The following is a 72,089-nucleotide window of genomic DNA, read 5'->3' as shown; positions in this document are numbered from 1 at the left end:
ATCCAATCCAATCCATACAACAAAGTGAGCAGAGATTCCAACAGAAATGTAGTTAGTGTTCTTCTCATTAAGGATTGATGAATCTCAAGTAATGTTACAATTATTACCTTTGGCATTGGAGTTACATTTCGGGAAATGTTGCCCACCTCTTCAAAATTTTCACTTTGGCTATCATCATCAAAGAGGTAAAGCAACAACAATAAAGTCCTGCAAGTGTAAGGTTAACATATATACTTTTTGAACCAGAAATTTGGAGCTCTGGAAACATTAAAGATAGAATAAGACGTGCCTACTACCATTTTGAAGCACATTCACTTCATGCCTAAATTATCTTGCAGCCAGAAATGGTCGTATTACATCCAGCTAATCTAATGAACATATAACCAAGAGGCAAGATGCATCATAGAAGGCAAAGACATTTCAGAAAAGATCTCACTCTCTCCTCCCAAAAATGGAATTTCATTTTTTAAAAAGATAGCTGTTGTTCTAACCTCCAAGAGAATCTCATGTTTTGGGATGTTTGGAGATACATCCATGATTCTGAGTTCAAACCTCTAAATCGAACACTTGATAAGTCGAAACTTTAGCTGCCCCTTGACTCAATGAAAGAATACATTCCTACACCGAAGACAGCTTCATCTCGATTTTAGAGGTATTGAGCCATTAAGTATCACCAATAATCTTTACAAGAACACAAACCTTCTTTAAATCGATGAAATCGAGTTCTGTCTCTTACAACAATTTCTCGATTATAGATCTGAGATATTAGTTTAATAACAACATGACAATCCCCACAAATCCTTAAATTCTTAATCACTTGAATTGGGGTCCCCTCTTCAGTACAAGTCAATCCAAAAGCCACCGCAAGCTTCTCACTGTGATAACACAGTGCATTCTCCTTGTCCTCATCTCCAATATCATGCAATACATTGCCTGTTTCAGCTGCATATCCATAGGCTTTGATCCTGAACTTGATCTCATCAAGCTTGGCATAGATCTCACGGTGACTCAAGTGGCTTTGGTCACCATAAACAAATTTGTGCATCTTACCTTTTACTTCTATGTAACTAAATCCTGGTGTCTTCTTCACATCCCTTCTTCTCATGGCGTCCCTTACTCTCCCAACATCATCCCATCTCTGACGGGTGGCATACACATTCGATAACAAAACAAAATCACCACAGCTAATAAATCCCATCTCTACTAGCTTCCTTGATGCCAGTTCTGCCATTTCTACATTTCCATATGTCCTGCAAGCACCAAGCAATGTTTGCCAGAGTACCATATTAGGGAAAGGCATTGAATTTACAATTTCATAAGCTTCTTTGAGACGCCCCGCTCGACCTAACAAATCAACCATGGCTCCGTAATGCTTTATATTTGGTGCCAACCCCCTTTGCACCATCGAATCGAACAGCTTAAGCCCATCCTCTACGAGCCCTGCATGGTTGCAGGCGCATAACACGGATAGATATGATACTGCATCGGGGGACATTCCAGATCGAACCATCTTTTCAAAAAGATCCGACGCTTTGTATCCATCACCATGCATTGCAAATGCCATTATCATTGTATTCCATGTGATCAAACTTTTCTCACACCTCATATTCTCAAACACCCAATAAGCTTTATCCACAGATCCACATTTAGCATACATATCAATAACGACATTACAAACCTGCACATTCATATCTAGCTTCTCCTCTACTATATATTTATGAACATTTTCCCCTTCTTTCAAAGCACCCAATTGTGAACACGCCAACAGAGCACCTTGAACGGTTACTTCATTAGGTCTCAAATTTCCATTCTCCTTCATTCTCTTAAACAGCATTATAGCATCGCCTGGCCGACTCCCCTGAGCAAACCCAGCAATCAACGCGTTCCACGAAGCGATATCTGGCTGTGGCATTTCGTCGAACAGCTTCTGGGCAAGATCGAGATCCCCAACTTTCGCATACGCATCAAGCAATGTAGTCTGCAGGAGAACATCAGCATTGAACCCAAATCGTAAAAGCTGCGAATGTAATTGCATCGCTTCAGAACGAGCCAAGGCGCGGGCACAGGCTTTAAGGGCAAACGAGCATGTGAGAGCGTCAATTCTGTGAGGCCCATTTGACGCAGCCATTGCCCTGTAACAGAAAACGGCATTTGCGGGATCGGAGCTCAGGGCGGTGCCGCGAATGACGGCGTTCCAATCGTTGGTCGAAGGGTACCGGATATAGCGGAAAATATGAATGGCATAAGAAAGGTCGCCGAAGGAGGAGATGGCGCAGAGCTCGAGAAGCTTAGTACGAGAGGAAGAGAATTGAAAATCGCCATTGATGATGAGATTCGCTTGGAGTTGCTTGATTTGCGAGAAGGAAGAACATTTCTGTAACAGAAGGTTGAAGTAGGCCATTCCATGGAGACTCCCTCCGTAACGACTACTTTCCCATATTTCTAGGACCTACTTCATGCATGCAATTGTGAACTTAGAATGATTGTCTAAACAAATAAATAAAAGAGCAAATTTTATTTAATAATACTAAGATGAGTAAATATAAGAAAACATAAATAAATAATAATAAATAAACTAAAACAAAAATAAAATAAAATTTATCGTTCGAGTACCCTAAACCCAACTTTAAAAAAAAAAAAAATTAAACAATCAAATAATAAAATTAATGAATATTGCATGAGAGTTTAAAACGCCTAACTCCTAAAGTCGTCCTAATGACCAGGTCACGGATCTCTCTTGTCATGCATCGGTCTATCATTACCCTTAAAACATAGGAAAAGAAAAGGGTGAGTATAAAAGAGTAAGCGACTTACTACTGGGCCCACTCAGTGATCGATTAGTCTTTCCATTGAGCCAAATTGCATAACGCATCATAGGCGTAGGCATAGGCATAAGGGGCGAACCCGAAGACACACTTTCATAAGTAGTGACACCTAAGGTCACAGACATAAACATAAGTGATGATCCCAAAAAGGACACAGGACATAAGCATAGGGTGTGGGCCCCGAGGCTCACAACATGCGATGTGCATAGCCCAATGGCAACACTAACCGTCACTAAAATAAGCATAGGGTGTGGGCCCCGAGGCTCACAACATGCGATGTGCATAGCCCAATGGCAACACTAACCGTCACTAAAATCTTAATGGACATAAGCATGCAATCAAGGCAATGAATTAATAGTCATAAAAATCTCAGACAGACATAGGCATGCAATCAAGGCCATGAATCAGCATCAAACTTTATCACAGTTACCCATACATCAAACTTCAGCAGAGTTAACTCATACTTACAAAATCTTAGGGGAATACCGGCAGTAAACCACTTACCTCGAAATTATGTCGAACAATTAGCAACCACTCCACTTATTAACCAAATCACTCTTTGACTCGAGTCAGACGCTCGAATTGCCCTAGAATAAACCAATTTAATGTTAAACCTTATAAACACAACCTATTCCCCCAAATTGCACCAAAAACTCCAAACCACTCACCTAAAAGAAAGCATACGTAACCAGAACTACACTGAGCTCCAAGGACGAAATCCAAAACAGTCCTAAGCCAAGCTGAAATGTTTCAAAACTAAATTAAAAAATTCAATAAACACCAACATTCACCAAACCAAATGGGGAAACGAGATTTAAATCAGAACAACTAATATAGCTTACCCAAAAAGCGCCCAAGCGAAACTTGATGCTGTTGGACAGTACCAATAAAATGTCTTGAAATCCTGAATTGAGCAACAACGCACCCTGAATTAACTTAAATCAAACCAAAAATCGGTAGCCATTCAAAACCCATTAACTAGAAACAAAAAAAAAAAACTTAAATCTCACCAAAACCACGTTCTTGGCAGAACCAAAATGGTCGGTGACTGACGGACACAGAATGAAAACGAAAGAGAGAAAAGAAAAATTGAAGAAACTCGGCGCAGCTGGAGGCGGACGACGGATGAAGGTGAGGCGCGAGGAGGCGGTGGCGGAAGAGCACGGTGAAGGGGAGCGTTTTCACGAGTCTGGAAGGAGGAAGAGGAAAAGAAAAAAAAAAGATTTTTTTTTTCTGACATGCAGCCCGAGGTCCTCTACCCTCATTTATAACCCTAATTCCCCTTCTCTTCCTTAATTTAACTATCAACCCCCATTTTTTTTATAAACATAAATATGCATAAATCTTTGGGGCGTCACACCATCGCCTTCCTCGAGTTTTACTCTAAATTAAAATTAGTTAAAATACCATTTGGTCCCATTCTACGGATCTTCGTGGATTGAGTTGGGTGACTAATATTTTTCAAACAACATCTATTTTTCTTTTTCTTTAGGTTTAGTTGATTGTAGCTAATCGTTAAGATATGATTTGATTACAAATTTGGTCCAATGATTTTATTAGAAATAGTTCTTAAAATTTTAAAAATTAGAATTTTAATCTTTATGATTTCATAAAACCTCACAAAATTTTCTTATTGTTTGATAAAATTTCAAATATAAATTTTAACTTTTACAAGGATTTTATTAAACTATATGAAGTAAATTTTAATTATAAATTACAAGAACTAAAATTTTCTTACATAAATATATCTATAAATTGAAAAGACTATTTACGAGTATTTATTGACACGTTGATATATCTACAAATTGAAAAGTTAATAATAAGTTCATTTATTATCTCATGTCAGTTAAATTGTAAGTTTGGTTCATGGTTGAGGTTACTTCTAAAAATATTTTCTAAATATGTGTCGAATATTAGGTGTTTGATAAATTTAAATTTTAGTTAAAAATTAAATTTGGTCTCTAAAATTTGTATATTGTAGTCTCCAAACTTTAATTTGTAATGATTTAGGCTATGAACTTATCAATGGTAACAATTTAGTCTATAAACTTTAATAAGTATTCATATAGTTTTTTACTTTATAATTTGTAATAATTGAGTCTTGATCGTTAAAATTTGGATAGTTAAGATTTAATAAAATTTATTATACATACGTGTCAATGTTTGTTTAATTGAGGATTAAGTTTTGATGAGACAGGCTAATAAATACAAGTTTGCAATTAACTCTTCGATTTATGAATATATCAACACGTCAATGGATATTTTAAGGTTAAGTCACAAATTTGGTCCTTATTAGAGATGTCCAATTTTTCCATGGAAACAGGGCGAGGAATGAGGAGGGAGTGGAGAGAAAAATTTATCGTGTGCTAAACGGAGACAAAGACGGGGAATACATTCCCCGCCCCGTTTCTCGTCCCCGCCCGATTAGCTTCTACATATTTATTTAGTATAGTTATCTAATGTTATGTTGTTATTATTATTATTATATAAATATTACTTTTAATTTTCAAATTTAATTATTTATTGGAAAAAATAATGAATATGTTTAAATTGAATATTCTAATTTAGATTATATCCATCTAATGAAATGAGAAACAGAGACGGGATAGGGAATTACATCCCTGGTCTGGCCCCACCCTGCCTCATGGACATCTCTAATCCTTATGATTTGAAAAATGTTATAATTTAATTTTTACGATTTATAATTAAAATTTAGCCCTTATGGGTTTATTAAAATCCTCGTAAATAGTCCTTTTAGTCTATAGATATATCCACATGTAAAAATAAATGTTATTGTAGTAGTTTTACAAAATGTTAGTTAGTTGGAGATAGGGAAAATTGAACCATAAACTTCATAGTTTCTAGCACAATCATATACCAATTAAGCTATGCTCAATTTGGTACCTCTGTCTTGTCTTCAACCTCATAGATATATACATGCATGTTATATATATGCGTAAAAAAAATGAAAAATAAAAAATGTGTATTTACATAAATACATCTATATCCAAGTACAACTAACAAAAAAAAAAATCAACTATTGAGTGGTTAATAAATAGTCAAAAATTGCAGCCCCTTATGTAACACTCTGCACATTTTTTTTAGTAATAATGTAATTTCAGTAACTTTATTATTTGGATTTTAAGTAATTGTTATTAGTTGGAGGAAATTTTTTTAATTTTGGAAAGTGCGAGAATTTAATTGTTGGCATGAAATTATTCAAATTAAAAATTAATGGCAGGAATTTATTTCCTTTTGAAACGGAAAGGAATTTAATAGTATAAAACGAAAAGGAATTAAATGTAATTATATTTATTTCATTTTTTATTTTATTATTATTATTATTTTTTTTTTTTATAAAAAGTCAAACCCACATTTCCCTTTCTTCCTCACGCATCTGCCAGCACTCCCCCCCCCCCCCCTCAATTTCTTCTTCCTCCAGTTGAGACCCTAGCTGCAGTCCAAAGTAGATTTCTTGGTTGATTCCTGAATATTCATTTACTTTTGGCATCAATTGGTTGATACCCATTGTGTTTCAACTTTGGATTCAAGTTTGTGAAGGTATTGAGGTGTTGTTCAGTGAAGTTGGAGATTGTTTTAGCGAGTTTTGGTAAGTTTTATGTTTTGATGACTCTCTTGTGGATTAATTTTGGTTTTGTGAGAAATTTTGGTAAAGTCATTTGGAAGTGATTTTTTTGACGAAGCTACATATGGATAATTTATTTGAGACATTGGTAGTAAAGTATGTATTTGATTCAAGCTTTAATCATGTAAGCCTAATTTCAAATTATGATTAGGGGGTTGATTCAAGAATTTCATTCAAGATGAAGAAGAGTTTGGTTTGCTAATTATTTCGGCTTAAAATTAGAGGTTTGGAAGGTGAATTCGAATTGGACCACACTTTAGGTAAGGTTATCTGGAAATATTTTGTAATATTTGGGTGTTTGGATTTTGGCCTTAACTATTAATTTACTTTTTGGTTCGACCTAATATCAAGGTAAATAATCTTACTACTGGAACTGTCCACGGGCCAGACATTAGATGTATGCTAGCATGTTAAATGAAGGTTATGACAGAATGACAACATGAAAGATTGATAGTATAACATGATTAAAGTATGTTTTGTTACGAGATCCGAATTATTTATTTTACCCACATAGACACTTGAATGCTAGTATGAGATGGTATGTGCTTCCATGGTTTATTTGATCTGATGATGTTGAGGTATACATGTATGTTGTAGAACCATGATGTTGAAGTATATGTGTATGTTGTAGAGCCATGATGTTAAGGGTTATATGTATGTCATAAATTCGTACAGTGATGATTATGATGTTGAGACTATGCAAATGTCCTTACTGATTAGTTAGATGCCTATTAGATTTTATGTTTCCTTCGAGATTCACCAGTTTGTGTTTCCTTCGAGATTCACCTGTTTGTGTTTTCTTCGGGATTCACCAGTTTGTGTCTCCTTCGGGATTCACCAAAGGTAGTGGGCATACTTAATTACAGTAGGATAAGACTCAGTCTCCTTCTTGTTTCATGTGCATATATATCCCATAATGACTAGAGCAGTTTATATGTTTCACCAGAGGTGGGTATCTAGAGGACATAGATGCCCAGCCGACCCCAGTAGTGAGGTTACTTATTGAGTATTTTATACTCATTCTTTCTCATGTTGTTGTTTTAGGTAAGGGTAGAGATACACCGACGGTGGACAAGCGGAATTCGTGATCGAGTCACTGGGACTAGTTTTTACACTTTCACTCATGAGATTTAGAGTTCTTTTCATGTTTCTCTCAACTTTTAGTTTTGATGTTTAAAACTTATTTTTAAGAATCGTTTTCAGACTTATTTATTATCCTTTATGATTTATGGGTACCCTACTATTGTTTTAATATTTGAATTTAATGAAAGTCTTTTGAACTTACCTTATTTAATTAGCATTTAATTTGCCATAACAAAATGTCGTTTTGAGTTCCATGCATGCATGTATTTAGTAACGACCTAACTTAAGTCCTAGGTGGTCGGGTCATTACACCTTAATTATCCCCAATCTCTCACAAACAACTTAGAACCGACTAAGGGGTAAATAAATATTTGGAAAAACATGTGTTATGGATGAATTCCATGAAGTATATATGCATCAATACAGTGAGTTACATTATAAATAACATAGAGTATATATATAAACTTATAATAATTTTTAATAAAAGTAAGATTACAATAGTATATATAGGACAACTTATAGGACCAATATTGGGTTACAATAGTATATATAAATGAGATTTTTAGTAATGATTGCACGCCAAAATTAAAATTAATTGACCTCAATGGCTTCGTGGAATGCACTCCTCCATTTAAAATTCAAAACCCACCTTACTCTCTAACCTCAAACCCTAAAAGAGAAACTCATCTAACCCTTTATTTTATTTCCATGACTATGATTGCAAATAAAATGTAGAACTTCTACTCGATTTTGTTAATAATTTGCACATAAGAGATGATGAACGGTGCACAACGCCATGCTTGAAAATCTGCATAAATTTTGTTTGCTTTGGTCCATTAGAAGGCACAGTTGGTAGGATCGAAAACAAGTAGAGAAGGCAACTTCACCAATGGATACCGCACTTTTCTCTCTCATTCCTTCACCTTGATCGACTACCTTTGTTTATGTTTTTGTTGTTGTTGATGAAAAAATCTTGTGGTATAATAAGAAGATGAACATATTATAAACAGAAAATTTAAAATGAAAAACCTCAGCCCTAAATATGGACAATATAAATAATAATATATTTATAAATATTTGTAGTATTAAGTTGGTTTTGGGTTAAGAGAATATATATCATACAAATCTTCGTGAAAATATCTTACTTCTAATAGAAAAAATCGTATTTTTGTTGTTATGGTGTATCTGCAAATAACTAGATATACAAGGGTATAACTGGAAAAAGAAATTTCCACTCTCCCCTCTAATAATTTGGTAGGCATTTTTATAATATTATCGACAATTTAGGCATATCTCAACATTGGATATTTTAAGTGAACATTTCTTATAATTTCCCTTTCCCTTTTGAAAATGTCAAAAGTAGTTTGTGGAGTTAGTCTTTTTTAAGTTTTTTGAGACTGAAATGAACACGGACAAAGATTCAAAACTATTGGTACACGTTTCTTTTGCAAATATTTTTTCAAATGGCCATGTTTTTATACTTAATCCCTTTTGTTATTAGACATAAATGTTGGAGGGGTTGTTTGGCCCACTGGGTGAAGTAGATTTATGTTAGAATTTGTAAATTTGTGTTTGGATGTAGAATTGCATAAAGTTTTTAGATACATGTGAAAAGTAGAAAATATTGAAAGATGAAGTTACTCCATAAATATGTAGAGTTCAATATTTTGATTGTTTACATTAACTTAAAAAGTTGATGGGCCGAACGACCCCTTAATTTACTATTAACCTCGAGGTCAATCCCACCATGCCACATATCATGTGAAAAAAAGACATAAATCTTAAATTTAAAGTTAATTTTTATCAAAATAACAATTACAAGGAAATACAATATATGAAATTGTGAAGAAAATGTTTATAAAAATATAGTAAAAATGCTAATTGATAATAAAAAGTTTTTTTAAAAAATCAATAATAAACAATTAGTGAGAACTAAGTTTAAGATTTATGGAAAGTACAAGACTAAAATTATACAATTTAAAGTATAAGAATTTGGGGGGGAATTTTGAAATACAGAGAAGATAAACATAAAACTTAAACATGCTTTTTATAGAGGAGAACAACAAGGAAAAGAGGTTACCTTTGAATACAACTCTTCAAATCTTCTCCAATTCTACGAAACAACACGATCTCTTATTCTCTTTTTGGATCTCGAATAGGACATCGCCACAAGGATTTTCCCGCTATTCTCCGATAAGGACAAGTTCTGGAAGACTAAGGGAATAAATTATGTTTGCATAGAAACACTTTCTCCCTTGTATAGGAGTATTAAAAGAGTGAGAGAGTTTAGAGAGAAAGATCAAGAGAATTTTTCATACTTCTTCAAAATGCAGAGTAATTTCTGCATAGCATGAGAGAGAGAAGTTAACTCCCCCTCACCCCACTCTCTTCAACTCCCCTGTAATTTCAATGGAGTTTTATTTAGTTTAATTTTAAATTAAATCAAATAATAATTAATCTAATTAATTAATCTTAGTTAATTAAATATTATATATAAGAATGAGAAATTCTTATAAAAAGAAAAATTCAAAAAATATTTACACTTTATAGCAAAAAGCTTCAAAAGAAATGTAAATATTTTTTAATTTTTTAATTTTTTAATTTTTTTTTAAATATTTTAAAATATTTAAAAATATTTTTTTAAATATTTAAAAATGTCCCTTTAATTAATATACATTTGAATCATATTCAATCGTATTTTCCTCTCATAACCTATAATTTTAATGTGTATCCCATTCACATTAAATTTAACTTATCATTCATATTATTTAATATTTGAATCTGATTCAAATACATTATTCTCTCGCATTATATTGTTTAATTCATTAACTTTATAATATAATGTATTTATATACATTATATTAATTATATCACATATAATTAACCTATAATTCAAATACATTATTCTCTCACATTAAATTTAACTTATCATTCATATTATCATTCACATTAAATTTAACCCATTCACATTAAATTTAACTTATCATTCATATTATTTAATATTTGAATCTGATTCAAATACATTATTCTCTCACATTATATTGTTTAATTCATTAACTTTATAATATAATGTATTTATATACATTATATTAATTATATCACATATAATTAACATATATTCTTTTATAATTTGAACAATTCAAATTCTTCTAAAAACTAATTAGTCCTTGTTTTACTCTTAGCGAGCTAGTAGGGGACCTAATGGACCTATAAATTAGAAGCGATTCGAGATTAATCAATTAAAATCTTTATTAAATTAATCAATATACATTAACTATGAGCCACTCCACTAAAGACCCATAGTTCACTCTTCGCACGATAAAATATTTCTGTGTCCATGAATGTAACTATTACCAATAAGTCGATCCTTCATGAGTCGTTCATAATTATAGTTGGGTCAAATTACCGTTTTACCTCTATAATTACCTCTTCTTTCTCAACTTCCTTTGATCCTCTAATGAACAACCTGTTTATGGTCTTATCATAAATCCCTCTCGAACCAATGAGAGGGAGGAGTCTTATTGTTCAAGACCTGAAGTTGACACTTAAGAGAATAACTCATCTCCTTCCCCAACTCATGTACTTACCCCAAAAGTCAAGAAAGAGTGAATTCATTCTTGTGTAGCTATATTCTCAACTCCCCACTCAGTTATGTCCTTAAAATGGTAGACTTATTGAGTTGGCAACACTAACCATTCTCATCTATATAAATCAAAGGACAAGCCCTCATAACTAGAGATCTATAACTCACTTAAGATTGAGATCGAGTTACATATGGTCATCCTATGAAATATTGATCTCTTCATTCAACGATGTTATAAAGAGAGATTAATTATATCGCGATTCAGTCTTATACAAACTTTTTGTATAGGATATCCTCACTTACATGTCTCAACATGAACAAATTGGATCAAACCGTTTGTAACAAATATAAAATGGGTCATATCTATAGTGTTACTAGGATAAGGTACCCAACTTTATCCATATATTATAGACCATTTAGATTATCACTTGAACACGATCCACCTGTATGTCAACCACATACTATTCAATATACATGAAATAATCTTGGATTTTAGTTTATTGGATTGAGTTACACAAGTTTAAATGTCAAATAAAATAACTTCTTATTTTATTAAATAAATGAACTTTGCTTATATATTACAAACTACGAGATTTAGGGCACAAACCCCAACAGTTAGTGGATCTAACACATAAAACAAATGTCACATACACACAGGATGTTGTAATGTAAAACAAAATAACTAAATATCAAAAAATTAAAGTAGAGATAGTGAGATACAATGATTGATAATACAGTTTAGTGTAATATCACCTTTTGGCGTTCGCATGTTCGGTGGAAAGAAACTTCACTATACAAAGAGTTTAGCAATTACAGAGAAGTACATATCTAATAAACACCCTTTTCAGTAACTCACATACAGTTTGCACTTTAGTTTCAACTTATGGTCCCTCCAAGTTTGAGCTTCCTTCACTTCCACAATAACACTTCTTCAAGTTTTGTATGAGATCCCTCAATACAATGTACTTAGACTCTCCCTAAGTGTGAGATCTCCTTACCTTCATAAGCAAGATTTTCCTAAGCTTTGATTAAGCTCTCCTCAATACAATATAGAAAAACTCTATAATAATAACAATTCAACTAAGCCTAATTGGTGGTTGGAACAGAACCCCTAATCATAAAAGATAAAGCTTTTTAATCACAATATGTTAAGGTTAAGGTTTAGACAATTTCTAAGTTCAAAACTGTGTGATCACAGTATATTAAGGTTAAGGTTTAGAAAATCCCTAAGCTCAAAACTGTGTGTGTGGATAAGTGTGGTCTAGTGCAAGTATCACTTCAACAAGTAATAATTTGGAAAGTATTCCAAGTATCGTAACCCCTTGAGACTATTTATGCAATTCAATTTTTCTAAGAAAGAGCTTTTCGATGTGAAACAATTGGTAGTCAATAAAATGAATGGGGTTCAAGGTTGTTTGCAAATAATAAAGATAAATGGTAATAAGAAATAAGGAATTCAAGTCGAGTTTCAACCTATGGATAAACTGTCTTAAGCGATGCAATCGCATCGTGTCAACATCGTCCAATTTTTTATGAATCAAGGACGACTTCTATTCAACCTTGTTTCTATAGCTAATTAGATCTGATAAGTTCATATAATCTCTTGGTTTTATGGTGTGTCTTATGTCTAAGGTCATGTGACGTCCTATACTAGGTTCTTAGTCCCATATTCTTTTGTGAGATCCATTTATATCTTAACATTCGCAGTATTAAAGACTCAACTAACATGATACTTTAAGTGACCGGTTCTAATTAAAAAGAGTAACATAAGTTTCAACAAGAGAAATAGAGAATGAGAGCGATGTTGTCAAATTAGTTCAAGCCATATTATCCTTAAGGTGTCCACATGATCGAACCCTTTAAAAAAATTAGCTCATAAGTAAAAAAATATCAACAAACTTCATTAAGTAAAATGTCATGACCACAATGTAGCAAACTAAGATAATGATGAAAATTGAATAAGAAAAACAACAAAAAACTTAAATAATAAAATCTGAAAAACAATAAACAAGGCCTTTGAATTAAGGCAATGAGCTAAGGTGTCCTCTAGGATGGATTGGATCCTTTCTTAAGGTGAATCCCACTCTACAACGTGTTCTCACGGGTAGGGTTGGCCTAAAGAAGCCTACTCTTCAGAGAAACTTTCGTTCTTGAAGAGATTTTGAATAGTTTCATGGATTTTCTTCAAGGATCTTTTTTTTTCTTTCTATTTTTTAACGATTCAGAGTGCCTAATAATAAAGTCTATATGGTTGGGTAATGTCCGAAATTCATGCTCCATGAAAATTCTAGTTGATTTTAGGATAAAAAAAATGGCTTTAGGAGTGAAAATTAGCAAAACACAAGCTGCCTATGAAAATCCCATTTTCTGGGTTTAGGGCAAATGATGTGGCCACATCGAGTCGACAACACGTCAACATCAGATATTGTTTTTGCAAAAACACCAAAATAGACTGTAAATACTCATAAAACTGGTCAAAATCACTTTAAACTTGCTTAAAGCTAATTAAGGATATGTATTTACTCATTTGGCTCTTTTAGGCCATTTTAGGGTCAAAACATCATATTAATTCGTGTCTTTTTACTAGAAAAAAGTAGTAAATTAGATAGTGAAAATATATACTTTTTGACATCTATCACACCCCCAAACTTGAATCTTTGTTTGTCCTTAAGCAAACAAAATATAGAATAGATACTAGAAGTGAATTTACATGTTTAGTCAGAAATAATGCAGAGTAGACATCTTTCAGGGGACGTCTCAAACCTTGGTGCCTTACTTGTTCAATTTACAAAGAGTCCTCACAAGAGTTTAATTTGAAAACTGGCTTAACTTCCATCAATTATCTAACAAACATGTCAAACTAACCAAGCTACCAGTCATGGAATCTAGTGAGATCCTTAATGATTTACAGCTAAAGCTTTATACCTAAATATAAGGTTAATCCCCCCAAACTTGTGCTTTTGTTAGGCCTATAGGCTCCATTTTACAAGCTTATATATATATCTGTCTCTTATACACATCTAGATGTGTATAAGAGACAGGTCATGGAATCTAGTGAGATCCTTAATGATTTACAGCTAAAGCTTTATACCTAAATATAAGGTTAATCCCCCCAAACTTGTGCTTTTGTTAGGCCTATAGGCTCCATTTTACAAGCTTATATATATATATATATATTTCTAGTTGTGGTTGATCAGCCAAACGTGAATGAGTAATAAAAATAAGGTTTAAGCAGAATCATACACTATCGATGAAGTAATAAAACTTGGAGTATTCCAAGAGTTGAATCCCATGAGACTAGAATCAATTCTAATGTTATTAAGACCATGAAAGAAATTGAATCCCATTCGGAAGCGTATAAAACACCATACGATTCAATTTTCAATTTGATTTTAAAATAGAAAACACAGAAGAACAATGAACTTATAATTTACAGGATAAACATTCATAATGCAACATGCTTAAAGAGAAGATGAAGAGAATTAAAAAACTTACCCTTGTAGAATAAACGTCTTCAGGAATCCTCTCCGATCTATTGCACGAACATGAATAGATCTTCAAACTCTTCCTTTGATTTCACAAACACCACAATGCTCCAAGTATTGGACGTCATCACGAGGCCTTCTTCGTTATTCTTAAGGTTGAGAATTGAAGCGAAGTTGTGGGCTCGTTTTTTGATCAATTTTGGAGCAGGTATTTGTCGGGAGAATTTTTCTTTTCCACATAGAGTTTCACATAGAGCAACGTGATGGGATGATCAAGATGAAGACTAACAACTTCTCTGTGGTATTTTTCACAATAAGAAGTTGAGAGATTCAAGGGGGGAAGGGAAGTTATAAAACTAACTTGCTCTCTCAAAATTTATTTAAAATTCAAATATTAAATAAATAAAATTAATTTTGAATTTTAAATCATTTATATATAATAACTAACTTTATTATATATAAATAACCAACCAACCATATTGTATATCATATATAACATATAACCAATAGTTTATATTATATCACATATATTACGACCTATAGTTTATTAATCTCTCAATTAATATGAATCACATTCATATTAATTTTAACCTATAGTTTTTATATGAATCACATTCACATAATTAATATTTGATCAAATATTTATTTCTCTTATTAAAACTTTATTTTACAATGTATCGTATATATTATATTAATTATATTTTATATAATTAATACCCTTTAATTAATTTGAACAATTCAAATTAGTTCAAAACTAATTCGATTCTCAATAATTCTAATAGAGCTAACGAGGGGACCTTATAGACTTATAGATTAAAGCTCCAATGATACCTGATTAATTAATCAAACTTTTTAATTAAATTAATCAACTTTCATAACTACCTGTCACTCCACTGAAGACTGACAGATGCACTATTCGCACTACAGATATATTTCTGTGTCCATTAAATATAACCAATCAACAATGCATTGACCTTTCACAAAATACTTGTAAGTACAGTCGGGCCGAAATTATCATTTTTTCCTTGTAGTTACATCTAACTCTTTAAGTACCATCGATCCCTCTAATGAACAATTAGTTATAATCCAACTATAATCGAACCTCTCTCGGGCCACGAGAGGATGCGACACCACATTGTTCAAGCCCCAAAATCAGCCCTGAAGGGAGCAATTTCTCTACTTACCCTAACAGAAGGGCAGAAGTGAATTTCTTTTTGTATAGTTACGTTCCCAGCTTCCTAATCACACGAATCTCCAAAATGGAAGGCATATTAAGTTGGTGAATCTGGCCGCTCTCACCCAATCAAAGGATCACTTCCATAGGCAGGAGTCCACAACTCACTCAGGATTCAAGTCAAGTTACCTATGGTCATCTTAGTGAAATGTAAGTCTCTTCTAGTAACAGTGTTATAGAGAGACTGAACATTTCATGGTTCGGTCTTATACAAACTCTTTGTATAGGATACCTCCGCTCACATGTCTCCACATGAGTGACCAAGATCAGATCATTTATAGCACTTTACAACAATTGTAACAACTATAAAGTGGGGTCGTATCCGTAGTGTCACTAGGATAAGGTACCCAGCCTTATTCATCTACTACAGACTATTCACCTTATCATAGAAACATGATCCACCTGTACTAAAATGTTTGTACAAATACATTTACAAACTACAAGACTATGAGATTTAGGGTATTAACCCCAACATGACCAAGAGTAACCAAGTTGTGAGTAGATAATGTGTAGGCAAAAGATCGACTTAAAAACAGTAAATAATAATAAAAGAACAGGGGAGCAACAATGTATCAACTGGTTGGGCAGTGTGCCTTAGAAATGCAACTGCATCATACTTGGACAGTGATTGAATCATAGACAAAAAAAAACTTCCAAGTTGACGTGATTGTCCTATTCGGTCTTGTTAAGTTTCTTTAGGATTCTAAGGAGCTAATGCCTATCTTTTTATAGTTAATTGGATCTTAGATTAATACACGTGCAATTTCTTTATCCTATGGTGTCTCTTATTTTTAAGGCGTCGTGATTGTCTTATTTCTAGACTTTTAGTCCCATATCTCTTTGTGATATCCGTTTATATCCTAACTTTCTTAGGATTAAGACTCCACTTGATTGCTAAATTAAATGGTTGGGCTAATTAACAATACTATCTTTAACTCAAAAAAAGAAATGCATAAGTCAAGGTGGTATGAAGTGAGAGCATTGCTCAAGCCATAAAACTAAAGAAGCTTAATATGTAAATTTAGTTTCTTGGCTCAATCTTAATACATGGTTTTTTTTATTGATTAAAATTCCTATTATTAGTTTGGATTGATCACCTAAGTTAATATATTGACATCGAATCTAATACTAAAAGAGTTACATAAGATTTGGATTTCATAAAAACGACGTAGGAAAGGAATTTAGACATAAAACCTTGCTTTAGACCCTAGACATCAGGAAAACCTTTAGAATTAATAGATTGAAATTTCAATTATCTAAGCTTACATTAGCCATAGAAATATAGGTTTAATCATTAGCCATGGAAATATAGGTTTAATGATTTAAACTCTTAAAAATATTTTAAAGAAGGTTGAATAGGTGTTGAATCTGATTCACTATATGTATTGAATTTGAGCTGAGATTTACAATTGCATGTTAGACTACATCTTCTTGTAATTAGGCATGATCATATTTGAATCCTCTCTTTTTATATAATTAAGCTTTTGTTTATTTCCTTCCTTACTAATTTTTTGCAATTCAAAAACTTCTCAAATTTTCTTAAACAAAAATCATTTGTTATATGGTTACCATAGTTTCAATCTTGAGGAAAATCTTTGTTTTCATTTTTGGAATTTTGTTGGAAAATCGGTTCATTGGGAGACGACTGGAATTCTTCCAATCTTTTATTATTTATTGATAGTGCATACTTGCACTCGATTGAAGACTTTTCTTCTAAAAGGTTTTTAATTTAGTGAAAGCATTTTCAGTCAATCAAGTATACATGTTCTAATAAGTTGAACTATGCTTATATGTATATAAACCATTATACAAACTTAAAGTAAGGTTGGTTCCTCAACCACTATATTTTTTTTGGGTTCAAAATATGTGAGAAGAAGATATTGAATGTAACGAGCCCAATTTTTACATATATTTAATTAATATAAATTGAGATCATTATTCATAAATCATAAATTTTGGGACAAATATCTATTTATATCTATGAACTTTAGGGATTGTATCAATTTAAGCCATAAATTAATAACTGTATCAATTTGAACCCCACATTTGCCTCATTGCCACGTATTGTAGTTTTCTTCCCTATCTTGTCTTAATTTGAAAAGTCCTTGTTGTTCGTACGAGGTTCCCGAAGAAACTTGTTTCATGAAGTTGAACTTGTGTTGATGTAGATTTGATGCAGATGTGGTTCCATCTCTACTACTTGATCCTCTGATTCTCTCTCAGTTGAATGTGTACGCTTGATTTGAGGAAGCAAAACACGTGATATTCTAAAGTCGAAGTCTTAGAAGAATGCTTGTACGTCCAGGAGACTTGTATCTTCAAGGAGTGTTCAACTTCATGAGTTAAGGAGTCTTTTAGTTGTTGGGAGAATTCTCTTTAGGCTTTCTGGAGTGTGAAATTTCTCACCCCTCAAATGAAAGAGGACTCTTCTATTTATAGAGTTTTTAGGTGGGCATTATAGGCTTGGGCTTGGTTGGTGCATGGACCTAACCTTTGAACCCAACTAATTGGATTTGGACTTTATTTGAAATTTGGTTCAAATTAGGTCTATTTTTGGGTTCATTTGGACATTATCCTAAATAATAATATCAAATTGGACCAAATTATTTTATTCAATTCAACAGTCATGATGAAAACAAGTGGCGTCATCGAGATTTGCCAATTTGTCTTGAAATTCAATTCGAAACACACGTTTGTTGGGGTTGATACCCTAAATTTTGTGGGTCATGTAGTTTCTAATTTTAATGTACAAATAATTCATTTATCTAATAAAATAAGAGGTATTTTATTTGACAATTTTGTAATGACCCAGTATTTCCTATGGAGCTCCTAAGACGCTATTTGTGCATGCATAGACTTGGCAACAATTTCTCAAGGAAAAATTTAAATAAAAGAAATAAGACTTTTAACTCATTAAATAAGGCTTAATAGCAAAATCCTGAAGAAAAAAAAACCATTTAGGGTACCCCTAACCCAAATTTAGAATAAATAGAAAATCAATAAGTTAATGAATTAGTAAAAGAATTAATCATGAATTTTAAAATGCTAGACTCCTAAATCATGCCCTATTGAAAGAAACCTAAGTGCAAAAGCGATAACATGCCCAAATGGCCGAGTCACATATCTCTCTTATTGTTCGTTGGTCTATTTTTATCTTTACCTGAGAAACATGAAAGGAAAAAAATGAGTATATAAATACCCAATAAGCAACTACTGAGTCCACTAAGTGAACTATTAGACTTCCTATCGAGGCTATGTTCATATTATGCATCATAGGCATAGGCAAAGACATAAGGGGTGAACTTGAAGGCACGCTTTCATAAGTAGTGACCCCGAAGAGCACAGTCGTAAACATAAATGGTGATCCCAAGGGAGCATTATAACATAGGTATAAGGTGAACCCGAAGGCTCACTACATGTGATGTGTGTAGCCCGACAAGAATGGCAATAGCCATTATCAATCTCACATAGGCGTAAGCATACAATCATAGTCTTAAGTCATGCTTAGATTTTAGACAGTCTCACAATTTATGCATCAATCAAACATAACAAGAATACATAATATCGCAATCCCATGGCATCAACCCAAATTTCCATAATTCCATCTGACCAACAAACTGAAGGGAATCTCAACATGAGGAGATCCTTGAGCAGAAGCAGATCGTCCAAATTCGATTTTGATTGAAACATACATTTACAGTAAATGCAAATAGATTATGCAATCTAATTAAATTACAACATGTTTTTCAAATAAGATACATAGTTCAAGGAAAATCACCTTTGAAGAACACTTCTTCTCATATTCCTCGAACGGTCATGAACTACTCAAACAAACAACAACAAGATCTTCAAGGCCTTCTTCAAGTAAATCACGAACCAAATGGGAAGAGAACACTACCACTCAGATTCCTTGGTATACTCGGGGTGAGAACCCAGGAGCGGTGGGCTCTGGCTATTTTGGTTAAGAGGATATTTGTAAGTTTGGAGGAGGAAGATGATCGAAGAAGAAACACTATCGCATAGCAACCTTCTCGATCGTTTAGGCTATCGCATAGTAAAACTTCCTATTGCATAGACAAAGACACCTATTGTATAGGATCTAAGATTTTGTGTAGACTATCGCATAGTCTCTCTTTTTGTTCTTGATGTAATTTTTTACTTCTACGAAGAAAAGGAAAAACAATTGACGAAACGATGGTCGCATCATGTAGCTTGAGCTAAACGATCGTTTAGCTTTAGCTATGCATTCGTGTAGAGTTTTCTATGCAATCGTGTAGTATCTGCTAACTCGGGAACTATGTACACGTCATTCAAAATGATAAACCTATTATGTAAAGTCAATCGGAGACCTCCCACTGCCACAACTGAGATGATGTGCCCGGTTCCAACTCGCATCGTCATCTCACCAGTACCAAGCTGCCGTTAGGAATTAATTCCCTGAAATGAAGATCAAACATGGTAAGTGGTCCTAGAGTCAATAATCCAGACAGAATCATCATTCGCCACTAAACAAATCTCCAAAACCAGTAAATTGTATTTACCTTGTTTGGCCTTCTTCTTCTCAACCAAATAACGAGGGCAGTTCCACTTTCAGTGCCCATCCTGGTTGCAGTGGAAACATTTTCCCTTTTCAACCCACACTGATTGCCTACCTCGCGGAGCGGCTAGTTATGGGTTAGCAGGAGCCTTCCCCTTACGACCCTTCTTCTTCTTCCACTTATTGGTGTCGAAAGAAAACGGTGCAAACTTAGTTACAAAGTTCGAACCTCTGTAGAACTTTTTGGATGATGAAGCAACATTTGCCTCACCAACCTTCTTCTCCTTGCTTTTCAGCAAGGATTGAAATTTCTGCAACTCGTATAGTAGAGTTGTAAGGTTATAGTCAACCCTATTCAGAATAGCGTTGCTAACAAAGTGAAGAGAAGCTTTCTGGTAATGACTCCAAAATGATGCTAACTTGGCTGGCCTCATCGATGCTCAACCCGTTCATCTCTGCCACGTTGAAGTGGACCATCATGTTCACAAACAGTTGTACCCTTCTTCATTTTAAAGTTTAAGATGAACTTAAGAGTGTCGTGCCTGAGCTGCATGAACGGTTGTTCGAACATTCCCCTCAGGGACTCCATGATCTCGCATGCAGTGATCATGGTCTCATGCTTCTTGGCCAAAACGTCGTTAAGAAATGGCTAGCTGCCCAATTTCAAATGAAATATTTGGGAGAGGTGCAGTTTGTTTTAGGGATCTTGATCATAAGGGATCGTAAGAACATAATGTTGGCCTTGTCTCAGGCATATATATTGACAAGATGCATGTCAGATATTTGATGCAGAATTTCAAGAAGGGTTTATTGCTTTTCAGGCATGGAATTGTTTTGTCTAAAGAACAGTGTCCTAAGACTCCTTAAGAGGTTGAGGAAATGAGACGGATTCCCTATGCATCGGCTATTGGTAGCCTTATGTATGCAATGTTATGTACTAAAGTTGACATTTGCTATGCAGTAGGGATTGTCAGTCGATATCAGTCTAATCCAGGATTAGATCACTAGACAGCGGTCAAAACGATCCTCAAGTATCTTCGAAAAACGAAGGACTATATGCTCGTGTATGGAAATAAGAATTTGATCCTTATAGAATACATAAAATCTGACTTTTAGACTGATCGGGATTATCGAAAATTCACATCAGAGTCAATGTTCACTCTAAATGGAGGAGCTATAGTATGGCAAAGCATCAAGCAAGGATGCATCGCAGACTCAACTATAGAAGCCGAATATGTAGTCACTTGTGAAGCTGCTAAAGGGGTTGTTTGGCTTAAGAAGTTCCTTACTGATTTGGAATTCATTTCAAATATGTCTTTACCCACTCACATTGTATTGGTTTGTGGCGAATTTTCACCGAAGAGGCAATTACATAAAACGAAAATATCATTTGATATGGGAGATTGTGCATCGAGGTGATGTGATGGTCACGAAGATCCCGTTAGAGCATAACGTTGCTGATCCGTTTACAAAGGCTCTTGCGGCTAAAGTGTTTGAGGGTCATCTAGAAAGTCTAGGTCTATGGGATATGCAACAGGGCAAATGGGAGATGTTACTAGGGTATAGTGTATGCCCTAGTTTATTATATTTAGTACTTTGTTTGTATTGTACATTAGTCTCCCTAGGCTTCGGAACAAGTGGGATATTATTGGAAATAGTGTCCTAAATCTCCTTGTAATCTCGTAGTTTGTAAACTCTATATGAACATATTTTATTAATAAAATAAGTGTTATTTTATAAGCATATACTCAATCCAATAAACTAAGATCCGAGGTTATTTTATGTAAATTTAAACAAGTATATAGAGAGACATACAGGTGGATCTTGTTTAGATGATAGCCTAAATGGTCTGTAGTAGAAAGATGAGGGGGTACCTTATCCTTGTGACATTACGGATACGGCTCGCTTTGTAGGTGTTATAAATGTTGTAAAGTACTACAAATGATCTGATCCTGATCATTCATATGGAGACATGTGAGTGAGGGTATCCTATACAAAGAGTTTGTATAAAATCGGACCACGAAACGATTAGTCTCTTTATATAACAACATTAACAATAGAGACTTACATTTTACTAGGATGACCATAGGTGACATGACCTGAATTCTGAGTGAGTTATGAACTCCTACTTATGAAGGCGATCCTTTGATTTGTATGGGTAAGAGTGGCCAAATTGCCAACTCAACAAGCCTACCATTTGAGGATTCGTTTAATTGGGGAGCTGGAAACTCAGCTACACAAGACAGAATTCACTCCTTCCCCAATGTAGGGGTAAGTAGATAAATTGCTCCTTTAAGGGCTGATTCCAGGTCTTGAACATAGTGGCCACGCCCTCTCTTAGCTTGAACAGACTTGGTCATAGTGGGACTATGATTTATTGTTCATTAGAGGAATCAGTGGTACTTAAGGAGTTAGATGTAACTACAGGGGTAAAATGGTATTTTGGCCCAACTGTACTTATGAGCAATTTGTGAAGGGTCATCGCACTATTGATAGGTTATATCCAATAGACACAGAAATTATCTATAGTGCGAAGAGTGCAACTGTCGTTCTTTAGTGGAGTGTCTGACAGCTAACAAATGGTGGATAATGTAATTAAAGAGTTGAGTTAATTATTCACGTACCGTTGGAGCTTCAAGCTAGAGGTTCATAAGGTCCCCTTGGTAGCTCAAAAGAATTTTGTTGAGAATCAGTTGTTAGATTAATTTGAATTGTTCAATTAATAAGAGGGAAATTAATTATACATGATATAATTATATTAATTCAATTATATATGAAATAATTGATATGATGTATTTTGATACATTAATTGGAGGAATATATATTTGAATGAGATTCAAATAGTTGTTAATTTAATATAAATATAATTATATTAAATGCCATAAAATAGAGAAAAAGAACTATAGTTTATATTGTATGTGATGTAAAATTAAAACTATAGGTTATAAATATAATATGATAAGTTGGTATCATATTAACGGCTCCTGAATCTAATATCCAGGTCAAGTGAGAATTTTCTACTAAACACGTTTCAATTATAAGTAAATCTGATTTACCTTGATAAGCCTTTTCCACTTTCTTCTTAGCCAAATACTTCGGGCAATTTTGTTTTCAGTGCCCGTCTTCTCCACAATAGAAACATTTTCCTTTGAGAGCCTTGTTTTTCTTTGCAGTGGGTTGTTTATTCTCTTTTCCCTTTTTCTTCATTTGTACACTTTTGTCTTTAGATGAAAAAGGGGCAAACTTCTTTTTGTCAGCAGGTTTCGCTCCTGACGAAGAACCCTTCAGAAATTTTTTTTATCGTGAAACAACATTTGCTTCACTTTCTTTCAATTTCATCATTGATTGATAAGTCGGTAGTTTGTTTAGTAAAGTAGTAAAATTTTAACTTATTTTATTCATTATGATATTAGTACGGAAGGTTAGGTAGCTCTTTGGAAGAGGCTCTAAAATCATACTAACTTAACTAGTTTCGTCTATGGTAGCCCTGTAAGCTTCTGGGACATTAAAATGAACCATCGTGTCTAGAATATGTTCTCTGACATTGGTTCCATCTTTCATACGCAAGTTATAAACATACTTTATAGCCGCGCGAGGAACAGAAGATGATGGTGCTCGAACATATCCTATAATGATGCTATAATTTCACGGGTTGTGGGCATAGGTTCATGTTTCTTGTTGAGCATATCAGATATCCTTGCTAAAATATAGGCCCTAGCCTTTTCATTCGCCCTTACCCACCTATCATAAGCTTCCCGAACACTTCGGTTTGTCGTCAAACTGGGAATAGGAGGACATTCCTCCATTAACACAAACCTTAGATTATCAACTACTAATATCGTGTTTAAATTTGACTTCCAATTGGAATAACCTTCTCCATTAAATTTTCCAGAAGCTAGAAGTTGTATTATTGAGTTTGACATGCTGAAAAATTTAAACAAATTCTATTAATCAAGTGCATCTAAATCCAATGTTTAGCAAAAACTAATAACGTACTCATAGATCTCTATTTATTTGCAATGATACTATGATGAGTTAGAATAAGTGCTACCTGAGGTAGTCAAATATTCCTTCACTAAAGAAAGACATTTTTGACTAAATACTATCTCCAGAATATCTCATATTCTGACTGCCATTTAGCTACCATTTTTCGGTCAAGAACTTACTAATACTTAGTAAGTCTATAAGTATGACCCGCCATTTTCAAATCTTATAAAATGATATAAACATGCCCCTGAATTGGAAGACAATGTGCAAGATGAAACTATAAGACCTTATTCATTTATGAAGCTTGGGTTGTTCTGAATCCTATGTTACAACCCTCCGAAGGGATCACCACTGTTAACAACTAGCTAATGCCGCTTAAAAATAACAGTAGACGCAACATAGGAATCTCACGATTCAAACTAATGGAGGAGACTGTAGGATATGTTGACACATTTCCTTCACCCACTTACTATAAACTACTTCCCTCATTCACCTTGTTATTGACCCATGCAAACACTTTCTGAATGGAGTAGTCGAGGTAAAATCAACATGAAGTCGAGCATGGATCTCACAGTGTGAACTCTTGAGGACGTGAGAGCTAGAAATGATATATCATATATATTGTTAATCTCCCACTGAAGTGTTCTAAATGTTTGGGTATTTTTGAATTTAGATTTGTTACGGCTAATTTTAAACAACCTAAGTCTATTCGTTTATTATCCAAGTATAATGTTTATATTTGGATTTAACCTACGATGTCTAGGTTAAAACTAATTTTAAACCTCACACCGCTCACGAAAGCTCATAAAACTGTATATCAATTCTTGTTATTTCAGTCATAATCCCCAGGTGGGAGGTGTTACATAAACTATCAACTTAAATACCCCCAGCCTTAGATAGGATTATAAACTGATTGAGTTTGTAACCAAATTTTATAAGATAACGATCTATTTTAACTATTAAAACAAGTTGTTAACCTAAGTAAGCATGCTTTTATCTTTGTTATGGATTTTAATGTCTAATTCAATTTTATAAATACTTATAAAAATAGACATGCTAAACATCTATAACATACATCAAAAGCATTCAATTTTTAACATAACCTTTATATTAAAACAAATTGAAACCCTATACATGTATACTATATATTATAATAATTTTATAACATACTTTAATGCATGTAACATGCTTCCTATGGTGGGATTTCTAATTCTACATGACATACTTTATGCATATACAAAATTTATTTAATGTAACATACATCAAATGCATAATTAATTAAACACAAAACTGATATAGTTTTTGGTTTTGGCATTTCCAAGCAAACAAATGCCTAGCTATTACAAACAAAAAAAAAAAAAAAAAAAAAAAGCAAAACCGGCTTCAAATAGCTTCTGGACCGCTCGGACCACGTTGAACCGAGAAAAACCCATCGAGTATCAGCAAGCAACCAGCATCAAGTATGCCAGTGTGCATCAAGTATGACAACCAACATCATCGAACATCAAATATTTCATAAAATACCATCGAGTAGATGCCATCGACCATCGAGTAAAGCATCATGCATCGAGCAACGAGTATTTCATGAAATATCATCGAGTAAACACATCAAATACCATCGAGTATGGCATCGTACATCGAGTATTTCATGAAATATCATCAAGTAAACACATCGAGTACCATCGAGTATGACATCATGCATCAAATATTTCATGAAATATCATCGAGTATTCCATCGAGCATCGAATATTTGGTAGAAATTTGAATTTTCAGTTCCTGCTGCTTCGACCTTCTTCACTTATTTATTCAATTATAACCTAATTCCAACGTTAATGACTCCAAACGAACTATAAACACTTAAACGCATATTAAGGCCCATTAAACAAGAACCAATTATAAGAGTTACAACATAACTGAAAAGATTCAAATGCCAAAACATTGGAAAACCATATCAGTTCATCATTTTCATAGAGTTTATAAAGAACACACACCAAACTCAAATTACCAACAATTGAGTACTTAAATCATGCTCTGATACCAATTATTAGAGTATACTAACATGTAGTAGAGAAAGTTGGAATCAATAAGCACTCTAATTATACTTAATTTGAGTTTAAAACATGCTTCAAAATAACTATTACAAAGAGGGTTTGTTGAACACAATACCTTTGATGAATCCTCTTCAATACCAACTGAGTTCCACATAAAAGTGATTCAATCTACAAGTAGACCACCACAAAAATCTTCTCTACTATTCTCTTGCAAGGATTGTATGGTGGAAACACTAAATTGAGCTGGATATAAAGAAGATATGAAGAGGGTTTTGGCAGAGTTCTTGAAGAAGTTTTTGAGAGCTTAATCCATTTATTCAACCCATCACTTTAATTTATAAAGCTTTCATCATGCAAATTCATAGCTTGCATGAAGTTCAGCTCCTACTTGGAGAAAATGGAATTTGATGAATAAGGTGTCTTGCATCATAGTGGAGATTTCCAACTTTTGAAAATTTCCATTTTGAGTTTTGTTTTCAAATTAGTTTTTGTTTAGTTTCAAATAATTTGTAAATTCCATATTGTCCCCAGTTATTTATCAAGTCTTATCCTAAAATGCCAATCAATAGTAATTTGAATTTTTTTTTGCAAAGGTATTGTAATTAAAGTGTGCGATAGGAGAATTGAATCTCAGACTTCGAGATTGATAATACAAGCAATATGCCAGTTGAGTTATGCTCTTATTGGCAACTTGTTGAATTTTATTCTTGTATTTTCAATACATATTAAATTATGAGACAAATATCAAAGAAACGTGTCTAAAAGACACTAAAAATAATTAATTACTAAAGCACCATTGATAATGATTTTACACTTAATTTTCTATTTTTAGATTCATGTTTGTTTAATCCTAAATCCTATACTATGATTTTCAAATTTTTTGAGAAAATATTAAATTTTTAATCAAATTTTTAAAAGAAAAAAATAAGTTTTTAGAACTAAATTTGGCTTGGTTTTTTTAAACATCAATAGAAAGTAGATAACAAAATAAAAAGATCTTATAGGTAAATTTAATTTTAAAAATAGAAAACAAAAAATTAAATTTCACATTTCGCATTTCATTTTTATTTGAAAATCTTTGTGAGGATTTATTTGTATTTTACATTTTAGTAAAAGTTTTGACATTGCATACTGGAGTCTATTATTGTTCCATCTTATCCTAGGTTCAGTAGGATAACTTAGAGTGGAGTGTGATAATTTGGTATCAGAGCATTATGAGTATTAAAATATGTTATCTTGTATGGTAAGTCATGCATTGCATCGTAGGTAAATGATATTTTCGGTTTCAGTTGGAGGACCCAGAAAGTGAGTGGGACAATATCAAAATTGTGGAAAGGCACACCTCACACCAAAGTCAATGCTTGTAGGGAACATAATTGAAGAGTGTCGGACCATATGAAGAGAGATTTCCCGTATTTGTTCTAAGAAATCAAGCAAGGATCATTTTCCCAAACAAGAACCACAAAATAGTCAATAAAGATATATATTGATCGAAAATTATAATGAAGGAAAAATTAGCATATCATAAATTTGACTGGTTCCCAAACAAAACAAGTTGAAAGACATGATACTCAAGTGAAAATGTTCTAACCCAACAGAAAAATCAAGGATCACCAAATGTTGAAGAAATTAATACAATTTTTATTTATTGCAAAATTAAAATTACATATGAGTCCTTATAAAATTCTTAGCTTGATTGAATGTTGAGGACGAAATTCTAAAAAAAGGGTGATAGTTTGTGTCGACACATTTGCAAGAAGGGGTCATAATTGGTGTGGACACATTTGTCCTTTCACATTGTAAGGACAGTTTTGACAGTAAATTTCATTACACAACTTAGAGTCTATTATCGTCATCCTAGATTCACTAGGATAATTTGGGGCGAGGTGTAACAGTCTTCTTAATTTTGTGATAGTGGGGGCATAGATTTCCATTATTCTTTCATTTATTTTGGTACGTAGAGAAAAAAAAATTAAAAAATTATAATTAACATGTAAAATAGATTTCTACATTTTAAGAACCAATGATTTAAAAGGATAAATGCAGACTTGAGACTTTTCATTTTGAAGAGACGAGGTGGTATGATGCGCAAATCTGAAATAATGAATTAAAAACCTTTTACGAAACATAAATTGGTACTAAACATTATAGTTATATAAAAGTATGAATATAAAAATCCACCCCCATAATTTTCACTTAATCAAATTTTCTAAAAGCCTCTATGAATTTTCAAAAAGACATAAGTTAGAGAATTGCCTCGGGACAAGCCTCAAGATGTAAGCCTTAATAGCTTTTTAAAACAAATGGTAAGGACAAGTGAATTGAAGACTCAACATGTCAACGTCACATGTGAGACCAAGAGGGAGAAATAGACATAGATTTCCTATTTATCTCTCATGTTGTATCTTAGACTCTCAACCAGAAGTTCCATATGCAATATAGTGATGATACATTTCTTTTTGTAAAAAGGGGCTAAAAAGCAAAATGTTGGTGAAAGGGTAAATTATATGACAATTTTGATTGACAAATTTGGTAGTAGTGGGAGGTTTTTTCCAACAACTTGTTGATTGATAAATTTGGTATAATAAATGGTGTGTTGAGATTTATGCCATAAATTTCGTGGTTTTTAATGTATGAACAAATTATTTATTTAGTAAAATAAAGAGTTAATTTATTTGACATTTAAACTTGCATAACTCAATCGAATAAACTAAGATCCAAGATTATTTTTCATGTAACTTGAACAATATGTGGATGACATACAGGTGGATCATGTTCAAATGATAATCTAAATGGTCTATAGTATATGGATAAGGTTGGGTATCTTATCCTGGTAACACTATAGATATGGCCCACTTTGTAATCTTTATAATGTTAGGAATGTCCTAGAACTCGCAGTTCATGTTAAACATTCTATTTATCAATAAAATATTATTGAGTAATTAATTCAATAAAGTTGTTTTGCATTCTATTATGAAAATCCAATAAACATATTCATGGCTATAGTGTGAATACTTTAACTTTATGTGGTGACATAAACAGGATCAAGTTAATAGTATATAGCCTAAATGGTCTAATAAGTATATGGATGAAATTGGGTATCTCATCCCGATAACACTATTGGATGCGACTCATTTTGTAGGTAGTACAAATGATGTGATCCACAGATCATTCATGAAGAGACATGTGAGTGGGGACATCCTATGCAATGAGTTTGCATATAGACTGGACCACAAAAATAATCACTTTTCTTTATAACGACTGTTTACTTTGACTATTTTATTATTTAGTAATCTAGGTTAACTCAATCTTAATCCTGAGCTAGCTATGAACTCCTGTTTATTTAGGATTATCATTTGATCTGCATGGGTGAGAGTAGTCCAACAACACTGCTTAATAAGCTTTCCATTTTGGGATAAGACTGGATGAATAGTTGGGGACATAGCCCTGCAAGATGGAATTAACTCCTACCCGATTTAGGGTTGGCAGATAGGTTGTTCTCTTAAATATTGATTCTAGGTCTTGAACAATCGGGACCCCGCCTTCACATGATAGAGAAAGGACTTGAAGCATGATAAATTAATTTGAAACGTTCAAATTAGAATTAAATGGAATAGGAGAATTTATATTTAAATATGATTTAAATATATGAAAGTGAATTGTGTAAAATTAATTTAATGTTTGATATTAAATTAATTAGAATTAATTGAATTATTTAAATCATTATTTATTAATTTTATTATGAAATTAATTTATAAAATTAATAATATTTTCAATTTTAAAATCTAATTGATTTTTGAATCATTTGGTTTTTGAAAAATTGAAAAATTTGGAAAATCTAACACAAAATGTAAAAATTTGTTTTTCCGTTATCATCTTCAACTAGCTCACACAAAACTCATTTTACCTTTGCTTCATTAACTTCAAGCATGATCTGCATCTCATGCAGCCATCTTCTTTGGATGAGAGAGTTCCAATAAATAAAGAAGATTGAAGTGGAATTGTAGCATGCATTGAAAGTGTTTTTTCAGAAAAAATCGAGCTGAAGAATTGTTCTTCAAAGTTGGTTATAGCAGTGAGCTACTCTCCTAATTTCCTTTCGTTCAAGTTGTTCTTGAGTCCCACAACTCATTCTAAAGCTCCAAGAGTATAATGGGGAAGATCTTGAGGTGGTTCACAGTAAATTTTGGAGAAGATAACAACTGAGAATCAAGATCTTGAAGAGATTTACAAAGGTATGACTTCAAACCCTCTTATGCTAGATGAGCATGCTTTAGTTTCTGCCAAAATTAATGAATTAAAATACTTATTGATCCTTGTTAATTCCGTTGCATGCTAATTTACTCTTACATACAAATGATTTGATCTAAATCGTTCATGTAAAGACATGTGAGTGGAGGCATCTTATATAAAGAGTTTGTATAAGATCAGATCGAGAAATAGTTAATCTCTCGTTGTAATACCGTTGACTAAAAAGATTAACATTTCAAATGATGACCATATATAACTTGATCTCAATCAGTTACGAACTCTTGCTCATGAGGGATACTCCTTTTATTTGTATGGGTAAGAATGGTCTGGGTCGCCAATTTAATATGCCTACCATTTTGGAGACGAGATCGAGTGGGGAGCTGGAAATATAGCTACACAAGATGGAAACGCTCTTCTTCCTACCTTTAGGTAATTAAGTAGATAAGTTGTTCTCTTAAGTGCTGACTCTAGGATTTGAACAATGAAGCATATCCTCTCATTGGCTCGAGAGGACTTTATTTATGGTTGGACCATAAACAGATTATTCATAAAGAATCAGTAGTAGTTAAGGAGCAAGAGGTATTTACAAGGGTAAAACAGTATTTTGATCCAACTGTAATTACGAAAAACTTGTGAATGATTGAATCATGTATAATGTTTAAATCAATGGACATAGAAATATTATGAAGTTCATAAGCATGTAGTTATGGGTCTTTAGTGGAGTGCCCCTTTAGTCAATGAATGTTTGTTTAATTTAATTAAAGAGTTTAATTAATTAATCTAGGATCATTGGAGCTTATGGCTATAGGTCCATTAGGTCCCTTGCTAGCTCACAATGAGGTAAAACAAGGATAATTAGTTTTGAAAGAATATGAACTATTCAAATTAATTAAGGAAATTTATGCAATTAATGTAATGTATATAGATACATTATAATATAAAACTGATTTTGAATAAGTTCAAATTTAAACTATATAATATGAGAATATTAATATTAAATTAAATATAAATTAGATTTATATTAAAAATATAGATCATAAGAGAGAAATATATTTAAATATGATTCTATATATATAAAGATTTAATTGATTTGACTAAACAAATATTTGATTTGACTAAACAAATATTTGATTTGATTTAATTTTAAATCAAATTAAATAAAAAAAAATAACTCCCCAGGGATAGTGAGTGGGTGAGGGGAGCTATAACTCCCCTCCCGTATTTAATTTGCAAAAGGATCTACAATAAAGCTCCCTATTTGATTTTTACGGAAAAAAAAAAAACCACAGAAAATAAATTTCACTCTCTCCCTAAAAAGCTCTCCCTAAATTTACAAGAGAAGAGTTTTCTACAAAAATTGTTCTCTTTTCCTGATCTTTTTTTCAAAAAGGAGGATCCAACAATTCAATCCAATCCTTTTCCGGAGAATAAAGATGTCCATGAGGCGAGGCGGGGTCGGAGATGTCATTGATTCTCTGCAAGGAATTCACGGGGATCAAGTTCCCGGGGAATTTTTTCCCATAATTTTTTTTTTTGGTAAAAAACCAATTAATTTAAAGTGAATAAATTTTAATTAAATAATTAACTTTATCACTAAATTTTTTATTATGTTTGTTTTAACAATTTGAATTTAAAGATAAATTACTCAAATTTTGACCTAAAAAAGCTAATTGAATTCTTTTAGTAAAAAGAAATAAATATAAATCAAATTATTCACATATATAATCTAAATTTAAATATTCAATTTAAACATATTCATTATCTTTCCCAATAAAAAATCAAATTTGAAATTTAAATGTAATATTTATATAATAATAATAATAACATAACATTAGATAACTATAATAAATAAATATGTAGAAACTAATCGGGGCGAGGACGAAGAATGCATTCCCCGTCCCCGTCCCCGTTTAGCTCACGAGGAATCCCCCCCTCGTTTCCATAGGAAAATTGGACATGATTCATATTGGTGGTATTCTGTTCATGATTCAGAGAAGAATTTGTGTTGTTTTCTCAAGACATGGAGAAGAGTTGAAGAATAGTTCTTCAAATGTAAAATTCCTGTTATAATTCTGTGTTTTAATTCTTGAACCTAATTGAAGCAAAGTGATCACTTGCTTCTGCACTAGATTCGATCCCTTCAATTGGTATCAGAGACCAATTTTTTTTTTCAATTTCATTGTAGAATTTACACCGAAAAGTTTGATGGGTGCATTTTGTATATATGATGTATGAAGTATGAGGTCTTGCATAATAGATGTTTATGGATTTTGGCATTAGATTTACAGTATTTTACTTTGATTTGATCAATGTAAGGGCCAATTATTTTGGACATTTATCTGTAAATCGAGTATGTAAATTTGTGTTGTTCGTGGCATTTTATTGCTGTCAAAAATGCCAGAAACTAAAAAAAAATGGAATTCAGAGTGCTGACCTGAGAGGTTTCTGTGTAGGGTACTACCGTCCATATTGTTTCTATATCTTTAAAATCTTATTGTTTCACTGTCATTGTTTGTATGTCATAGATTTCCATAGACAGAGCAATTTTTTTTGAGCGTGAATGATGTGAAAGTTAGCCAATTTGGAAACCCTAATTTGATAAGAAGGCAAAATATTTACCATGAAGATAAAAAAATTTAAAATTATTGTAATTTTATTTTATTTTATTTTTATTCTAGGAATGCCAAAATCCAATCTATTATTGCTTTTTAATTTAATGCATTGGTTGTATGTATTGAACTGTTTTAATTTATATGTTGCATAAAATATGTCATATAGATTAAAATCTCACCATAAGCTAAGTATGTCATATATCATATTTAAATATAATTTTTATATTTAATGTTTAGGATTTCCTAAAATATAGGAATGCATGAAAATTAATAGTATAGTTTTCATTATTTATAATATAAGAGTTATATTTAATGAAAATTATATGCGTGATAATTACTATATAGTTTACACGTTTATAATATGAAAGTAATATTATATGATTTAATATATGACTAAAAGCGTGCTTATTATATAATTTTTCATTAACTTTAATATAAGAATTATATTATGTATGCTAATGAAAATAGATATGCATTAAATATGTTATTTATTAATTAGAATATAAAAGTTATACTTAATTAATAATTTTATCAAGAAATGCATATAATAAGTTTTGATTTAGGGAAATTCTTATAAATAGAAAAATTCTAAAAATATTTACACTTTATAACAAAGTTCTAAAAGTATTTGTGCTTTTTTAACTTTTTGCTATAAAGTGTAAATATTTTTAAATATTTTTTTTATATTTAAAAAGACCCCTTTAATTTATACAAAAGTCATATTGTATGTTTAATAAATGGAAAAACTTAAAATTGCATGTGAGCCTAATGAGATTAAAATAAGATTAATTAATTTGTTTAAAATTATTTAAAATTGTTTAAAATTTGATTCAATTAATCTTTAATTTTATTTTTAATGAAATTAGAATTAAAATGAGAAAATAAAATATTAACAATAAAATAGTGCCCATAAGAAACCCTGACTAGAAAGGTTCTGTCTATGATTAGGGTATTTACGCTGAGCGTAAGGGAGTATCCCTACCTGGGAACCGTCCTAGGGGTTGAATTAGTTAATATTTTATTAAACATGCAATAATGTATGAATTTGTTAAAGTATTTAATGAATTAAAATATTATATTAAACTATTCAATATGAGTGTTATATTGGGAAAATTAACAAGACTTAGATAATTTAATTAGCCAAATTTACCTAAGTAATAAACTTTATGTTCTAAAATACTTAATGGGAGAAAAATATGTATATGATATGTTGTTCTTCTCTCATGTTCTCTGGTTAAGTTCACGTCGTGAGACTCATGCTCGACCTCATGGTGTCCTGGGAACGACCTCCCTTAGGAAGGTGTTTGCATGGGTCACTATCAAGATTAATGGATAAAATATTCATAGTAAGTGGGAGAAGGATATGTGTCAATACATCCTATGATCTCCTTCATTAGTTTGCAACGTGAGATTTCATGCTCTTCCTTTAGCACCTAGGAGCGTCCCCCTTAGGAGGGTATTTGCATGGAATCAACATCAAGGCGAACTCCAGAAATGGATAGAGTCGCTATAGTTTTTGCACTAATATTATTCTTCCCTGAGGCAGGTTTGTTGGATAGGGACTATAAAGTCTAAAATGAAGGGTTACATCTACAAGAAAATATTAAGCGAGTTAATGGTTTCTTGACCAAATGAATGGTAACTAATTGTTATAGGAATAAGAGTTATTCTTGTGTAGTAATTAGTCAAGAATGAAGCACAGACACGGATAAGACTACACGATACGATACGGCGATTCGTCAACTTCTAAAAAACTAAGATAAGGATACGTCTAAGGATGCGTCATTTTTATATATATTTTTAATATATATATTTCTAAAAAAAGAGGATAATGATATGTTGAAGATACATTTTCTTTTTCTTTAAAAAAAATCTAGGATATAGATAACTTTAGCATAGAAGTTAATAACAATGACACAAAATAGAATACAAACACTGAAATACAATACAAAAAAAGCAACATCTAAAATGTTGAAGTACAATAGTTAATAAAATGCAATAGAAAAGTGACTCATATTGCAAAGAAGAAGAGAAGAAGATTAGAGGGAGAAGTATGAAGATAAACGAAGAACTTCTTCGTTAAATTGTTGAAGATATCCAAATGGTTTATATTTTGGTGGACTTTGTGGGGACTCAAATGTGAAGATGGAGATTAAATGATTCTAGTCTAGGGTTTGGTCCATTATTTTTTTTTCCTTTTGGTTTTGGACTCGAGTAGTGAGCTTTTTAAATAAGGTTGCCTAGTTTTATATTAGAAAATATTAGATGAGTTGCTTGTCTTTTTTCTTTAAAAAAAAATACGCGTAAAAATAGATACATCAAATCGCGTGTCAGATACGTATCTGGAAAGTATCAGGAAGTATCGGTATCCGATATGTATCTGATACGGATTCCTTGCCTCTCATGAAGTATTTATGCTTCATAGTCGAGATCATCTCAATTCAGTGAAGGAATAAATGTTCACCTTGATGTGGCTATTGTTCTAAATCACCAAAGTATCATTGCAAATTAAATGAAATTAGGGTTCATTATTTTTGCTAAAAACTTGATTGGTTTTTAAAAGTTATGTAAGATTTCTATAATTTTGTTTGGTTTCAGAAATTTGTTGAAAATGAGTGGCATTGTTATTATCCTGCTTGGTGCCGACAAATTAACGGGTGAAAACTATACACTTGAAAAAATACCATCAACACTGTTTTGGTAATAGATGATGTTAAGTTTGTCGTGATTGAGGAATGTCCTCGAATCCCTGGACCAAATGCAACACGAAATATTCGTGATGCACATGATAGGTGGACAAGGGCCAATGACAAGGCCCGAGGATATAGAGGCTAGCTTATTTGAAGTTTTAGCTAAGAAACATGAGAACATGATCACTGTACAAGAGATCATGGAATCATTATGTGAAATGTTTTTTTACGACTGTCCACTCAAATCAAGTATGATACTTTCAAATTCATCTTCAATGCACGGATGAATGAGGAGACCCCTATAAGGGAACATGTTCTCAATATGATGGTCCATTTCAAGGTGGTTGAGATGAATGCCCTTGTCATTAACGAACTCCGAAGAGTTTTCTTTAACTTCAAAATAATGTTGTTATGAACAAAATTGAATATAACATTACCACTCTCCTGAACAAATTCCAAATCTGTGAGTCCTCAATGAAAGTCAAAGGACAACAAAGAGAGGCAAATGTTACCACATTCCATAGGAATTTCCACATAGGCAAAAGCTACTTTTTGCTTTCAATTTACGCAAAAAGCTAAATCTAAGGCCTCGTTATTGCATTTGTAATTGTAAAAAGTGTTTATGGTAAAATCTTAATTACCTATCTTGTTTAATAAAATGAATTATTTTTTAATCTATTAGAATCACCTTTTAATTTTAACTAATGTCACACTAACTTTTATATTTAGTTTTCTTAAAAATTTACCTTCCTAATCATTTAAATAAATATATTATAATAATATACCTCCATATTAATATATTTTGTCACATCTATTCATCTATTTCAAATTTAATTGACTCGCATTTTTATAATAATTATTTTTCTTGAAATCTGATCGAATAATTTAGATTAAACAAACTTAGTTGAAATTCGAATCATTAAAATTTTAAATAAATATATTATAATTAATAAATTAATTATCAATATAAAAATAATTGAAATAATATACCTATTTTTCATATAACTAAATTATACCAATTTAATATTAATTTACCAAATATGTTAACCAATTTTTTATAATTTGAAATTCATCGAACATTATTTTTTTTTCCGTAATTGACAGTAAGATACAACAATCCCAAACAAAGCCTATAACTTAAGTGATAAGAAAAAACATCAAAATTTACTATAAATCCATGGATATTAGAAAAATAAAATTGAATATTAAACTCATCAATTATCCTTTACTTCAGCGAACCGCCATTTCATTGTTTTTATCCCATCGCCATGGCGTTCTCTTCGTTTCTTATTTCTTCATCTGAAACGATTCGATTAGCACTCAAATACAATTCGATTTTGAATCCGTTCATCGAGTCCCAAAAATGAGGTATCTCTCTCGCTTCTTAATTCTTTTTATTGCTTGAATATACAAAAATGATGAGGAATCGGTGGTGTTTGTAAGTTAAAGTGAGGCGGTGAGTTTCTCTGTCGGTTTGGTTGATTGAAAATTTGATTGAAACTAAGAAGAATTTTGAAAGTGGAGTTCGATTGTTGGAGTTCTGCGTTATTGTGATTGTTTGATGCATTTTAATAGGCGATTGTAGTTGGAAATTGAGTCTTTACTTATTTTTGCGACGTAGAAGTTACTATAAAACTTGGATGATCGGCTTGAATAATATTTCACTTTCTTTTGCTAAACTTATACTCGAGGTTTAAGAAATTCTGATCATTAGTTAAATGTGAAAATGACGGCTGATCTTTCTCCTTTTGCAAATTTCAATGGTGTTCTTGTTCTATTCAAATCAGATTCTTGTACTTGGTGGAGTATCATTTTACCCTATGGATCTGTTATTGGTTCCTTTACTTGGAAATGTTGTTAGTAATTGTTGATTCTCTTATTCTATTCAAGTTTAAACTTGTAGCTTATCTGAATTTCAGAGGTTGTATTGATTTTGATGATGGTTATCCGTAGCTATTCGATCTTAAGGGATGAACAAATCTTCTTTTGTCTTTGAAAATGATGGCCTTTGTAGGTTAAATTGCAAATTTGATCCCAATGATTGAAAGAAAATTAGAATTTAATTCCTATAATTTGATAATACGTTCATAAACAGTCACTATGGTAAGGACTATTTGTGAGTATTTTATCATTATAAGGACTATTTATGAGATTCTATCGCACCATAGAGACTAAAATTTTCCAAACTATAGGGCCAAATTAATTATAGGTTTAGATGTCATGTAAAGTTCCATTTTATCTGACTTTTTTTGTTTGTTTATTAACTACAGCCGACACCCTACTTTAAGATGGGCACAGACATCAGAAAGGCTATTCATAACAATTGACTTGCCTGATGCTCAGGATGTGAAGCTTAAGTTGGAGCCTCAAGGGAAATTTTCCTTTTCTGCAGTTAGTGGAGCAGAGAAGATCCCATATGAAGTTGACATTGATCTTTATGATAAAGTTGACATAAATGTATAATGAACTTCATTATAATTTGGCTTCGTACCCTTCATTCTTGTTGTTCTGTTAAATATTAAGGCACTAATTGTTGAAACACAATGATGGCAGGAGAGCAAGGCTAGTGTTGGCATGAGAAACATCCGGTATTTGATAGAAAAGGCTGAAAAGAAATGGTGGAGCAGATTGTTGAAGCAAGAAGGGAAACCTCCTGTGTTTGTGAAAATTGATTGGGACAAATGGATCGATGAAGATGAGGAAAAAGGAAATAACTGTGAGTTTGTTTCTTTAGATGAATTTATTTAGGCCTTCTTTGATGACTATTTGGTTTTGGCTTTTGGCTTTTGGGTTTTTTAAAATTAAGCTTATTCTCTCTTAATTTCTTACCGGTTTTACATCTTTATAAAGCAAAAGAGTTGAATTCTTATCCAAATTCAAAAAACAGAAACAAGTTTTTTTTTTTCTTTTTTTCGAAAAAAACCCGTTTGACTCTGCAACATTTGAATGTCAAGAAACTCGTAAGATATTAAATTCTAGGTGGGTGGCCTCATGGATTGAACCATGGTCTCTTAGCCTTTTATCAAGCGGATATTCCCTTATTTACCACTAGGCCAACAAGTTTTGTTTTAGTTATCAAAATTTGGATTGTTTTGTAAAATATTGATAAAAAGTAAATAACAGAGCAAAAGAAATCAGAGATGGAAATGGTATTTATAGTCTTAATTTTCAAATACTAAAAATAAAAAACCAAATGATTATCAAACCAAACCATTTTCTATTGTATACCTAAGTTTTTGTTTTAGTTCATTTCTCCATTTTCTGTTGTAAGTTTTTGTTGAAGAGGCTTTCTTACCCTGTCATTAAAATGTGCAGCTGCAAATGAGATGGACTTCAGCAACTTGGACTTTTCGGTAAGTTCAATTATTATTCATGTTATATAAGAGTCGAACACTATACGAACAATTTTCTAATCAAGTTTGATCTCCAGAAACTCGGTATTGATGCTGGTGAAGGCTTGGGTGCTGATGGATTTGGAGAGGGTGATGGTTAGTTTGGCGGAGTTTAAAAATATTTATTATGTATTCATGTGTACATTAAAACCATTTGTGTCTATGCAGAAGATAACAACGTTGACGTCGAGGGTGACAATAAAGAAGGGGGAAAAGTCGATCGCACACCTCTTGCAGAGGCTATTAATGAGCCTGGTTCTACAAGCAGCAAACCTGATGCTAAAGCTTAAGCTCATAACAACGTAGTTTAAGGTAAATGCTGCCCACATCCTGGTATAATGGGGATTGGATATGACACAACACCGTTGGGACTTGGTTTAAAGAATATTTTCTTTTGGAAGAGTTTGTCTTCTCTCTGCGTTTAGTGTTAGGATGGTTGTCTTTGTTTCGTAGCAATACATTGTGGTTTCTTACTTGATGTTGGGATGTTGATACTGCCTTTACGAATTGTATCGTTTTTACTTTTGTTACTTAAACAAAAGTGAATAACTAGTAAAAAGTTCTTTCTATTTTAGTTTTGAAAACATTGGATAATGCAACATAGAAATCTAGGAATAAGATAATGTTAAGTATACAGATCAACATATATAAGGTTAATTAAAAATTAATATTTATTTTTTTATTATTAAAAAAAAAAAAAAAAAAAAAAAAAAAAAAAGACAACGATGCAATGGTTTCTGTATCCTCATTTTTGTTCCATGTAAATGTCACATCTAAGTCTCAAAGTTTTGTAAGGATTTCTATTGCAAAAAGTTGAAACTTGTACATTAAATAGAGATATTTTTTTAACAAAGGGCAATGTAAATTTAGCCTATACATGAGTCATAATGAAGATTTTTCTACCCAAGTAATTGTCTTTTACCATTGATTTCATAATTTTTAGTTTTTCTTCTTTTTGTATGAATAAAAATGTTTGGTTAAAAGTTACAAGTTCGGGTTTTAAACTTTCAAAGTCAATAGGGATCCAATTGAGAGTTAAGATTTTCTTTCTAGATGGACTTGGCATTTATTTTTCTTTTTTTCCAACTCGAATAAAAGCGCACACGAAAAAGGAAGTAAACAGAGTCTTAAAGTTGGGACTGATCAATTAAATATGCATCACTTTACCTACCATGCATATTTATGTGATAGTATATCGTTTACCATTGAGATAGTGCCGTAAAAATATGGAGGAATCAAGGCTTGAAATATGTAAAACAATTTTGCAAAATAATTTTACCATTCAGTTTGTTGTACTTGAAGGCAACCAAGGAAAACATAGAAGAATCAAATGCAATTTTCAATTCAGAAATCCAACTCACATTTGCAACATGACAAACTACTAAACCGTGAAGCCCTAAAATCAATACACTCACTAAACAGCTTTTTCTTCTTTCAACATAAATAGAGATTGGAAAAGACAATCACAAATCACACAGTTACAGAAGTAGAAAAATGACTTACAACTATCGATCCGCTGTGCCAATTTAGCTCTGTATAAGCAGAGTGGTCATTTGTCGGGTAATTTCATATGCACCACTTCTGAGGGTGGCCGCAAGGTGCAAACCATCTCTTTTGTTTTCCCAAAATAGACCTGTTATGGATGTCACATTGAATAATTTCATTCCTATGGTTAAACCCTGTTCCTTGAAAAGGGATTAGGGATCCAGAGTTGACAAAACTGAGAGAGGCAAAGTGTCGGGAGACAAAATTACCTGATCGAGTGAATTCCTCAGCTTACTTTCCATTTCTTCGATCATTCGACCCATGTTACAAAGATGGCCTTCTGCAACTGAGAGCTTCATCTTCATCTACAATGGCAGTGGAAGTGTGGAACCAGAATGATTATTTTTTATTTTTCTGATAAGAAAGCATGCTTTCATTGGGATAGATGAAAGGGCATACATAATTAAGTAATAAAAAAATATATATATAAACTAAAAATAAAATAGACCTACACTCAGTTACAGAAAGCGGGTCCAATCCAAAAAAAAAAAAAAAAAAAAAAAAAAAAGCTGGTAATTATAAAAACCCAAATAAACATCCACGACAAGTAAGACCAAAAGTAAGCTGATTAGGATTTTTTGGATAGGGCGATGATGAAAGAAAGGTTTTGGGTATAAATGGAGGATGTGGATGTGGGGTTGCATTAGGAATGTGAAGTACTCAATTTTCTTCAATGGAAACCCCCCAAAGGGGTCGATTCGGGAAATAGGGAGATCCTCTGTCTCCCTTCTTGTTCTTACTTGTCATGGATGTCTTAAGTCGGCTTATTCTAAAAGGGGTAAAAGGAAACATTATTGAGCCTTTTAGGGTGGGTTCGAACAAGGTGACCTTGTCACATCTCCAATTAGCGGATGATACGATGTTGTTCTGCTCAGACAATGAGGACTCCTTGATCCTTAATCATATGGTGGGGTTCTTGAAGCCATGGTCTTAGAATTAATAGGAGTAAGTGCCAAATTTTGGGAATTGACAGGGATCAAGATAAACTTAGGAGATGGGCGGGGTGCGTTCAGTTGTGAGGTTGGTTCTCTTCCTTCCTCCTAGGCTCCCGCTGAGAGGTAATTCGAGAGACATCTTTTTGGGACCCTATTTCTGAGATGATCCGGAAGAAGTTAGCTTTGTGGAAGAAAGGTTTTTTCTCTAAAGCTGGTAGGTTAACTCTAATCAGATCGATGCTTAGTGGCATTCTTGTATATTATTTCTCTCCTTTTTGGGCTCCTAGCTTGGTCTGTAAGAGTCTGGAGAAGTTTATGTGAGATTTTCTTTGGGAAGAGGTGAATGATGGAAAGGGCTCTCATCTGGTTAGTTGGGAGGTTGTTGGGGCCCCTGTTAATCGGGGGGTTGGAGATTGGCAATTTAAGGATTCAAAACAAAGCTTTGTTGGCTAGAAGGCTTTAGCATTTTGCGCCTAAATCTTTGTGGCATCGAATCATAGCGAGTAAGCATGGCAACCACCCTTATGATTGGGTAGCTAAAGGGGTTAAAGGCACACACCAAAACCCAAGGAAAGGCATTTCGTTTGAGCTTCCCACTTTTTCTCATCTAGTCTGTTGTATTGTGAGAGGCGATAAGGATACATATTTCTGGGAAGATCAATGGGTGGGGAATAGTCCTCTCTCCTTTTTTCCGCATCTCTATCATTTGTCATCCTTCAAAAACCGTCCAGTCTCAGATTTCTTAGTTTGATCCAATAACTATGTATCTTTTTCTTTCAGGTTCCGTCGTCATTTGCCTCTCTTCTTTCTTTATTGGAGTGCAATTTTAGGGCTGGGAGGAGGGAGTTCGTGTTTGGAGTCCAAATCCTAGTGAAGGATTTTCTTGTAAATCCATTTTCAAATTGTTGTTGGATCCCTCCCCCGTTATGGAGTCTGTTTTTTATGTGGTTTGGAGGATTAAGATCCCTAAGAAAATCAGGTTCTTTACTTAACAAGTTTTGCTTGGTTCGGCGAACACTTTAGATAAGCTAGCTAGGAAGAAGACCTCACTAATGGAGCCTTTCTACTATATTCTTTGTCAAAAGGCGGAGGAAGGTCTGGATCATATCCTTTGGGATTGTCAGTATGTACGATCTATGTGGAGTTGCTTCTGCAAGAGTTTGATGTTTGGATCGGAAGCCAAAGGGACGTTCGTGCGATCCCTCTTTCAGAGAGAAAGACTGTTTTTTGTGGTTTGTTGAGTTGACTATAGTGTTATGGGATATTTGGGGGGAGAGGAACAATAGTCTATTCAAAGGTAGAGATAGGGACCCTTGTGAGGTTTCATGTGTGTCTTTAGGCTTCAATTTCAAAGCTTTTTTGTAATTGTTCTCTTGGTAACATTTTACTTAGCTGGAACCCCTCCTGTTACTAGGAGTGTTTTGGTGGGCTTGTTTTTTGTATGCTTTTGTATTCTTTCACTTTTTCACAATGAAAGCGGTTAATTTTATCCCAAAAAGACCAAAAAAAACCCAAAAACAACAAAAAAAAAAAAAACAAAAACCCAAATTAACAAACACCCACATGGAAGAAATCCCTCCCTTTGTCACGAAAAGGAGGGTTTAATTTAAGAGAACCTTCTTGAACATTGAACAACCCTCTATTATTACTAGTATTAGGGGTGCAACGTACAATAAAAAAAGAACACATAGGCACAGATGAAATTATAACCCTCAAACTTAATTCACAAGCACATTTGTTGTCGACTCATTATGGAGCCAAGAAAACTCGTAAGATACTAAATCCTAGGTAGGTGATTACCATGGATGAACCCATTCCCTCTGTACTTGTGACTATTTTTATTTTTTTTTTTAATAAAAAGAACAACTATCATTGAAGAAAAATAAAGAATACATGGGCATACAAAAGAAACAAGCCCACAAAAAGGGGAGAACTCCCTTTACAAGAAGGGACCCCAACTATGCAAAATCATGCCTGAAGGATAATTACAAAAAAACTTTGATATAGAAACCCACAAAGAGATGTAAAACGAACGAGGGACCAAACATCCGAAGGATCCTCATCTATACTCCTAAACACCCTATTGTTAAAATGCCCCCCAAAAGACATTTCTCCCAAAAAGGCGGATTGAGGAACTCCTCGATCATATCACTAACATCTTTGTGACGAGCAAACTTCATCCTAAACGTCTACTCACAACTCTTATTGACCATTAGTCAACTCAGGATGGTTACTATTTGAATCTAAAGGGTCAAATACAAAATTCATTCTGAAGTACCTGTCTTCTAATTGAACCGGACAAACTGAAAGTCCCTGCTGCATTGTTATCTGTTGTCAAGGACAGCATGACTGTACTTGTTAGACAATAGCTGGCTGTACCTTCATCTTCTAGCCTCACCTGAATTTGGTAAAGAGATGGGCAGAGTATATGAACAATCCAAAATGGCAAAATCTAGTAGATCATCTTTTATCAATGGAAACAAAGATACCTCAATAACATGAATGGCATCCCATGCTCCCTCCTGTAGAAATCCCCTTCGACCATGACCAGTCTTTGAGCCATCTTTATCCTCAAAAAGCATCACATGAGCAATTCATGCACTTTTATTAATGCTCGCAATTCATGCATTGATTAGTCTTACCTTTCTTTATCAAAAAACAGCCGACAAAACTTTCCTCGTCATCTTCCCACATATACACAGATGAAATGCCACCTTCATAATACCTGACCAATCATTTGTTAAAGCAGCTGTCTTAAGAAATACTTAATCACACAAGGCAATTGAGTGTTAGATTCAATGGGGTAGGTTTTATTTTTTGGTTTGGGCTGGGTAGGTTCTATATTTGTCTTAAAAATAAATAATCGCACAGAAAATGCCTCTTGAATCTAGAAGTATACACTGGGTGCAGATAGTATCTAAAATGTATGAAGAGTATTCTATTGCACAAAGGTCAAAAAGGAAGCAAGCAAAGGACCTCACTGGTCACGATAGATTGTGAATACTTCATTTGCTTCAATCTCAAGTTTCCTCAATTCTGTGGATGGCATAGCTCCATCTTCCAATGGTGGATGGTATTTGTTTGACCACGGTGATCTATATGACAAGAAAATAATATAGCATCATGTAGTGCTTATGAATAAAACATTGAAAAAAGATACTATAAGAAAGCAAAAATATATTGGTCATTGACCTACCTTTTAATCAATCCAACCATAAATCATGCAGTCATATCCCTACTTAGTATTCTTATATTTGTCAAACAGAGTCTATGTTTTTCTTTCCCAATACTGATATGCTGTTATATTTGTTAGCTTATATAACCGGTGGTACAAGGAAAAACAGTGGTCGCAAGCTCAAAGATTTTTTTTTACACTGAAAGCCCTTTATCAATCATGTACTAAATGCTTGCTTACAAACTGACTCATATTTTGAAGAAAAAAAAATTGGATGTACATAATGCATACCCACTGGCTTTACCTACCTAGTAGACAAGTACAAACACACATGGAATTCTGAAACATGCAAAGAACTTGTTTTGAGCAAGGCATATATTTCAAAGTGCTACTCATAACTGGAACAGTTAGCATCAAAGCCTCAAACATTAAGGTAGATATCAAAATATCTATTAACTAAGGTAACATTGCTAAAACCATTGCGATGTATATTACTAGCTTAAGGTGCACAAATCCTGAAAAAATGGATCCGAGTACTTACCTATATGAATCTGCATCTCTGTTGTATTCACACAAAATGAATTCCTTCCCATTGTCCACATCACATAGAACCTGTAGATGTTGTGATTTCTCCTTCAGAAAACTTGAGAACTTGAGTTTATTTTAACAAGTTGAAGCACTGTCAGTTGAAATGAAGGGGAGGGAGTTGAAGAAATGCACTTTATCATAGAAAATTGAGCACCAAAGGCGACTAGGACAGAAGTTCATCAGCACGGTAGCAATAAAACAATCCAAGAGAGAGCCAAGAGTAACAAGAAGCGGTGGAAAAGGGGAAAATAAAATAACACCAAAACCTCCTTATTTAAATAAACAACACCTTGTATCTGAAGTCAGAAGCACTCTTAATTATTCAACCCTGCCACCGCAAAATATTCATCCTTGAACCCGAAGCTAATTAGAACGAGCACCCAGGATTACAGCTATAGTTAGGGAAATTGGGTTGAATCCGAACACGATGAAGCCGATAAAAAAAAACAATGGAGAGGAATAAAAATCAAATTAAAACCCTAAAAACCGGATAAATGGCTAAAAGGGAAAACAACCGCAGATATTATACAGAAAATCAACAAAATCTCAAAGAAATTTCATAAAAACAGTAGACGAACAATGGGGTAAAGAGTAAAAACAGAAGAAACAATCACCTGAAGAGGCTGGTCAACCTGGGAAAGTAGATCGGAAGAATGGTGGGGTAAGAGAGTAAGGAGAGCCGAAAGAGCAGTTTCGGAGTGCTTTGGAGGCATTCTCCTCATCAATCCCATGGCCGCATCCATTTTTCACTCTGGGTTTTTCGTCGCAAAATCAACGCAACACCACAACGAAACACAATTATCCGAAAGTCAGATTCAAATGAGAATAGAAAACGAAGAGAGAAATGGAAGAAAATTCGAATTGAGAGCGAAAACGAAAAGTGGTTTTTGTTGGTTTTGAGGAGAGAAATGGGTCTTTTTTTGTGGGGATGGCCTTGGGAGGGTCAAATGAAAAACGGTGTTTACATATGATTTTATCGTTTCATCTATGAGATACGTCACACGTATATGTCAATACAAAATTACTCGATCCTCAATTACAAAGTTACTCGATTCTTAATGGCTCGTCAATTATTCCTCACACGGTCACTTAATACTCAGGTGCATGATTACTAGATACAGTTGTCATATTCATGTTATACTTGATACTCGATCTTCTTTAATTCTCTATGTCGTCGGAATCTGCTCTGTAGTTAATGCTCATGAACGAACATACACAAATTGAAAATTTTCTGACAATGTATACGATTCTTTCAAATCAATTTTTTGAAATGTGAAGTAATTTTTTTATTAACTAAGAACAAATAGAACTGAAACACAAAAGAGAAAATCGAGATCACTTTCCCATCAAAAAATCCACCTTACAAAACCTTTTTTTTTTTACGGAGATTAAGTTATAAAGACATTTAGATCATTTCACTATATTGTCTCACACCTCAAGCAAGTAAATGTGTTTTTTCTTACTCAGTTTTTTTACTTTTTCGATGATGTGCGAGACATACAAACGTAGCAAAGAGAACGACTGAGCATGAGTTCGTGAGTGTGCACTGATACATGCAAGTAGCTTCTAGTGGAGCGAGGATGAGGGGATAGAGTTATGAAACAATAAGCATCAAGTTGAGAATACTGAGTATCGAGTGATGGGCATCAAGTATCATGTAGCGAGTATAACGAGTATTTAACAGTTACCTATTTTCCTAACTGCTCACTTTCTGTATTGTTTTTCTTGAAGGATAGAGAAGTATATATTCTTACATTATGGTGGTACATGAGACAACACAGAATAACATTATACTGGAGGTCGTTTGAAGGGTTTGCTAGTTCTGAGTACGTTGATGTATAATGAGTTGGTAAATATAATATATGAGATCATGCAAGTTAGTTCGATAGAGTTCAAGATTATAATGAGGGTGACATATAAGATGGATATTGATTCTCCTACAGTATGCTTGATGGACGATGCTGATGTTAAATTTCTCCCCTCAGAGTACGACCGTATTAGACTGCAGGTATTTGTAATTCTTGAGGAAATCGAAGAAATTCATTGCGAGGCAACATTTTATTATCCAGAGAGATCAGACCAATCCATGTGTGGAGGTGACATCAATGAGCATGATGTTTATCCATCAGGTGTCTCACTGAAAAACAACAACATCGATGTTAATATAGCGAATGTATTGCATCTGAATGTGACAACAGAAGATTTTGGGACATGTGTAAATTAGAATGTGATGATAGAAGAGGAAGAGGTTAGGAATGAAGAACAAACAACTTTGGTTGTTTTAAGGAGTACTCCTTTTGTTGTGAATGAATAATAGCCAACCCAGTTTTTTTTTTTTAGGGTATGGCTCTTCTATTGTGAATGAAAAACTACCAACTCTGATTCTGTCAAATGATTTTGGCCATTTTGTTGGGAGCGTGTCTCGCCAAAATCCAAACAATGTACCATCTAGTAGTAACGCCAGAACGGGGGACCTGATCATGCAACCACAGTCGTCCATAAGGTTTGTGGATATAGTTGAAATAGGCCAAATTTTCTTCAGCAAGAATGATGTGAAGATGAGGTTAGCAATGTTAGCCATTAAGAACAACTTTGAGCTGCAGGTTAAAAAAACAAACAAAAAATTGTATAGATTTAGTGTTTACACCAGACTTGTAAGTGGGTCGTTCGAGCAATTAAAATGGACGGATGTGATATTTTCAAGATCACAAAATACACGTCCAATCACACATGCTCGATTGAAGTTTTGAATCATGACCACAGACAAGCCAGTGCATTCATTATTGGTCACTTAATCAAGGACAAGTTCCACGTTGGTCAGAGGGACAAACTGTACCATATTATTGAGGATATGCGGCATCAGTACAATGTCAATATTAGTTGTGACAAGGCATGGCGTGCGAAAGAAACTGCTTTTGCTCTTGCAAGGGGGACGCCAGAGGAATCATATGCCATCTTGAATGCATATGGTGAGGCTTTGAAGATAGAAAATCCTGGAACTGTATTTGAGATCGAGCTTAAAGAATCAAAATATTTCAAATATATGTTCACGACACTAGGTGCGAGTTTAAGAGGATTTAAGAGTTGTTGACCCATGATCATTGTAGATGACACTCATCTAAAGGGTAAGTATAATGGAACAATGATAGCTCTCCATACTCGACCCGATCACCAACTACTCAAAGTACTTGAGACAGAATATCCCACAGTCCAGTGTATTCCCCTGTAGGATGCCTGTATTGACACGACTCAACTTCTAAGGACTAGGTGCAAGGTTGAGCTTTGTATCATATATGCCGCAGAATTATGCCAATAAAGAGAGAGTGAAGCATGGGCGCAAGGAATGTTACTAGATCCCTTGATGTGATGTACCTAAGGAGTGAGTCATACAAAATGATGCGCCTAAGGTTCATGTCTACCATCAATATAATCCAATGTTGCTCGTAGTTGACTGGGCTATAGATGTAACCAATATCTGCCCATCCAGGCTGATGTTCAAGTACCAATCCGACATGTAATCAGCTTACATGTGCTCTTTCTCCCATACTTTAGCAACTTCTTCCCTCGTTTTCTCACATATGGCATGGAACAAACTATCTGGACCTTGGAGGTTCAAGTGACTCTGCAAAATAGATAACAATAGATTCAAGTGTATATTAATCATACAAAATTGTACATTAAAATTTAAAATAATCTATAATACATACCAATATGCCATACGGCAATGTTGTGAATCGATGAGCACATATCTCTAACCGGTTAATAAACTTCCATCAAAGAAACATGAATAAAGAATCGAGAACTTGTAATTTTCAAGTCCAATCAAACAATAGGAATAGTAAAAAACAAGCATACAAATGTAATAAGGGATGTTAATTTATGTCATTTTCAACCCAATTGCTATCACATGTTAGCTCCCGGAACAACTCTTTCATCATGCAATTCCTCCTGAAGAGGACTTCATTACATGGCCAGTAAGGACCCATATCTACGCTAGTCAACCAAAACATGAACTCATTCATCACATCCTCTAGAATAGCATGTGATAGGTCATAGGGGACAATGTCAATTGGATGTTGACCGAGCTTAATGTATTTATGCTTTTTTTCTTCACCTTTGTCGTGTCAACTGGAGGGGTGTACAATTGTGTCAGCTTCCTCTTTCTACTTGTTCGTCTCTGTTCTCCTTCACTATCCACAGGTTCGCCTTTCACCTCAGGGTCTGGATCGCCCATAGGTTCATCCTTCACCTTGGGCTCATCCTTTACATTAGGCTCGCCCTTAATCTTGAATTTCTTCAACGGTTGTGGTGGAAGTAATTCAGGATGTGGTAGGGTCAATGGGGGAAAGACTGGTACATCGGGAAACAACATAGCAAGAAGAGTGGTAGATAATTGGGGATGGGGGAGAATGGTAGATACTGTAACGGTGGGGAGGATGAGCTTGGTGGAGGATGGAGAGATGGGGTCACTAGCCTCGGTGGAAGGTGGAGAAATGGGGTCCTAGAACCTCGATGGAAGGTGAAGGAATGGGTTCATGGGACTCAATTAACGGTGGATGAATTGGGTCTTGGAACTCGATGGAAGGTGGAGGAATGGGGTCATGGGACTCGGTGGAAGGTGGAGGAATGGAGTCACAGGACTCAATAGTAGGTGGAGGAATGGGATCACTAGTCTCGGTGGAAAATGGAGGAATTGGGTCACGAGACTCAGTGGCTGATGGAGGAGTGGGTTTAGAGGACTCGATGGAAAGTGGAGGAATAAGGTCAATAGTCTCAGTGGACTCCATGCCTAAACCCTATATCATTTACGAAGTACATTAAGTCAAACAAGCGTGATATAGATTTACATTAGAACAAGTTTAAGATGATATTACGTAACTGGCATAATAATTGCAGTGGGCTGGTGATTGTTTGTACGCAACCTAAAGGACACTCAAGTCAGACTTCACATCTTTCAAGTCTGATTATACGTCATCCAATTTATGCTCCATCATAGACACTCTATGGTCTATGTGTCTATGTCACGAATCGATGTGTGAATGCCCACATCCCTCATGGGCTTAGAATGGAATATATTTGGTCGAGGCGACACTCGCTCCTTAATTGGGGGCACATGCTCGTCAGTAGAGGCCTCGTGAGACTCGTTATGAGAAGGGTGAATCTCACGCTCGTCGATAGAGAGCTCGTAAGACTGATGCTCTTGGGGTTCTAGCTCATGAAATCGATGTTCGTGACTTGTATTCACTGGAGTTATTATGAGTATCCTCATCATGGTGTGATCTATATGTCTTTGAGGAGCTCGTATCGACATCAATGCGCTTGGATCGTTCATCGACCCTAGTGTCCTTGTACTGCCACTCCCTGATCAATGGTGTGGGTGTGATCCTTGTCGGTATAAAACGATGAACAATTTGTTAGTTATATGTGATATTCACTTTAAATCCAAGTAAATTATGATGTAATACACTAACCTCGACAGACTCAAACACGTCTTGTTGTATTGTTTTGGTTGGCAGTGAGTATGTACACTCCCACCTTAGGAATCAAGGTACGACATTTCCATTCAGTCGGGTTGCAACTTTTTTTACGATCGTTGAAATGATATTGTATGCCCACACCTACCATAATTCATAAATGATTATAAAACAAGAATAAGTAGTAAGTGACATTGACACTGCGATGAGTAGATCTTGTATGACCAGTTAATGGATATTACCTAAAATGCATGAAGAAACCCCAGTAAATTGTACTTGACAATGTATTTCTTATTGTACTTGGACCTTTTTTGTAGTTCTCTGCCTTATCACTCAATCCTCTTTGTAGTTCAAGTAACGTCCTATCCCATAACACGTTTCCTTGATTCCTGGAATTGAAGTAATCCAAATCCTCCACATCAATTAATAAGGTACTGTTAACATTGGTCCTTGTCTTCTCCCTTCCCATCATACCCAATTCAGTGTGATAGACCAATGTCATCTTCATAGCATCCATATCGTTCTCAAACTCCATCTCCTTGTACATTGTCTCTAAGGTAACAATGTGAATGTCCCTCACAAAATCATTTTTGAAATACCTACTACACAATGATCCAACTGCTTCACCCCTCCTTACAATTGTTGGATTAGGTGATTGCCACAATCCTATCACCAATAAAAAGTCTTTTTTGGTGAATGTTATAACCGTACCATTCAAATCGAATGTCATTACATTCTTCCTATCATCTTCAACCTCCTTCAATAGAATGTAATGGACCAATGAATTGTTGAAGATAATCTCCATGTCCTCGAATCGCCAAATATCATCTTCCTGAAGAGGGCACGCTGAGTGGGTGTAAGCTTCTCTTTCATTATCTTATTAGTCATCCCAATGTGAGAAAATAGGCTGGTCGTTTAGCTTGGGAAACGATCCTACGGAGAAATCTTGAATTGTCTAGGCATACTACACAAAATAACAAAAAAATAGGGGTAAGTAAGAATTATATTCAATACTCGATACATGATGCACAATACTCGATGCATGATACAAGATACTCGATGCTCGATTTCTCAATACCTGATACATGCTACATGGTGCCCCTTACTCGCTACATTACATGTGACTAGCTGGTCAATTATCGAGCATTCAATTTAATTTTCTACCTGGATGCATTATCCTAGTCAAATCCTAAACTTTATACAGTCCGAAATAACAAAAATATGAAAACCAAAGCAAAACAAACTCGAGGTCCAACCAAACATGCAAGATATGACAACAAAAATGAAAGTCGTATTGGTCGAGTATCGAGAACATGCAAGCACATATCGAGGAACATGATGCCAAAACATAACAAAGAACGAGATGAATGATGATAAAATACAAACAAGGAGAAGAATGTTACCTAATGTAGAGATAATCGAGTTTCAAGTGTAGAGGTGTTGTCGTCGAAGGATATATAATCAGAAGAATAGAGAGAATAGTTTGAACTAACACAGAAGTGGTGAAATAATGGACTTCAAACGCCTTCAAATGGGTTAAGAATTCAAAATAATCGAGTATAAAGTAATTGAGTATCGAGTATGACATGGATGTGATCGAGTATACACGTGTCGGTTGCAACCGTATCGAGTGACCATGCACCTGGGTATCACTGCATTGAGGAACGAGTGACGAGCCATCGGGGAACAACTGACGAGCCATCAAAGATCGAGTAACTTCGTATTGGCAGGTGCACAAGGTGCATCTTAGGGCGAATTGGTAAAATCGCATGCTTATGATGTAAGTAGAAGACCACTTTTACTTTCTCTACAGGTGACCATTTTTCATTTGGGCCTCCCAAATGAGGCCATCCATACAAAAATATATGAGAAAAAGGGAGAGCCTCTCGTTTGATCCGAGCTTCCCTCGCGGTCACGAAATTTTTCTCTTGTACTTTGGCAATTCCGGATAAATATTTAAATATTTTCTTTTTTATATATAATTTTTGATAAATTATTGAGGTCGCAATGCAATAATGATTTTTTATAATTATTGATTATGTTGTTGTTTTAATTAACATCGCAAAAGTGTCTCAAAAGAATAATCGGAAAAACAACAATAATATATAAGGGTTGTTTGAATTTAAACATTGAACTAATAATGATAGTATCAATTTAAGTCATAAATTTTTAGAAGTGTATCAATTTTTACTTTCTATTAAATTTTGTTTGAAAAAACCTCGTGTGAAACTTATAATTGTACTAACTAAATCTTTAAACTTTCATAAATTTAGACTTTTTAGTCATAATTTTCTTGAGAATTATTTATTTTGTAAAACTTATATTTGAAAATCTATATATATTTGAGAACTAGTGGATGGATGATTTTAAAATTCGTAATTAAGAATCTAAATTGATCGACTTATATAAATTCAACATTTTCATAGACTCCAATTATAAATTTCACACGATATTAGTGCAATAAAACATAGAAGAACGTGTAAATTAGTATAATTACAAAAATTTAGGATTTCAATTGATACCATTATTAATTAATAGTATAAATTGATATTTATTTGAAATTAATTAATTAATTGATTGGTAGTGCAAAAGTTTTTTTTAAAAAAAGGAAAAAAAGGGAAAAGGGAAAAAAAGAAACAGCGCAAAAGTTGGTTACCTGAGTTCTTCAGCTTGAATTCAAAAAATAAATAAGTACCCACTCAAAAATAAAATAAATAAACAAATAAGTGAAATAAAATAACTGTGCGACTATTTAATCTTACCATCAATTAACAAAAATAAGAGGCCTGAAATGTAAATTGGAATCTCAAAAATGAGATTAAGTTTTGATTTTCATTATTTATACTCCAAAGGATGGTTTTTAGTCACACATGTAATATTGTAATCTTTTTAAAAAATATATATTTTTTAATTAAATGAAAAAAATGTTGTAATTCAACCCTAAAGAATAGTGTAACTTTAGATCTTATCAATGGAAGCATAAGTTGACTGATATAGAATGTACTTTGACCAAGGTCAAAAGATATCAAAATTGTACATATTTTCTAATCTATATCCAAAAGTTATCACGAGATACTCATTTGAGAGGTTAAATTGTTGTTTTATTTTGTGAAATAAACCTCCTTCATTCTAGAAGAGAGATTTTTGTTTTCAAATTTAAGAGAGATTTATTTCAATACCATTGTTTCTAGTGATACATTGAACAGGAAATCCAACTATAGATCTTCACGGATCACAAGATCGATTGTATCATCTTTATGTTAAATTATACCAACATTGTTATATAAGAGAAGAGATTTATTTCAATATTTTAAAAATTAGCATACCTTTTATTTGCAACTTTTTAATACATTATTTATATTTCTTTTAAAAAAGATCCGGTAGAAAAATAAAATAAATAAAAACTTTCTAAAAAACCTAAAAAATGTGCCCTAGTCCTACTACATTGGTTTATTTTCAAATCAATAGTGAACCCTTTTTTTCCTTCCCATTAGTATGTCTGAAAACCATCTCTGTCCCCACCCTTCATTTTATTTCTCGATGTGGAATTCTTCATTTAATTTAATTCCATTTAATTTTGTGATAAACCATTTAATTTTTTTTCTTCTTTTAGAAAAGTCAATGAGTAGGGACAAAATTGTGACACTTTTTAAAGAACAAATCATTTTTTTAAAGAAATTGGAGTGTTAAGCAACCATTCATAAAAAAAATTTAAATGTATTTTAATAAATTTTTATCAAAAGTGTTTAAATAAAAATGAATTTTTTTTTTCTCGAATCAATAGTCACACATGTGTTTGTTTCCTGGATGAGCTGTTCTTGCCTTCAATCTACTCTTTCCTTCTTCATCGAAGGAGGGGAAAAAAATTATTTTAAAACCTCCCTTATAAGTCTACTAAAGATGAGGTTGCAAGTGAAACTTATAAGTAACTTATAATATACTTCTTTCCTGTATTTATTTTCTCAAAATGGACTCCCATTATTATTATTATTATTATTATTATTATTATTATTATTATTATTATTATTATTATTATTATTATTGAACTCATATCCTAATTGAATGAAAAGAATAAGTGAAAGATTATATATCATCTTTAGTGCAGCTCGTCCAACACTCAATGAAATTATGTCACGTGATACCGTTTTTTCAAATGATTTTTTTTAAAAAAATATGGAGGATATAAAGATAGATGCACCTAATTATTTTCCTTTTTCAATCTCGACCAATATTGACGAGAAGATTGAGATAGAATCACAACACTTTTTTTTTAATAAGGTTAAAGTAAAATCAAATTAACTTTAAATTGCTTTTTTTTCTTGACCACAATCACTTTTGAACCTTATTATCTGGCAAACATAAAGGAAGGGGGAAATCTGTCAATTGGTAAGCTGTTAACTGATATCATTTCCTGTGATTTGTTAGGCTAAAAACTCTACCACATATCATTCATAATAATTAGATAAATAAATAATTTAACTTTGAAATTTGGGTAAGTTTCAATTATACTCTTAGACTATAAAAAGTTTCCAACTTTACACCTGAACTTTGAGATTTATTTAAAAGAATATCCTTAAAGACTTTCTCCTTAAGAAAAATATAAAAATCTAAAGTAAAAACAAAAAATAAATGTAACATCCTTTATAATCATTCATGAAAATTAATGAGACAATTTATGTGAAAATAGTTGGCATCAATAATTTTAAAGATGTCAATAATGAACTTGATCTTCTATATAGTTGTAAATAATATCACATATGTCTTTTAATTTTTACACATAAATTGTCCATCAATTTCATCCTTTATTTTAACCTCCCAAAAAAATCACTCAAGAATAATTTTTAGAACAAACATCGAAATGCAAGAACAAAAATGAAACTTTTAAAACTCCAAGAAAAATCTATCCCAAAGTTCATGGTGTAAAATTTAACCTAAATTTTAGTTTTAAAACATAGCTTCCTCTAGAATAAAGTATCTCCCACTATTTTTCGAAAGGAAAAAACTAATCTATGAGATAAAAAACAAGAAGTTTTACATGAGCCTTTTACTTAAATATTTTCGTTTGAAAAGTAATTAGTGAAATACGGTACTTTTTAAAGAAAAATTTGGACTAGAACAAATTAAAATAAATTAGAAAAATATTGTAGTTTAAAAACTATTTCGAGAAATATGGTAATTTTTCGATTTGACCTATACCTTTTTTTTTTTTTTTTTTAATTTTTGTATATCGAGACTTCAACACTCGACAAATAAGTTTTCAAGAAATGCACATCAAGTGTTGAACACTCGACAAAGACCCATTTATTATTTTCCACCACCATTTTCTTTGTTATTATTTTCGATTTTTATTAGTTTTTACCATCATTTTCTTTGTTATTATATTTCTTAAAAAAAATGTTGTGTTTCTTAATAATAAATAAAATCAACATCCTTAACTCTTAATTCTAACAAATATTATAGAAAATAATAAAGTCTTATTCACATTTTCTTCCACAATTTTTTAAAAAATAAAATATAAATTAAAATATTCATATTAATACAACTATTTAATGTATTTCATTCATTTAAAAATAATTTAAAAGAATCAATGTGTCCCACCAGGCGGATGTCGTCGATTTTGAGTTGGTTGTCTTCGTCGACTTTGAACTTAATGTTGCTCAAGTACCTCTGCAAGCGCTTCATAGTATAAATATTCATTATGCTCTCCACGGTCGCGCCCATGTCCATGCAAGTATGAAGACGATGAACCAACATCTAAATCATAATATCCTAAATCAAATGTCGGCATCACCATCATTGGACTAACATGATCAGTTTGGCTTTGCGTCTGCTCCTACAGTTCTTCTACGTTGTGGGCAACCTCATCAAACTCATTTTCTTCTTCTCGAACAGGTCCCCTACGTATAAGAACGGGTGGAGGAACAATAAGTATATAGTATATATAATGTATTTCCTCTATATAGCTCTCGTTGTTACTGCATATACCAAGAACTTGGTTTGGATCATTTGCAACATCATGGAGGCTACTGTTCCGGACGAGTAATGTAGCGCCTTGTAATATTATTGTACCAATTGATATAATTTTGAGGGATATCCCTATCAAATTGCCCAATAGAAGTCCTCATTGCAATAAGCTTTGCACGATAGTGCCATTACACTACTAAATGTGCAACTTTTTCAAACCAATCTCTAGTTCTTAAGTCGATGTCATGTAGTAGGGGTTCAATATTACAAGACGATGAGACATCCTGCTGAAAACCAAATTGTCTCATTACCTTGTTAGGAAGATGTCACTCACTAATGTGAAAACATATGAGAGGAATTATCATCCGCCATATATTTTGACTATTTGTACGAATTGGGCAAAGTATCTACAACAACTTTGTAAGGCTCCCAAATAATTTAAAACATAAAATATATATTAATAAAAATTAAAGATAAATACATTGAAAATTTGTATAAAAAAATCAATTTTGTTTAGTATTAATGTACCCAATTAGGTTAAAGCAGATCAAACATATATCTGTACTTACTAACTATATGTGTAGTTGTCCTAGTCACACAAAATTTATCTCTCCACCTATATTTTAAAATTAATTAAATCAATCATGTAAAAATATTTGTTAAATTAAATTAAAATAATATAACGAGAACCGTAGGGTCAGAGCTGTGAAGCCATTGTTGGAAATCGTTCCTAAGCCCATAATTGAAAAAGTATACCTCATGAATGTTTTGTTGCTTTGCATAGCTGTCTATACAGCCATGCCAAACATTCTCCACCCCAAGAATATCGTCCCGCATCATAGAAGTTAGTTAACAATGGCAGGAATATCAAATGAACGAAATGACTTGATTTATCAAAAATAGACTCCACCCATCATCTGTAATATATATGCTCACATATATCTCAAGACGATTTCCTCATCCACATCATCAGCAAGCTCATAGAATTGTGTCCCGAACCATGTCAAACTTAACCTTGATCCTTTAATTTTATCGACGGATGGGGTCACACAGAGAAACAGTAGACAAATATGCAACCAGTCATCATGCATCACTCCAGAGTCTGGCTCACCATCAACAGGTAATCCGAACAACATTTCTATGTCCTGTAGAGTGATAGTACACTCTTCAGTAGACACATGAAATGTATGCGTCTCAAATCTCCATCTCTTGATCAATGTTGTGATGAGATGTCAATCTAGCTAAATGAATCTCAATATGGCAACTCCATAAAATTCAGACGTACGAAGTAACTGTAATATTCGAGGGTGGAGTGGGATAGTACAATGAACAACTACCTCTCGATATCTACAGGATATCTCGCTAGTGGTACGATATTCCCATACAACTGATGATCAATGAGTCGATTGGTCGTACAGATCATCATGATCATTTAAAGGCATGATCTAAAAGAAAAAAATTATTTATTTCTCCAGTAAAACATAAAAATAATGTACAACTTAATATTATTTATACAATAAAAATAGTATTTACAAGATAAAAATACTAATAATAAAAATCTCTAACTGTTTAGAGCATGCCTTCGTAAAGAATAACACTTTCTTCGATTATGTCCTAACTGATTAGAAAACACACATCGTAGTCGAGCGCTTGATTTTTGTCCTATCCGTCTCGTTATGGTATTGTGAACTCTTTGGTCTATCAAGTTTCCTCAACAATGATGGGTTTTTCAATTCACTTCATTGTTGTTTTTGTATTCTTATTCATATCCTATTTATGACTCTTTTTTTTAAACATGTAAGACAGGCATGTTAGGATGCATGATCCAGTAATCTTCATGCGATACAGGTTTAAATTGAGGAGAGTAACATGCAACATACGTCGACAGTTTAGAGTAGTTCTCAATAAAATCTTCGAAATTCATGTTAAAATGTAAGTAAACTACCATAAAATGTGAGCATGGAATGCTAAGCATTTGCCACTTATTATATGAACAGTACCGCTCGGACCTGTTTAATCTCAGTATTTGAACATTTCCTCTTTAGCATTGAGGCTGTGATGTCCGGTTTTCATATCAATCTTGTGACTACTTCATGTTTAGTAGATCTTGCAGTCCATTTATTAATTTTTCCGTGTGCATACCTAAATATTTACTCACTCAGTATTATAAATATATTTGAAACAAATTGTTAATTAAAAAAATAATAGTATTAACGGATGTATTTATCTCAACGCTCCAAAGCAACTCTTATTTATTCTCTTCCTTTTTTCGAAATAATTTACGCACTTAAATAATGTTATTTGAGCAAGAGCATTTATCGGCAACATTTGAGCTCCTTTCAAGGTTCTATTTATGCAATGATAAATTTTTCGTCATCCACATGTATCTGAACCCTTTATCGTGTGCTTGAGTCCATTATTCCATACCAATATTGTAAAAAAAAAAAAACTCAGACAACTCCTCAATGGCTTCATTAAATTTTCGAATTTGGAATTAGCATCCGACATGATAACCATAATTCTTTATTGTGTTGATTTTATATCTACCTAATAACAAAATTAATAACAAAATAAAATGCTAATAAAAAATAATAAAAATTGAAAATAATAAGAAAATGGTGGTGAGAAATAATAAATGGGCCTTTGATGAGTGTCCATGCATTTCTTGAAAACTTATTTGTCGAGAGTTGAAAGCTCCACATACATAAATTAAAAATAAATAAATAAAATAAAAAATACAAGTCAAATCGAAGAACTACCATTTTCTCAAAATAATTTTGAGATTACAATATTTTTCTAATTAATTTTAAAAACTACAATATTAATCCAAATTACTCGTTTTCAAACTACAATATTTTTCTAATTAATTTTAAAAAGTACACTATTAATTCAAATTTCTCATTTTACATAGTTCAAAACATTAATTAACATACAGCACAAAACCATCGGTAGTCATTGTCAACGTAAGAAAACCATAAAGGTGTGGACAAATAATTGGAAGGAAAGGGTGACGGAGCAAGTGAGAAAAATGATTTGATCTGAGTTCATGCACCTGGATTCATGATGATGCTACAAGTTTGGTGTTAGGATCTGATTGGCCTGAACCTTTTTCTTTAAATACCTCTTCCCTTCATCACCATATGCTCATTATTTCTGCTTCTGCAATTATAATCTTTGGTGTTCAAACTCTGCAAAAAAAAACTACAGATACAATCATTATTATTACATTTACTCCAACTCATTTTATTTCACTGATATTTTTTTTTCCTAAATATATATATTTTTCTAGTACAATAGGGAATTCAAACCACCAACTTTGTGGTTACTAATACATATAGATACCAAGTGAACTATGATTTTTTTGGCTTTTCACCGATCAAATTTAAGCCTAGAAACCCTTCCTCCATCTATGAATTTTCTTTGTATTGCTATCCACTTTTAACCAACGTTCATAAAAAAAAAACCAAGTTCTTCCAATCTACTTTTTTTAGTTTTCAAAACTTGTGTTGATTTTTTAAAAGATCCTTAAAAGGTAGATATCAAAACAAGAAAAGTAATGGATAGTAGTATTTAAAAACTTAATTTTTAAAAACAAAAAACAAAAAATAAATAGTTGCCAAATGAGACCTCAATGATTATCAAACTAGTTTTGTTTATAGGCTTATTTTGTTTTTAGAATTTGACCAAGAATTTTTACTGGGATAGGAAACAAGCACAAACTCCAAAAACAGAAAATTAAAAATAAAACTGTTATCAAACGACCCAAGTTAATGTAATCTATTTAAGTTATGATAACCATTGACAATACTTTTTGCTACCAATATATTTTAAGAAATGAAGTGCTTGAAACTACTTTTTAAAAATTTCCGAGGAATTTGAGAAGTACCCTTAATTATTAGTATTCTAAAAGTTAGGCCAAATCTACTTTTAAAATACTCCAATATCTTATAAAATGGAAAAAGAGATACTCTTAGACTTGTCCTCCATCCATATCAATATTATAATTAATGTAATCAGGCTTTCATGTTCTCTAGACGACTTTCATGTTTTTTTTTTTTTTTTTTTTTTTTTTAAAAAAAAAGGTGTAATGTGAAAGAAGATACTATGTTGGAAACATAAAGATCTTGATCATGAAATGAATATAGCATGTTACCTGCGCCTATGAAAGATGTATTTGATCAACTCGTTGATGTTGAGTCAAGCTTGGCACGCCGCTCTTCATAAGAAGCTGGGATAAGTAAAACTACTTGTGAGATTTATAAGGAAAGGTAACAGCATATACCAATACATACGCTAACATATTGCAATAAGAACAGTGGGAAAGGTATGCGTACGGAAATAGTAAGAATAAAAATGGCAGTTGATAATATCGCTAGAGGATGAGGAGGAGAAAAGGCAACACTTAAGATACAAGGATTTAACAGATCACATAAAGAAAGGCCAATGCCTCGTTAGATGAGTACCCAATCATGTAGCTAATATTTGAAGTTTTTTATTAGTATCTTCCTCCATGGCAGCTAAACTTGCAGGACCATAAATCATTAGCAAAGAAAACGTGGTCGGTCTACTACAATTTCAATATTCCATCGATTTTCCACTACAGATGCATAGTTTTATCGGTAAAGATCAGCCACAAGATTACGAGAATTCCAGAAGATTGCTTTCTAAATCTATGAATATTATGTTCTAAAAATTCTAAATTCATTGAAGTAGCCAAGTCACCTTTAAAATCCTCCCCCTTTTCCTAAAAAATTTAAGCTACCTGTGTTAGGCCCCTGATTACTCGTCAATACAGAAGTAGTAAGAAGGACGATGAACCTTCAGTGAGTGAGTTAGATTCGTCAAGGGAACCATTTGAGGTCTGCGTTGAGGGGCGTTGGGGGGATCAGGTAGGTTGTAAGCACAGAGAATGTTTGGGAAAGGGTGGCCGTATATATTTGTAAGGAATTAGGGAGTGGATTTTTGTACTTTATGTGTCTAGCAGTAAGCTGATCGAGGAGGGGGAGTTTACAAACCCTCTCGGATAGGCTGAGAAGTGTTAGTATTGCCTTAGAGCAGTTCTTTCCATCTCATATCAATAGATTGTAAGGGAAATACCTTACACCCTGCTGTTGCATCCAGTTATAAACCATCATGAGCCCCATTTTGCTCATCTCAAGACATCTATAATACTAGGAGATCACAAACAAAACATATAAACTTGGCCGATTGTTAAATTAACTGTTATTTAGGGAAACCAAAAGCTTCACATTAACTAAAAGCATGAAGTAAATGGTTTATGGACCAAACAGCTCATAATTTATTTAGAATGAAAATTGTTTAAGAAATTGTGGTTTTTAGAATCAATGTCAATTGCACACGACTTTCAAAAAATTCAGGGCAAAGACAAGGATAGAGTTTGCTTTCCTATTAAATGTGGATGTCAAACAAAATTGTTAACTGGTATGTACACAAGGGTTATTGGATTTGCGTTTAATTCTAGTGTTTTTCTTTTTCAACTGTGATATTAATTGTGAGTAATATATGACATTACCAAATAAATTATCCCAATAGTAAACAGTATTTTGTGAATAACTTACGCTCAGTTGGCCTTGACAATAGGGCAACATGGCAATTTTTCTTCTTTAACTTTCTGATGTCTGAAGAGCTCCCATCTAGAGGGGAGATAGAAGTGGTCACATCAGTACCACGAATCAATTGAAAAAGAAAGACCAATGTATAATAGGGAAAGATTACAATTCAAACCATTTGTGATTGGCAAACAGCTTAGAAGAGCTTCTTTGAATATTGCAGCTTGGAGCTCATATGTTCGGATTTCATTCCATAAATGCAACTGAAGAGCTTCTCCAGCATCTAGAAGCAATGCAGGCAGGGAAATCCTTTAAATATAGAACACAATAATATAATGACAACTGAGGAGAAAAGGAGAATATACCAGTGGTAGAAGTCACACTATCTATAATCAATTGCAATAAGTACCTGATGAACACCTAAATTTGACATGTTCAAATTCACAAGAATGAAGAACCAGAGGATTTTCTGAGGCCATAACGTATTGAGGCTTCCTTGGCGTTCTTAGTGGATTCAATAGAATATCTACGACCTACAAAATTTTACCAGTCCTCTTCATCTATTAGATTAAGATTCATTTTATACTCCACGTAACAAAACAAATTCACACCATGGGCCAAGTAAAGTAAACAAATTCATTTTAAACCATAATACAGTGGCTTTCAATGTTGCCATCTTGAAATGAGTGCAAATTGTGTGACCAATGTATTGCAGAGAAACAATGGCTTGATAGTTTCCTTGTCAACGGCGGATGCATCTATATAAAGTTAAATTTGGTTGTCAATTCTGAAAAACACTAGCTCCTTGTTACCACCAAATTTACCATTACTTATTCTATGGCCGTTCCAGATAAACATAATAAACTGAAGTGAGAAAGTTTAGACCTATGAAGTATAAGATGGCTATATTTCCATGAGCAAAAGTAACCAGTTTAACATATTAAAGGCAACTTATTTAAGCAAATATAATAAAGCAAACAGATGTAAAGACGTCTAGCACACACATCAGGATCTTCAAGACCTTGCCCAACCATGAATACAACAGCGACCATGCAGCGGACCTGATGCCAGAGGAAAGCACTACCTTCAATGTTGAATGCCCATAATAGATTGCCTTCCATCCTGGCAAAGTACCAAAAAGAAGTCAACAACAAACAAAAATATTTCACAGATGTACATGAGAGAGAGAGAGAGAGAGAGAGAGATTAATTTATCTTTTGAAAAGAGGAAGAATACATCTTGGTTCAAGACATGATGATCTAGAATGGAGTTGCAAAAGGTACATTCGATAGAATTCTATCATAAAACACGTTCTACAGGCCCACGCTTCTTTCTCCCAGAAGAGTAGAAGAGTATTTCATATTCTTTTAATTTTTCTGGTCGTCTTCATATATTCCAGGAAATCTAACACAGCAATAACTGCAGGATGCTTAATATGATCATCCTTCCAAAATTTGAAGCATCTTGCATAATATGAACTCGGTCCACCCCAGCAAATGATACAAACCACAGAGATGGTCCATTTCAACAGTCTTATCCAAAACTTAAAATGAATATGGTCAGAGAAGCACTAAACTACTATCAGCTAGGCAACACCTGGGAGAGAACTTAGCTAGTGAACTTACAAGGTCAAAAACAGGGAGAATAAAATCACATAAGCTTGAACAATAATGTAAGGCCCCTAGTTAGGAATATATTGGGATAATTAGTGGAATATTGGTTGGGTGATTAGTAAGGAGCATAAGAGTAATTAGATAGAAAATTAGTTACTGAATATTGCTATAAATAGAAGGAGCGGGAGTGTTAGGAGGGAGTGAAGAATTTAATGGGATTTCCTAATTGGGAATTTGAAGAGGATTTTTCAACCCTCTAAAATGTTGTAATTTCTTCATGATATTACAATATAATTCTATCTTTTAGTTTTCTTGTTAGTTTTTTGTATTCTTGAATTCTCTTGTTAGGAGGTATCCTAACAAATAGCAAGAGGAAGGTTGGTTTGGATGGCCTCAGAAGCAAATATGCAAAGCAGATTCGAGAATAAAAATATGCAAATGCAAGGCATGTTTCAATTAAGCATGGTATGGAAAGTTCAATTGGAAAGCAGATGAGAAGATCTGATACAAATACCAACCTCACATCACAAGGAGAAATGTCAAATGACATGATGCGTCGCCTATAATTGTGAACATTTGCTGCGTCCATTTTGCAGAAGTTTCTGAAGTCATGTTCCCCTACAAACTTCTTACCCGCCCTCTCCATAGCCTGGTGAAAATGCAGATCCAAATTATTTCTGCAAAAGCATTACAAGCCTAATACAAAATAATTTGCATACCGAGATATTCAAATTTGCTCCCCAGAAAAAGTATTTATACTTTCTTCTCAAACAACTAAACCTGTGCTGCATATAGTGGCAACAAAAAATCTCAGAATAAGAATTAACATTGTTCCGACAATATAAGCATACATGTTGATAACTGTCTGTATGTGGAGCATCATGAAGTACTGATGATTATCAAGTATAACACTAAAATTGTGGATTTGAACATTCTTGAATTGTTTAGGTATAAGTTACAATGTGGCTTTTCCAAAACTAATTTTAAGATAATTATGAAACCATAATCCCTCCTGGCTGAGTCCCTTGTAAAAAATATCATTCTTTAGGAAAAAGGTATCACATATGTGTAAACTCAAATTTTAGAAAGTAACCATACATAAACAAGGTTATTGGTTTCAAACGAATGCCCCAAAGTAATATAAAATGTCATCCCCAGATCTTGATGCAATACACTATCAAAGTTAAGCATCTTTAAACAACTCAAGCAGCATGTAGCTCCAGCTATATCTAACAAAGAAAAAAATAACACACAAGTAAAACTGCTTGTATGAGGTAAGGGGTGCAACGGAGATACAACTGATCACTGCAATTCTTAGAGAGGTGTACCGACATTTAGAATGTTAAAGCATAGCACTCGGCTATGTTCAGAATTTCATGTAGGCACATCAACTCTGCAGTCAAAGCCAGTTAGATTGAATTTTAAATTTCATGGATGCTGGTTTCATAATCCTAACTTCACACTAAAAAGCTACATATCACATCCCTCACAATAACAGGCCAAAGGGTAATCACAAGAGCAATACAAACCTTGCACTGAAGCCAACAGGAACAGTACACCAGCCTAAAACCCGTATGTCATTAGGAAGGGCTCTATTAATTACTCTTACATAATCAATTTCTCCATCTGAGAGTAAATAATAAATGAAAGAGAAATTAAGATAATTAAGATGAAAATAGTATGCAACATTCCAATTAGAACTTTAAAGGACATACCCCCTATAGAATATGAAATTCAGAAAAAATACGCACGTGAAACAATAGATGACATCTTTTTTTTTTCTTTTTCTTTTTCTTTTTTTATAGTTTATGTAATTACCAATAGGTGCTTATTTCATTTTACCAATGAAATATTTCTTATCTAAAAAATATATATATAAATATATTTTGATGTTTGCAGTTCCCTATATGAAGTCTTATTACCATCTACTTTCCCAATGCAATAAAGACTTCTGTTATATTTTGATGTTTCAAACAAGAATGCCATAATTATCAAATTTATCATTCTTGAAAGGCTCTTCCGTTGATATTTTTATTTCTGACAAAAATCAGACAATGAAGCCACCATTATCTAAAATACTGAACACAAATGTATACAGAACATAGTCAACAACAATGATTTTTTCTCTTAATTGTCTACTTGTACATAAACTAATTTGTTACACTAAGATAACTTAGTTATGTTTGGCAATGCAAAGATACATTAGGTGATGTGAACTTTAACACTTCTTAAAAGCGATACTGATCACTTTATACTAAGGCTAATTACAGAAAAAAGCTTTAAATGACAGTTTAAATTTTTGGGGAAAAAAAAGTAAACTAAAAAGGTAGGTGATATCATTTGCAGTAACTTAACTCTATGAAAATCTATTCAAAATAATCAGAATACATCCATGTAAAACATAATGAAAAAAATCTGGCGCACTCATGTCATCATTCAGCTCATTAGAATGATTCAACATTCAAGGTATTAACAACAGAGAACGACTTTGGGAACATCAACTTAACCGACCATGTTGCTCTTCCCCATTATGATAACTATTTTCACCATTAGGGGGATCCTTAAGGTTTGACCGCAAATAGAGAGCAATTACCTGCAGGAACAATAGAGTGAATGCTAAGAAAAGAGAAATTAAATAAAATAATGATTGAAAGGTCAACAAAGTTACCCAATTAAAATTCCGATTCTCTGACTACCAAGTGACAAGTGACTTACGGAACCAGAAAAGCTACTGTAATATAAATTTAAATTAAATACCAAATTTGGTAGCTGAAACTGTAGCCTTGATAATTATAATATTAGAACCAGAGTAGAATAACAAATAACAAAAAGAATTATGCTATCAACCTTCATCTCTTTGGTTTTCATATTAAAAATAATATTAAGCTTTTCGAACAAGTTTTCATGTGTCTTTTGTGCATTTGTAGTACAAACGAGGGAGACATAAATAACATTACAACATAGTCCTAGTCAACTACGTAAAAGAGGTATCAATAGATTTCAATTTCCACACCTCAACCAAACCCCCAAGGACATGTAAGAGGTGGCAGGTAATGTCATTTTGAACAGCTAATGGAAAACCCAAAAGTGAACTAATTCATAACGAGGAAATCAACCTATTCAGAAAATAAGCATAATGTTATCGTTATACAATGTTATTCTAGCACTACGATGTTATTCCCTTCAGATTTGAAATGTCTTACTTGTCCAACGGATGAGACCCCCTTGTCCGTTCTCCCACATCTTGAATAACAAGACTCCTTCCTACCACCAACAAGAAGCCTGGCTTTCTCAAGCGCTCTGAAGATTTCAGACTGCAGGAAGATGAGATAACAAATTGACAATTACTTTTTTGGATAAAAAATTAACAATTAAATTTCTTCTCACCCAACATTCTTCACAACCACCATATCTACCGTTACCCCCTCCCTTAGGCCTTAAACAAATTGATGAGAAACGTTAACACCCACCCAGGCCATGGTCTTATGCATGAAGTCATGCTCGTCTATTTCCTAAGCCTTTCAACTTTTATATAGTATCCAAATGTTCCCGATCAACTTTGTCAAAAGTCTTTTTCAGTGATAATTCCTTCTCTTTTTAGATCACCTTTGGCTCCATCAGTCCATCTATCTCTTAAGCCTCTTGTTGTCTTTTGGGATCGTAAGAGAATCACAAAAGAGAGGGAACTGTGAAGAAAGGGTGGATGTAAGAAGGGCTTGCAAGGGTGGAGGTCGGAGGGGATAATTACTATAACTGGAGTGAAACTCAATTAGGAGAGAACCAAGCCTTTGAAATCTTGGGAGTTTGGTTACCTCATAATTCCTGCTTAGAAATTCATGAGATTTATGACTCAAATTCATGCTACCGATCGGAAGAACCAGAATCATTGTTGGTTGTGCTTTCTAGCATTATTTATTATGATCCCAACCCATAATTAAGCACAGCATCAAAATAATCTCAATGTTATTCCTTAGCAAGCAGGAACGGAAGAGTATTTGTTGACAAAGAAAACCTTATATTTGCTCTTGACAATTGCATGAGTTTTAGCAGATGATGTGATCACATATCAATTAGAAAAGATGGAAGGTGAAGAAAATAATTGATATTATGATCCTCTAAATGCATAATTAAATGTTTAGGCACTCCCAATAAACATTGAAAACAAATATTGTGCGTTCTTGACATTTCCCACCAGTACCACTGTAATTGATAAATTATAAATAATTTGTTAAGAAGCTTAAATTGAAACTGTACTTCAACTGTTGGCTCCATTTGCGCCTCTGAAGCAAAACCGTAGAACCTGTACAGATGATGTAACCAGAACTTCAGGTATTATTTGATACAAAGTTAAATTTTTGCAGTATAACAAAAGCGACAAGAAGAGAGAATAATTTGAATGACAACTGGTATTGTTTTTTCTTTTATTATTTTTTTTCCTTCTTTTTTTTACAAGATTTCTCCTTACTTCAGGAGAAGTTAATGGAGGACAAGTTGAGGACAGGGAGAAAGTAGAAGGCACTGGACTTGTTCCCATTATGACTAGATTACATACCTCTGCCCGAAATACATTACTTTTAGAGCAATATATCTCTTTGAACAGTGATCCAAGATCCTTGTGTTATAACCTTCACCCACAAATAAGTCAATCTGAGAGTAGAAACAAGCAAATCATTCCAGTAGATAATCCAGGCAAAAGAAAGATGGAGTACGACTTTTGTCATAACAAACAAGGTTGATGATATGCAAAACTGCCACAAATTATTTCATCTTTGCTCGTAAAATAAAATTTTAGAAAATAAATAGCTTGCCAGTTTAGACTGAGTTGTTTCATTTTTCACTTTTTACTGTGTAGTAGGAGAAATTATTTGGTGGGGTTGACACAATTTAGCTAAAAGTTGTTCATCGATGGATTGAGTAACTCAAATTTATATCTGTGCTTATTAGGGGCATGAATACTATTTGGTGAGGCAGCCACGTTATACCAGCCTCATTCAATATTTCGTTCGTCCGCTAATGCGTAATTTGACTATAGTTCTTACTCACAAATCATCATTTCTTAATCTTTAATTTCATAGTTATCTCATTACTATATATATATATAGCTGCTTCACATTACAAGATCTGAATATAGCATCCTCGTCCGTATATACTTGTGAGCTACTACTACTCCCCAGTGCTATCATGGATATCCTCTTATTTTCAATATATATATAAAATATGGAGGAATAAACAAATAGACTCTATTTGGTCATGAAGTAATGACTAGCCTGCCGTTTTTTTTACTGCTTTCTTCTTAGTAGTGCTAGATTCCTTGCTTTTCCCAATCGAACTACTCCCGTCGTCAAAGTTCATCCTCCTCTGCACGAATTCATGTTTGGTTAGCCCTGACGAAAATCTACCATAAGACTGACTAGCTAGGCTAGCATGAGAACCAAATAGCTCTGATTTCATTCTAATATAATCGACCAAACCTCAGAACAGCGGCAACTTGCAAATCGAGAGGATAGCTTCGAATTTTCCTCCTCCAATTCCTGTCAGATTAGTGAATTGAGATCGAACATCCGTCATGGCTCTCCCAATACTTCGCCACTTTGTCATTAACCAAACGGAAGTTGAAATGAGGGTAGACGGTCAAACCTTAACCCTGCCTTGGAGAAGACGAAGCTGGGATTGAAGACTGGCAATTTGGTTTCCATTGAAGGGTTGAAACTCGTTAGCTCCTGAAGTCATCCCGATTGCTTCGGTAGATTCTCTGTAGTCAAGGGAATGTTCCGCTCCGTCCATTAACCCTTGTACGTCAAGAAACAGCCCCAAAGTTCAAACCGCCACTGCAAAAGAGGTAAATAAGGCCCCAAAGTTCGGACGAAATTCGGAATTCATCGCGAGACAATTAGAATCGAAGACGATAAAAATATAAACGATAAGAGAACACGTACGAAAGCTTCTAGCGAGACGGAAGAAACACGGCGTTACTGCAGTGGGGAAATGTCGCAAATCATATCACACCAGACCGCATCAAAGCACGAAAGAAACCGAATAACAATCTTAAATCTGAAAATGTTAAAATTTGGAAGGTTTAGGTAGTTTTGGTTTAAGAAAATTATGTTTGAAAATGCAGATTTTTTAAGTCTAAATTTAAGAAATCTATGTTTGGCATGTTTAAATATAGTCTTGAATGAAATACATATTTATAAATATTTAATTTGTGAAATATTTTCTTGAATTTAATCATGTTAAATTTTATATTAGTTTAAATTTGTCATCTTAATTTATCTAAATATAATTAAGTTTAAAATAAATTAAAAATATTTTTTAAAAAATTGAAATAGAGATTTGACTATAATTATAATTTTATTTAATTTATTATTTTAATAATTTGATATTTTAATCTTACTAGATTTTGAAATAAAATTTCATAGACTTTTATCACTTAAACTAATTTGAAAATGTTCAATTTTTTTTTACCATAATAGGCTAACTTAAAATTTAAATAAACTAGTACTTTAATGTTAAATTCAATGATTGAAAAACTATACTTTTTTTCTTATCAAATTACATTTGAGAAATAAAAAATCATAAATTTTGAGTTTTAGTTTTTATTTGGTTATTTTAAACATTTTAAATCTTTACATTTAGAAAATGATTCTAAGGCTTCGAGCTAGTTAAATTGACCAACGAAAAAATTAAAATGTTATTGAATTAAATTAGAGCTTTCAAAGTTCTACACATATAACCTAATAAAATACAACTATGCAATTGCAGTTTATTGGCATGTTTGAAATGACTTAGAAAAAAGATATCTTTCAAAATTTCATTTTTAATTAAACACTTCTGATAAAAACTCAATAAAATAAAATAAAAAACATATATGTATTGTAATTCTTTCTTAAAAGTGTTTTTATATACAAATTTGTCTAGTTTGTTATATACTAAGAGTATTTTATTAATGTTTTTCAATGTTGGTTGGTGGCGGTCGTCGGAGGTGGCGGTTGGAGGGTGACCAACGGAGTTGGTAGCTGGAATTTTGTCAGTGTGGGGGAAGGGGGGTTGTCAGAGGTTGGTCGATGGTGGTCGGAGTTGGCCAATGGCGACTGGAGATTGGCCGACGATGGCCACCAAGGTGGCGGCCAAAGTTGGTTGATGGTGATCACCAAGGTGGCAGCCGAAGTTGGCCAATGACAGTCGCAGGAGGTGGGGACCGGAGTTGGCAGATGGCGGTCGCCGGAGGTGACGCTGGAGTTGGTCGGTGGCATTTTGAGTTGTACGGACGGTTGTCTGAACTTCCCCTCAAGAACTCTATGATCTCACGAGCCATGAGCATGGGCTCATGCTTCTTGACTAAGACTTCAATAAGGCTTGCCAAAATGTATGTGTTGGGATTGGTGTCCTAATTCTCTCGGTAGTCTCCTAGTTTGTAAGCATTTTGTACACATATTGTTATTAATAAAATAAATGTTATTTTATAAACATTTACTCAAATCCAATAAACTAAGATCCATGGTTATTTCATGTAACTTAAGCATGTATGTGAGATATACAAGTGGATTATGCATTAAGTAATAACCTAAATGGTCTGTAGTATAAAGATGGAGAAGAGATACCTTATCCTGGTGACACTACGAATACGACTAGCTTTATAGATGTTTACAAGTGTTATAAACTGCAACAAATGGTCTGATTCTGACCATTCATGTGAAGACATGCGAGCGGGGTATCCTATACAAGGAGTTTGTATAAGACCGGACCACGAGATGATTAGTCTATTTATATAACTTCGTTGATAATTGAGACTTACGTTTCACTAAAATGACCATAGGTGACATGACCTTAATCTTGAGTGAGTTGGGAA

The 72,089-nt window shown here is 33.3% G+C and overlaps 5 protein-coding genes across 33 annotated transcripts in view; 1 reads left to right on the top strand and 4 right to left on the bottom strand.

The window, feature by feature from the left end:
• The window catches only part of LOC120075568 (pentatricopeptide repeat-containing protein At1g34160), a 4,628-nt gene extending 517 nt beyond the window's left edge, over window positions 1–4,111 (bottom strand). Inside the window, exons 1-9 of one of the 14 annotated variants that reach the window (XM_039029084.1) lie at window positions 3,836–4,111; window positions 3,668–3,729; window positions 3,494–3,565; window positions 3,330–3,412; window positions 2,815–2,934; window positions 700–2,449; window positions 492–618; window positions 297–368; window positions 108–207 (exon numbers count right to left, since the gene is read on the bottom strand). In XM_039029084.1, the coding sequence (XP_038885012.1) occupies window positions 584–618; window positions 700–2,401 (1,737 nt within the window). In that variant the 5' untranslated portion in view covers window positions 2,402–2,449; window positions 2,815–2,934; window positions 3,330–3,412; ... (1 more) ...; window positions 3,668–3,729; window positions 3,836–4,111 and the 3' untranslated portion in view covers window positions 108–207; window positions 297–368; window positions 492–583. Of the gene's footprint in view, window positions 1–107; window positions 2,453–2,814; window positions 2,935–3,329; window positions 3,413–3,493; window positions 3,582–3,667; window positions 3,752–3,835 lie in introns of all 14 variants that reach the window. The other 13 variants (XM_039029083.1, XM_039029078.1, XM_039029085.1 and 10 more) reach the window with 13 other exon arrangements.
• Window positions 4,112–37,196: 33,085 nt separating this feature from the next.
• Window positions 37,197–39,950, top strand: LOC120076788 (co-chaperone protein p23-1-like). Its single transcript, XM_039030704.1, has 6 exons — window positions 37,197–37,352; window positions 38,255–38,441; window positions 38,538–38,700; window positions 39,300–39,337; window positions 39,415–39,472; window positions 39,545–39,950. Exons 1-6 carry the CDS (start codon window positions 37,348–37,350, stop codon window positions 39,664–39,666), a joined length of 573 nt encoding a protein of 190 aa, XP_038886632.1. The 5' UTR covers window positions 37,197–37,347; the 3' UTR covers window positions 39,667–39,950.
• Window positions 39,951–40,626: 676 nt separating this feature from the next.
• On the bottom strand, window positions 40,627–46,569 carry LOC120076787 (probable F-actin-capping protein subunit beta). 3 transcript variants are annotated; one of them, XM_039030701.1, is made up of 8 exons: window positions 46,234–46,569; window positions 45,573–45,682; window positions 44,838–44,951; window positions 44,499–44,581; window positions 44,346–44,419; window positions 44,135–44,254; window positions 41,131–41,226; window positions 40,627–41,009 (listed from the first exon to the last, which is right to left on the bottom strand). In XM_039030701.1, the coding sequence occupies exons 1-8, from the start codon at window positions 46,360–46,362 to the stop codon at window positions 40,926–40,928; spliced, it is 810 nt and encodes a 269-aa protein (XP_038886629.1). In that variant the 5' UTR covers window positions 46,363–46,569; the 3' UTR covers window positions 40,627–40,925. The 3 variants fall into 3 exon arrangements, with proteins under 3 accessions (XP_038886629.1, XP_038886630.1, XP_038886631.1); XM_039030702.1 differs by having other exon boundaries at window positions 45,573–45,664; XM_039030703.1 differs by having other exon boundaries at window positions 40,667–41,009; window positions 45,573–45,643; window positions 46,234–46,568.
• A 4,762-nt stretch (window positions 46,570–51,331) lies between these two features.
• Window positions 51,332–51,898, bottom strand: LOC120076200. Its single transcript, XM_039029965.1, has one exon. It carries the CDS (start codon window positions 51,896–51,898, stop codon window positions 51,332–51,334), a length of 567 nt encoding a protein of 188 aa, XP_038885893.1.
• Window positions 51,899–59,888: 7,990 nt separating this feature from the next.
• Window positions 59,889–70,323, bottom strand: LOC120075360 (tRNA pseudouridine(38/39) synthase). 14 transcript variants are annotated; one of them, XR_005481315.1, is made up of 17 exons: window positions 69,878–70,146; window positions 69,712–69,771; window positions 69,508–69,598; window positions 68,793–68,865; window positions 68,495–68,540; window positions 67,444–67,554; window positions 66,752–66,833; window positions 65,770–65,866; window positions 64,960–65,020; window positions 64,759–64,889; window positions 63,632–63,749; window positions 63,037–63,160; window positions 62,794–62,910; window positions 62,637–62,711; window positions 62,155–62,228; window positions 61,211–61,285; window positions 59,889–60,258 (listed from the first exon to the last, which is right to left on the bottom strand). XR_005481315.1 is itself a non-coding variant. In XM_039028675.1 (17 exons), the coding sequence occupies exons 2-16, from the start codon at window positions 70,022–70,024 to the stop codon at window positions 61,236–61,238; spliced, it is 1,383 nt and encodes a 460-aa protein (XP_038884603.1). In that variant the 5' UTR covers window positions 70,025–70,068; window positions 70,177–70,323; the 3' UTR covers window positions 59,889–60,258; window positions 61,211–61,235. The 14 variants fall into 14 exon arrangements, 6 of the variants coding, with proteins under 6 accessions (XP_038884603.1, XP_038884604.1, XP_038884605.1 ...); XR_005481316.1 differs by having other exon boundaries at window positions 59,889–60,245; XR_005481317.1 differs by having other exon boundaries at window positions 62,803–62,910.
• Between the last annotated feature and the right edge of the window lie 1,766 nt (window positions 70,324–72,089).

The sequence above is a fragment of the Benincasa hispida genome, chromosome 4 (genome assembly GCF_009727055.1).
Source record: "Benincasa hispida cultivar B227 chromosome 4, ASM972705v1, whole genome shotgun sequence".
NCBI classification, from domain to species: domain Eukaryota; kingdom Viridiplantae; phylum Streptophyta; class Magnoliopsida; order Cucurbitales; family Cucurbitaceae; genus Benincasa; species Benincasa hispida.
This window is presented reverse-complemented; position numbering and strand designations above follow the sequence as displayed.

What these genes read in the sequence shown, in the direction of transcription:
- LOC120076788 (XM_039030704.1), top strand. An exon ending in TGAGGAAAAAGGAAATAACT is followed by an intron (nt 38,701 to 39,299) that starts GTGAGTTTGTTT and finishes TAAAATGTGCAG; the next exon opens with CTGCAAATGAGATGGACTTC. An exon ending in TGGATTTGGAGAGGGTGATG is followed by an intron (nt 39,473 to 39,544) that starts GTTAGTTTGGCG and finishes GTGTCTATGCAG; the next exon opens with AAGATAACAACGTTGACGTC.
- LOC120076787 (XM_039030701.1), bottom strand. Translation starts at nt 46,362, where the DNA reads ATGGATGCGGCCATGGGATTGATGAGGAGAATGCCTCCAAAGCACTCC. An exon ending in AGAGATGCAGATTCATATAG is followed by an intron (nt 44,952 to 45,572) that starts GTAAGTACTCGG and finishes CTTGTCATATAG; the next exon opens with ATCACCGTGGTCAAACAAAT. An exon ending in CCGGTTCAATTAGAAGACAG is followed by an intron (nt 41,227 to 44,134) that starts GTACTTCAGAAT and finishes CTGCCATTGTAG; the next exon opens with ATGAAGATGAAGCTCTCAGT.
- LOC120076200 (XM_039029965.1), bottom strand. Translation starts at nt 51,898, where the DNA reads ATGGAGATTATCTTCAACAATTCATTGGTCCATTACATTCTATTGAAG.
- LOC120075360 (XM_039028675.1), bottom strand. Translation starts at nt 70,024, where the DNA reads ATGGACGGAGCGGAACATTCCCTTGACTACAGAGAATCTACCGAAGCA. An exon ending in TAATGGGGAAGAGCAACATG is followed by an intron (nt 65,867 to 66,751) that starts GTCGGTTAAGTT and finishes ATTTACTCTCAG; the next exon opens with ATGGAGAAATTGATTATGTA. An exon ending in CCTGTTGGCTTCAGTGCAAG is followed by an intron (nt 65,021 to 65,769) that starts GTTTGTATTGCT and finishes TATGCAGCACAG; the next exon opens with GTTTAGTTGTTTGAGAAGAA.